The sequence below is a fragment of the Pempheris klunzingeri genome, chromosome 17 (genome assembly GCF_042242105.1).
Source record: "Pempheris klunzingeri isolate RE-2024b chromosome 17, fPemKlu1.hap1, whole genome shotgun sequence".
Taxonomy (NCBI): Eukaryota; Metazoa; Chordata; class Actinopteri; order Acropomatiformes; family Pempheridae; genus Pempheris; species Pempheris klunzingeri.
Window position 1 is genome coordinate 8,433,655 of NC_092028.1, and position 65,299 is coordinate 8,498,953.

At 40.4% G+C, this 65,299-nt stretch overlaps 3 protein-coding genes and 1 pseudogene across 6 annotated transcripts; all 4 read left to right on the plus strand.

The window, feature by feature from the left end:
* Window positions 1-3,501: 3,501 nt before the first annotated feature.
* Window positions 3,502-21,165, plus strand: LOC139216315 (uncharacterized). Its single transcript, XM_070847408.1, has 13 exons — window positions 3,502-3,638; window positions 5,448-5,515; window positions 5,647-5,712; window positions 7,226-7,276; window positions 7,384-7,467; window positions 8,049-8,160; window positions 8,653-8,691; window positions 9,305-9,475; window positions 11,766-11,798; window positions 12,425-12,537; window positions 12,975-13,025; window positions 18,495-18,570; window positions 19,504-21,165. Exons 2-12 carry the CDS (start codon window positions 5,477-5,479, stop codon window positions 18,564-18,566), a joined length of 831 nt encoding a protein of 276 aa, XP_070703509.1. The 5' UTR covers window positions 3,502-3,638; window positions 5,448-5,476; the 3' UTR covers window positions 18,567-18,570; window positions 19,504-21,165.
* Window positions 21,166-23,986: 2,821 nt separating this feature from the next.
* pih1d1 (PIH1 domain containing 1) lies at window positions 23,987-33,338 on the plus strand. 3 transcript variants are annotated; one of them, XM_070847935.1, is made up of 11 exons: window positions 23,987-24,009; window positions 25,719-25,801; window positions 26,744-26,801; window positions 26,955-27,143; window positions 29,941-30,002; window positions 30,884-30,965; window positions 31,056-31,152; window positions 31,785-31,811; window positions 31,991-32,069; window positions 32,688-32,831; window positions 32,991-33,338. In XM_070847935.1, the coding sequence occupies exons 2-11, from the start codon at window positions 25,721-25,723 to the stop codon at window positions 33,024-33,026; spliced, it is 855 nt and encodes a 284-aa protein (XP_070704036.1). In that variant the 5' UTR covers window positions 23,987-24,009; window positions 25,719-25,720; the 3' UTR covers window positions 33,027-33,338. The 3 variants fall into 3 exon arrangements, with proteins under 3 accessions (XP_070704036.1, XP_070704035.1, XP_070704037.1); XM_070847934.1 differs by lacking the exon at window positions 23,987-24,009 and adding an exon at window positions 24,092-24,123; XM_070847936.1 differs by lacking the exons at window positions 23,987-24,009; window positions 32,991-33,338 and adding an exon at window positions 24,092-24,123 and having other exon boundaries at window positions 31,056-31,178; window positions 32,688-32,827.
* Window positions 33,339-42,614: 9,276 nt separating this feature from the next.
* tnnt1 (troponin T type 1 (skeletal, slow)) lies at window positions 42,615-53,601 on the plus strand. Of its 2 annotated transcripts, XM_070847932.1 has the most exons (13): window positions 42,615-42,689; window positions 42,787-42,882; window positions 43,152-43,169; window positions 45,469-45,489; window positions 46,010-46,031; window positions 46,155-46,215; window positions 50,310-50,426; window positions 51,631-51,708; window positions 51,871-51,984; window positions 52,087-52,196; window positions 52,648-52,738; window positions 53,178-53,218; window positions 53,339-53,601. In XM_070847932.1, the coding sequence occupies exons 1-13, from the start codon at window positions 42,632-42,634 to the stop codon at window positions 53,382-53,384; spliced, it is 873 nt and encodes a 290-aa protein (XP_070704033.1). In that variant the 5' UTR covers window positions 42,615-42,631; the 3' UTR covers window positions 53,385-53,601. The 2 variants fall into 2 exon arrangements, with proteins under 2 accessions (XP_070704033.1, XP_070704034.1); XM_070847933.1 differs by lacking the exon at window positions 45,469-45,489.
* Window positions 53,602-57,786: 4,185 nt separating this feature from the next.
* Window positions 57,787-58,746, plus strand: LOC139217295 (protein jagunal homolog 1-B-like; annotated as a pseudogene).
* The last annotated feature ends 6,553 nt before the right edge of the window (window positions 58,747-65,299 follow it).

Sequence of the window (65,299 nt, forward strand, 5' to 3'; positions counted from 1 at the left end):
GGTGGGAAGGATGGAAGAAGAAAAAGAAGTTCAGATGGCATTTTCATTATATATAGATTTTTTTTTTTTTACATTTTAGTGTCAGTTTAGTGTTTTAGTTAATTACATGCTTCAGCTTATCGTACACAGTTGTGCTTTACTGCTGTTGACTGAAAGTGCTGAAGATGCTCAGAAGTGGACTGTTGCTATGTGGTGTACATTTTCACTGCCTTGGCATTATTCTTACTATCACTTAACAAGTTTTATTTTTCTGAAAACCTTTTTTAAACACTTGGGGAATGTGAAAGGGATAAGAGGCTCCTTCCTTATGTGACTTTGCTCTAATAAATGTGCTTATTTTGAGAGCAAAGACAAACAGCAGTAACTAGTTTATTAGCAAGGTCAAAGGCCGTGATCAAGATTTTTGAATGGTACAAAGCAACACAGTCCACTGCTGGGCCAGTGGTACGGGGGGGGGCTTTAATAAGGTGTTTTCCCCGCCTCACTTTCTCCCACTCACAATGACTAATCTCTGGTTTTAAAGCTACGGCATTTAAGGAACACAAATGTGCCTGAATTCAAGTATTCATTCAGTAAAACAGTTTCAATGCAATTTAAATCAATGCAATTCCTAAGGGAAACCTTATTACTTAACATTTATTGTTTAACTGTCTTTTATATATGTGTGTTTGTGTTTTGATAAGAATGTACTACAGTTGCCTGATTAGTTAGCCTTCTGTTCGCATTGTCACAATATGTTCTCGTGTGCAGCGATTCTAGTGGTAAAATAAAAAGTCAACTTTTACTCCTTCATTGTGACACATGACAAACATATTTTATTCCCGTTTACCAAAAGATTCGCAGTCTAAGACGATCAGAAACAAAAGGCTAAAAAGTGTCTGGTTTTGTTAGTGTCGTTTTCTAACTTCTAATTTGAAATGTAACAAGATCACACCGCAGTGGCTTCGGTTTCTGTCTCAGGTTCAACTATTAGCGGCTCATTTCCCAAATTGTTGAGTGCACAGATCGCTCTAGTCGTGTCCGGGTGTTTGTTTGGCAAAACCAGAAACCAGTTTATCGCAATGAGACAGTGGAGGTCATGACATGTGACTAAATGTTTTATTGTAATCACAAAAAAACAAATCAACCGTATTACTTTCACATGCTCTCTCCTGCCTTCCATACTTGAATGATGTATATTTTTGTAAATCTGTTTAAGGAATACTGTAAACGGTCCCTTGATCTCCTTTTAATAAGGGCTTAGTATAATGTTGGAACCTCTTACTTACTCAATTACTGCAGTTTGCCTGCGTGAAAAACCGAAAAAGCCAGTCAAACCAACTCTGTGCCTCAGTCTACTCCACTGTACCTCAGACATTCTCATCACAGAATAAGTGATGGAGTCCGTGTCGTCTGGCTTTCAACAGTTTGAACAATGAGCCCCTCACTAAACAGCAGTAGCGCTAGCATTTAGCAGCAGCATTTTCGCTTTGCTTTGGGACTAAATGTTAACGTCGGTCTTTCTTATGTTTGGTCTACTTTTTTTTTTTTTTTTTTTTTTTAGACTGTTCTTGCTCCCGGTCACCTGTGATGCTTGAACATTTCCGATGAATTTGTGGGTAATGTAGTTTTGAATGATATCCCTTGTTTACTGACTTAACACTCCGAAAGCTTCTTATTATTGTTGTTTGTCTGTGGTTTTCATTCAAAGGGTTATTTAAATGTCAATTGTGGAATTTGTGCTGAAGGCCTTTTACAGTTATATGGAATAAAATATTTACTGACCCTCCAGTGCATCTGCGTGTGATGTGTATTTATCAGAGAATGTAATTATTGGTAATATGTCGAACTGTAACTGTACAAAAGTGTATGTATACTTTTTGCCTTACTGTGTTCCTCACCATGGGCTTTTGCAGAATCCTCGTAGCTATCTTGTTTTTCCTTGGATGGCAGGAGTGGGCTTTCCATACTCCACAGAACTTCGCGCGCAACCCTCGTGGGTCATACACGCTCATCCCACGCGTGAGCAGCAAACATCAGCAGCACAATTAGACATATTTCTCATTTAGGTGAAAATATGACTGCAGTGCACTGCTGCCTCACAGCAAGAAGCTTCCAGGTTGGAACATGGGGCCTTTCTGTGTGGAGTTTGCACATTCTCCCTGTTCTCTCCCTGTTCTCTCCCCGTTCTCCGGCTTCCTCCCACAGCCCAAAGACATGCAGGTGAATTGGTGACTCTGAATGATCTCTAGGTGTGAGTGTCAGTGCTTGTCTGTCTCTGTGTCGGCCCTGACAGAACCCTGGCTCTTGCCTAAAGCTAGCTGGGATCGGCTCCAGCTCCCTGATAATGGATGGCTGCAGTGGGTGGCAGAAAGATGCATGATCTGCTTTGATGATCTCAAAGATGCAGACAACACCTACTCGTGTGAACCGGATCACTTTAGTGAGAGACTCAGAGTGGCCGTTTACCGCCACTATTCAGTACCTGACCGATGCATTTTGGGTGTCTGCTTAACCCATATATGTCAAACTCAAGGCCCGCGGGCCACATCCGGCCCGCGAGATAATTTCATGTGACTATTAAGAATGGCTAGTCGGTAAACAGCACTCCCACCTCTAATACTACAAATCCCACAATGCACTGAACAGCTGCCGCGCTAGTCAGGACCCGTGCAGCAGCCCCTGCTCCTGCAGGTATAATGACACCGATCAGCGCTGTTATAGTGACACTTATGGCGCGTTTCCACTAGTACCTACTCCGAGTAGAGCTGAGTAGGTACTAGTGGAAACGCGTCATTAAGCTAGCCCCCCCCAAAAAATAATCGGCTAAACGAAAAGTGGACTTTGAGAACAGGGACTTTCAAAGCAGGTGGGGGGCGGAGTTTTACCTGTTTGTCGATATCGGAGGTAAACCTGTGTGTAAAGAATATAAATATAAGAAGATACTATGAGACAAAACATGAGGACAGTACAAAAAAAAAAATGATTTAAAATTCTATTTATTTTATTGAGGAAAAGTTGTTTGTAGTTTGGCTGTTTACATACATATTTTTGGATAAAATATATATTATTATTATTATTATATTATATTATATACTATAATAAAAGAGTCACTTTTAGAGTCTTCACGAAATGTTTGGCCCGCGACTAAGACCATGTTTTAAATTTTGGCCCTTTCTTTGATTCATTCTTTCATCCATTCAAGGGTACAGCTGTGTTGGGATATTTCCAGAATATGCCAAAAGTCTGTGTCACTTATTGGTTCCTGTGGGTCGAACCGTGTAACAGTGGACGCTCGGGGGCTTTCAGTAATCTACAGGGCGGAGGTCCGGCCACAAGTCCACAACTTTCCAGTTACTTTTTAATCACCCTACACGAACCCAGCTCTCAATTAGGAAACTCCGGAGCTGACCTCACACGTCACCAGGAGGAGGAGGAGGAGGGGGAGGGGAAGGAGGAGGAGATAATGCCTGTTGAAAAGTGAAAGTAAAACCGTGACATGGAGCATTAGTGCAGCCCCGGACCACAGCACGCCAACACCTCCGCACGGTAGGCTCAGTCATTCTCTCTGCTGCTGATGCGACGTTCCCCTCCGGCTGCTCTCTGAGGCACACGCGTGAACCCTCCGACCTGTGGGACTGCTGTGACACTTTCAGGCGGTAAGTGCGCTCCTCAGCTTGGCCTCATGCTGCCCCTCCCTCCAAGCAATTAGGGCTGCGGTGACTGGGATTCTCTGGGCGTACCAGTCAGCAGCCTGCAGAGGGGGTGCTGGGGGGTGTCATATGTGCAGAGGGGTGGTGGTGGTGGTGGTGGTGTGGGGGGGGTGTTGGACTACTTAAGAGACATAGGTGACAGAAATCTTGGATGTTTATCTGCATTGTCACCAGGGGACACCTGAAAAGGAAATTCTGTGCATATGCTTGCATTTTCCAAGCTACAGCATGGGTCCTCTCTGGAGGTCCATCATGGCATCCTGGTCTAACAGTCAGACAGGGATTGACATTGAAAGCCCAATATTAGATATTGAATGGAGTTTGCTACAGACTTGAATCATTCACTCAAGTTTTTCATAATCATTCTGCCAAAATGGAGGATCTTCTGCTAAAAAGAACACCTGTTGCGTCTTTAGGAGCCAAATAAAAGAAAATACACACAAAAAAAAAGGGGCGGAATTCTATTTCAGCACATGACAAAGTCTGTCCTCCTCTGGAGTGACGTTAAACCTGTCGCTCTCTGCGGCTGCTCGTAGCTGTGCACTGAGGGATTGCTTCACTTTGCTTCACTACAGCTGCTCTTAATGAAAAGTTCCCAGTGTTTGCACACACCATATATCCACAGACCATTTCTCTCCATCTACGAGGAGCATTTTGTCCCAAATCTGTGGAATGGCACCTTGTGCTCAGTTGAAGCATTCAGGTGATGAACACGTTGATTCATCAATAGTTATAATCCAGCAATATTAAATCTATTATTTTGTAATGAAATAAAATGCTGCATAATGGGTACTTTTGGCACTATTTTGAGTGTAATACTTTCACTTTCACTTAAGTAGCATTTTTAATGGAGGACTTTTACTTGTAATAGAGTATTTCCACTCTTCTCTTAATGTTCTAAGAACTTCCTCTGCCGCATTGCATCAGCTACAGTGGTTGATAATGGCTTCAACATCGCTGATGTCACTCAGAGCTTGTTGTTGCCTCTTCCTCCCCACCAGCTTTCATCGCCTCTCCTCTCACTTTCCTTTTTAAAATAATCAGCTGTACGCTGCATCCTTTTGGGAACGCTGTAACACCTAGCTTAAATGGATTGTTTCATAAAGTTGTACACCACTACTAACTAGTAGTGCAGTGGCTTTGTGGTGAACAAGAGGGGCCTCATCTTGTTCATCAGGCAACACGTGTGTTTATTGTGTATTCAGTGTGTGATTGTGAGTGTGTAGACGTGAATACAGTCTCAGATTGAAACCAGTGGTTATTTGTGTCCTCTTGGTCTCAAATCAGACGATGGTGCTGCAGCTAATTTCAGGTGTGTCTGGTCTGTTGTCCACTTTCTTCACCCTCCACGTCCACATGGCTAATTACAAAGAGCAGTGGTGGAACAAAACTAATCTGGAGGCGTGCATTGGGTCCTCTTGTCCATTTTAGAACCAATGATGAAACCGGGCAAAACCGTTTTCTGTCAGGATGAGAGTGCCCCATCACACAGAGTGGTTTAATGAGTATGAAAATGATGTGGATCGTATAATGTGGCCTTTGCTGCCACCAGAGCAGTGGAGAATGTGTGCCGAGAAGCACTGAAGCAGTTCTGGAGGTGTTTTTTTTTCTCTTAAATTTGTCATCTGTTACTTACTTACTCGCTACCACCTGAGGTCAGGTCTCAATCATGTCAGTTTTGTGACATGATGTTGACACAGCCAAATGTAGCTCTGTAACATGCCTTTCCCCTGCTCCCTGTTTTGTTTTCCCCAGTGTGAGTCTGGACAGTCACAGGGGCAGCAATGACATCATGGAAACTTGGGACCCTCCTGTTTATGTTGGTAAGTGTTGCCCGTGCAGCGTTCCCTGTAAACCAGACTACACAGCTTAGTGTTCAGTGTTTGCACGAGTTGTTACGCTACGATATAAGGTATCGTTATGTATTTCTGACAAGCTTCCTTCCAATCTGTAGGTGTTCCTGAGCACGATAGACCTGTCGAAACAGGGCTGCCGAGATTACTTTGAAGTGGATAAATGGGTACATGTTCATCTTTTCTTTTATTTTTTCATAAAAAATATAAAAAACATAAAAACGGGTCACAAAAAGACTCGGGTCATTTCTCGGGCATTACAGTTCTTAGTGAGCATTCCTTAGAAAGGAGTAAATACTGTATTTCTTGGGGGACTGTCCTCAGCTGCAGAGCTGGTGCATTAGTGAATATTTTGCAGCAGAATAGAATAGAATAGAATAGAAAGCCTTTATTGTCATTGTACTGGGTACAGCGAGATTAAAAGGGCAGCTCTTTAAGGGTGCTTTATGTGAGGTTTGTCCAAAAAGAAAGCCATGGCATCATGACACCCAGTGCAATGGTTTTTAATGGTTTGATTAATTGGCTCACCTGCCTTGACTCACATATGAACTTAACCCTTTGAGGGTCTTCAGCACTTTCTAGTGTGTTATGTTTTGTATTTTTAGCATATTTTATCAGTTTTTCATGCATATTGCTTATAATTTTGCAAGATGGTGAATTTTTCAGAGTTCTCAATTTTTTTCATGTATTTTTTGTGTATTTTAGACCATAAAATGATGCGCATCATGACAAAAACATGGCAATTTAAGGGTTAATTTTTTAAAAAACTAATTAAAATTTGATATGTATGATTAGGGCTGATGCTGGTCTAAAAAACTATTTAAAAAAAATTTTAAAAAAAGAAAGATTTTTAACATTTTTATGGCTTGTTTTTATGCATACACATTTATGTGTGTAAGGATCTTTAACGTGATTATTTCTGAGGACCTTCAAGGGGTTAAGTGACATCCCATTCTTAATCCATAGACCCTCAACCCGATAGAACACCTTTGGGATGAATTAGAGTGGAGACTGAGAGCCAGGCCTTCTCGTCCAACATCAGTGTGCTTCTGGAGGAATGGTCAAAAATTCCCATAAACACACTCCTAAACCTTGTGGAAAGCCTTCCCAGAAGAGTTGAAGCTGTTATAGCTGCAAAGGGTGGACCAACGTCATATTAAACCCTATGGATTAAGAATGGGATGTCACTTTAGTTCATATGCGAGTCAAGGCAGGTGAGCCAATACTTTTGGCAATATAGTGTAGTTATATGGTGCAGAGCGTGTGAGACACATAAATACTTGTTGGTAGTAGGATGCTTTCATTCCTCTTCTTTCTGTGGGATTGGCTGACAATAAGAAAAATCTAGAATATCACAAGACACAAAGCAGGGTTATGCTGTCATAAAACTTGTACCTCAGTGTAATAGTTATAGCAGCTTCCTTGCCATATAGAAATATCCTTGTTTTGTTGTTTTCTAGTGTAGTTGTTGAATTATTATTATCACTTTCTGAAGCCGAAAAACAAAAATCATTCATTTAATAAGTAGTTCATATTTTGGGACCCTCTACGGACCCCTGGCAGACTGTGGAACCGCTCCACAGCATTTCACTATAATCAGGAACATAGTTAAAATAATAAACGGGCGATTTACACTTAATAGTATCTATTGTTTGTCTGCTTCTCTGTTCCTCTCGCTAGGCGTCAAACCTTACAGACGTCATCTATCTCGTAAAAACAAAGGATTACAAGGTAACTTCCTGATCCGTTGAGAGTCTATGTGAATAAATGTAAATGCATTTTTGTTCCAGGACTGTACTGAGTTGCATTTTGATTAAGTTGCTCTTTTCCCAATACAGGACACAATCGAATGCACTGTAGAGAAGGAGTACCTAGAGTATGAAACGATGAGTCACATCCTGTACCAATGCTACGATAGAAAAGTGAGTAAGCATTTTCACTTTCTCCACCTTGGCTTCATGTGATGGCTTGTGAAAGTCTAGCTCGTCACAGTGGACTTGAACCAATCACAGCAATCAGAGCAATCCGAACAGAGGAAGACGGCCTTATCAAACAGAGAGTTTAAAAGAGAAACTGGAAAGAAATCACAGTCGAATATCAGCAGTGTTTCCCTAAGGAGAAGCAGCATGGATAATGGATGGAATGGATAATTCATGTTCATGTTTATGCGACATTATATAACGGCACAATCATGATTGGGGTGATCGAAGCGCTGACTTGATTTTTCTCCTAAATGTGTCGTAGTGGTTCGATAGGTTGTGTTTGTAGATTCACCACGAAAGCAGGACTTGCTATGAGTGGCTATGTTATATGTTGCTAATAATTTAGCCTTCTGCTAACTTTAGCCAATTTCAGTCAATGTTTATGTCGCTAACACTGGCTAATGGTAGCGCATGGAATCACAGTATAACATCTCAAAGAGCTGCATAGGTCCACACGTCTGCCTCCTTTTCCGAGGGCCAAACTAATGAATTATTGTATCTCATCAACCTCTTGTTCACAGACGAAGGTTGAGCATGTCAGTGAAAAGTGTGATGGGGATCGTATGAGCACCTCAATCCATTTCTATCTCTTCATGTGCTTGGTGGCCAAAGATTTGAACTTCAGCTCTGCAGGTATCACACACACACACACACACACACACACACACACACACACATTCAGTGTTGACTATTCTGGCACTCTGGCTTAGCAAGTAGCTAACTTTAAAAAACAATGTGTCCATAAATTCATTTAAATTAACACACACAACAACACAAGATTAATGTCCAATTCTGACTATAATTATTGTTCATAATTGTGGTAAAATCATCACCAAAGCTGAATACTAAAGCTGTTTCTGTTCTTTCTTTATTGCATCACAGGCTGTGAGTATGGTGAGTACACATGCTGCACTGTAAGTGTTGGTATGCGTAATGTGTGATGTACATGTTGTGTGTGTGTCTGCCTGCCTGGGCATGTGACAGTCCTGCCACCAAAGAACACAGTCAATGTTTTCTGTTCTGTCAATCTTTTTAATTTTCACTGAATCACAATCATTATTTTACGATATTTTGGTTTTACAGTTCATGAGCCACGCTGATGTAATATTGATCTATCTTTTTTAGAGACTGCATGTCAGCTGTATTCAGAAAAAGCATCTACTGGTAAGTCACACCCTTCATTTAGAAGTGCTTAAGAGGTGCATGCTGATGCTCTGTATCTAAAATCCCTAATGCACCAGTCCCCGTGCTTGCTGTCGCTTAATTGTAGTTCTCCAACTCCCCACCCAGCCTATTCGCTCAGAGAACCATGGATGCATGTGTAACTTTTCTTCATCGTAATATCTGCATTTTTAGAAACACATACATACAGAGCTGTGCAAAGGTTTTAGGCAGGAGTGAAGAAATGCTGTAAAGTGAGAATGCTGTCAAAAATATAACATTTAATTGCAATTTAAATGCAAAGTGAGCCAACTGAAGAAAAATCTGAATCAAATCAATATTTGGGTGTTGACCTTTGGCCTTCTTTGGACTGTGGGAGGAAGCCAGAGTATCAGAAACTACAAAGCCATGTGGCATAGTCTGCTATGGTAACACTGAGACATGGCACACAAGAATGACAGACATTAAAATACAGTATATGTTTCATGTACCTTTTGATTACTGATATTACTAATTCCATCAATATCCCTGCTTCTTCTTACTGATACTAGAATGCATATTGCTTTTAGTACCTATGAAGCCCATATTATAATATTTTATCACTGACCGACTCCAGGTTTAGATCAGACAACGTTGCCGCCACCACAGCCGGCAACAACAACTGTAATGCAGCAACTGCCAACAACAACGGCAGCAACAACAACAACAACAACAGCATTGCCACTAAAAGCAACCACACTTCCACCACCAACAACAGTCACACAGAGTGCCGTTAATGGAAGCAATGGTAAGCAATGTGCATTGAACTTTATATAATTAGATGTTGGCTCCTTATACACTACTCACAAAAAGTTAGGGATATTCGGCTTTCAGGTGAAATTTCAGGATGAACCTAAAATGCATTCTAAACTTTCCAGGTGAACTTAATGTGACCTTCTCTAAACCTTTGAATGCACATGTCCAACTGTTCAGTGTTTCAGTACTTTTTGCACAAGTTGCTGCTCTCTAACAAGAAGCTTAACAGCAACATTCACAACAGGTTTGATCCATGAATCGACCAATACATTTCCTGCTTCAGTTAGAGTTGGTATTTAAACAGTCCTCCTCATCATGCTGTTCACATTCTGACATCATGAGACCAAGACGACACCTAACAATTGATCAACAGCACCTCGCCATTGCGAGGCCTCAAACAGGAAGTCCTCAGACGGAGGTGTTCACTGAGCTTAGAGGGTCACAGAGTGTCATCAGGAGGTTCTAACAGTGATACAGAGTGACTGGAAGAGTCACAGAAAGGAGAGGAGTGGACGTCCTTTGGCCACATCCCAATTTATTGAGACACTGGAAATTTTTTGTTGTGGTATACCCACCACTGTTGTTAGATTTTCTTTCAATAAATTGTTTAAGATGAATAAAATTACCATTGCATGCTTCTACTTAAATGCCCTACTTTCATGATATAATATCACTGTAGCATTCACTTTTTACATTTTCCATATATTTCACCTGAAAGTCGAATATCCCTAACTTTTTGTGAGTAGTGTACCTTAGCGATGGGATATACTTATGGAATCAGATTTGTTTCAAAAGTTTCAAGCAAAACTTATTAAAAGTCAATCAAAATAAATGGATTTGAGAGAGAAAAAAATGAACTCAAGCAGAAAAAGTAAAGTAAATAAAGTTTTTTAAAAAACTACATACAGTGATTAGTACTTACTTTAATCTTGAAGCAGTTGCTTGTATGCCCCCCTATGCTTCCTCTTCATGCATGCCTTGCATGGCGAATGAAAGATTCTTTCTCCCGCTTGGTGATTAGAAAAAGTTCAAAAAACTTTATAGATCCCCAGGAGTCAATTCAAGCAAACAGGGGAACAACCTCCGGGTCACAGCCGTGTCGCTCAAAAACTCAACAGCCAATAGGAACGCGCCCTTGAAAGAGCCCGCCCACGTGATAACTCAAACAAAGAATCTGGCAGCGCAAACGAAAAAGCCAGAAGCGTAACCAAAAGAGAGAGAGGGCGAGAGCAAAACTACATCCTTGAACATTTGTTTATTTGTTTTCAAGAGACATTTTTTATTTTGAAGGTTATAATTTTTTGCTTGAGTTCATTTTTTTCTCTCTCAAATCCATTTATTTTGATTGACTTTTAATAAGTTTTGCTTGAAACTTTTGAAACAAATCTGATTCCATATATACTCCTATTACTGATTTCATTTTCAGAAAACCTTCCCGTCAAGACATTCTTGATTAGTGCTGAAGGTAATTGGAGGTTACCATAGCAATAATTTTAACACCATTGTGACACAATTTTACAGTCCTGAATGCTTTCCATAGAGATGCCGAGGGAAGCTTAGGGCTGTACTTTGCTCTTCATTCGAAGTGAGAAAGCTAATCAGAAAAGCTACCAAGCCACTCATCATCCTGGAAGTCTTTTGTCTCATGAAACAGAAACATAGAATTGGAAAACAGTCCAGATAGCGCAGACATCTTTGTGCAGCTTGTCCAAAAAGATCTCCAGTGCGCTGTCTAGTTCGGTACTCAAAAACAAACTTAAGTTGCACAAAGGTGCGATTTGCGAACATCGTAAATGTTTTAACCCTAACATCATGTTTTGGTTTCACAACACTGAGGACTAACAGGTTGGTTTGGCAAATGCCCATCTGGTTAACTTTTACACCACCAATAGAGAGCACTTGGAGGAGAACACAAGATTTGTCACCAGTCTGTTGAAGCTGCATGGGCCCTGCCTTTGACAGTATGTGCTGCATGCAGCAAAGTAAATTGCACTTTTGGTGAGAATGCCCGGTTGCTCCTCATGATTCCTTCATAATAATATCATTTCAATATCGTGTATATATGCTATACTAATATAGAAGAGTCAAAACTGTTTTCTTGGTTCAGTGCAATAATAGTGAAATCTCCATCCATCCATTGTTTATACCAGTTCTCCTTAAGGGTCTCAGGGGGGCTGGAGGCGTCTCTTCCCCCTGTGTATTAGAACAATGAAAGAAATAACTAAATAGATGTTCATAATCGTTCTGATTTAAAGTTGTTTTTTTTTTTCATCTTTCCAAAGGCCAAAGTTCAGCAGCTATGGATGTAAAAACAGGTACGCTTTCCCCTTTCATCAAAATTTGTATATAAGCTGGTGTCTAACAAATATCAGGGGCAGAGAGTTGAGCTTTTAAAATGCCAGAGAGCTAAGAAGTCTTCACTACATTTTATGATCCAAAGAATTTTTTTATTTAGTTTTTTTTTTTTAATGAATAAATCAATTAAACATTCAATTTATCACTGGTTTAATAGAACACCCATGCCTATGTCATTTAACTTACTTTCACAGCCGTTAATTTTATTTGCTGGGTTAGAGTTCCAGTTCTCATAAAGTCAATGAAAAACAGCAAACATCCTATGACAGACATGATTTACCATAACCATTGCACCTTTCTCCTCTGTATTAGCACACAGCACAAAGAACACGGCTGAGCTGTTTTCCCTTTATTACAATTTGCAGATTTGTGTTGGCAGAAGTATTCCAGAGACACAAATCTGCTCAGCAAGCAGAAATAATGATTAGTTGAGTCAAACCACACCAAGATGGCACCACTAAATAAATCACATATTTACTCTGCTGATTTAGATTATCTGTTGTGATAGATCCATGTGCTGTAGTAGTAGCTCTGTTGTAATGTGTTTAACGTTGATGGAAAATGTCTCTGGTCTCTCCTTAACTAGACACCTTAACCGTGACAGTGTTAACGATGTCGCTGATGCTCAATGGTGTCCTGTCGGTGGCTTTTTACCTGTACGTGAGTCACCAAAGGAGGGAGGGCAGGAGACAGCCGATGGTGAGTGTGAGCAAAATCTTGTTTCTCATAGTGCTTCATTTAGGCAACAACCTGTGAGTCAACAGGTACACGGTTTGCATTGTCAGCATAAAAGTCAAGGATATTTAAGTCATATCTCTTGTCATTTGAAAGTGAAAGCTAGTTGGTAGATTAAAAACACCCCTAAAAATCTTGTCAATGCAGACCTCCAGTGGTTTAACTTTTCACCTTGCTGCAGGGAGGTGCAGGTGTAGGACCAGGACCTGGTGACATCACCATTAGGCGTGGTGACTGTTTGAGCAGACCATTGCCAGCAGTGATGTAGGGCGTGTCAGAGTTAGAGCCAGAGAGGGCAGGGACACACTGCTGTTCAATCTGCTCTTCAGTCGGTCTTCAATTTTTAAATCTCATTAGCACCAAGTAGCATCCAAAATCATTTTGGTTCATTTCTTTTTCAGAATGTGTCAAATGAAGCCCCACCAGGAGCTCAGCCATTGATGGAGATGGAGGTACTGCGGTAGATATTTTTTCACTCATTGTAAAAAATAAACTGTCTATGTGCTCTTCTCTTGTTCTTAGTCAGGACTTCCCACTAGGCCTTCATCTTGTCAACAGACTTACTTTTTCTGTGCTATTTTAGTCACAAATGTCTAATTGATGATTCATGGAGCTCCTCTTCATTTGATCCCCATTTTTATTTGGACTGGTCATGAACTACTGAGGATGATTCATTCTAATGCAGCAGGGTGCATTCAAAGAGGAAACTGCTACTTGACAAAAAGGTGACATTTCACAATGCAACGTGCAACAATACTTCCTCTTAACAGTCCCACTTCCTCCCAATATATAATAGATAGATAGATAGATAGATAGATAGATAGAAATACTTTATTGGTCCCTGAGGGGAAATTCTGGTGCTACAGCAGCAAAAGAGCAAAACCGAGTAAAAGTGACCACCACCATGAATACAACAATAAATAAGCAGATAAATTGATAAAAAGATTAAAACCAAAGTGCAAGTCAAATTAAATAAACTAAAAACTATAGTGCACGTTAAAGAACAGAAGTACATTTTTGTTAAATAGCAGAGGGTGCTGAAAGCTCTCTGCCAGCCAGAGTTGACTTGTTAAAAAGTGTTATGGCAGTTGGCAGAAAAGATTTTCTGTATCTGTTCTTGTGACAGTGGAGCTGAACCAGCCTGTTTGAGAAGCTGCTCCGCTGTCTATCCAGTAGTGGGTAAAGTGGGTGGTCAGGATTGTCCAGAATGGACAAAAGTTTGTTCATGGTCCTCCTTTCCACCACCACTTCAAAAGTGTCCGGTTTGCAGCCAATCACAGAGCCGGCCTTCTTAATCAGTTTGTTTAGTCTGTTGATGTCGCCGGCTCTGATGCTGCTCCCCCAACAGACCACTGCCCAGTAGGGGTGGGTGTATCGATCTAAATATCGATAGTATCGATACCAAGGTGAGTATTGGTATCGGATTGATACTAGCGCGATGAGATCGATACTGCAGTTTCTCTTAGCCCCTCCCCCTCCCTGGCTGCTGGCAGAGCCAGAGAGAAAGACTTATTTTACTACAGTGGAAAAGGACACTGCCAAATGTAATGTGTGCAATAAAGTGATCCGCCACTGTGGAAACACAACAAACTTACATAAACACATAAAAGCAGCTCACCCTCGAGAGAGCTCCGAGCTGCAAGTCTAGTTGAGGAAGGGGGGGGGGGGTCCCGACACAGAGACAGAGCTCCCTGGCAGAGGCTTTTCAGCCAAAAAATCAAGAATATCCAGGTAATCCGTTTTTCACAGTGTAATTGGTGATCAGTTTTAGCAGCAGACTGGTTAAATTGTTATCATGTATTCAGCCAGTTGAAAAAAATCTCAATTGTTTTACTGGAACCCAAAAATATAGCTAGCCATATAAAGATAGGCTCTATACCTCAAACCTGAAATATGAATATGGCTGAATATAATAACCCTTTTGTGTTAACTGTTGAAGGAAAAATAGTATTCCTATTTAGGCTATATGCAGATTACAGTTACAGACTTAATCATCTTAATCAAGAAGAATTATTTTATTATTTTTATACTGTTACATTTTTTTCTATTGTTGTAGTTAGTTAATAAAAAAGCATTTTTATTGCCTAAAATCTTTGTGCTGTGTTTTACCATAATCATAATCATAATCAACTCACTCAAGGCAAAATCACAAAATTATTCAATGATCATGACGTTCAAGTAAAAAGTATCGGTATCGGCGATACTAGCCCTGTATTTACGGATCGACACCAAAATTCCCAGTATCGCCCCCCCCTACTGCCCAGTACAGGGTGCTGGCTACAACAGACTGGTAGAATATCTCCAACATCTTGCTGCACATGTTGAAGGATCTGAGGTTCCTCAGGAAGTAGAGGAGGTAATGACATTCAAGCTCATACAAAAACTATATAACTTCCCAGTACTTATCTTAGGCCCTGAGGCTTCCTTTTTTGAAAGCGACACATTGAATATGAATACAATAGAATAGTAGCACAACATGGCAAATATTGAGCTCCTGTTAAGTGTGGCTCAAAGCCAGAGTTTGTGTTTAATCAAGATTGCATTGTCTTTCACTCACTTCCTTAATTAACTGGAGAGCTGATGCCTTTTTGGTGAGGTAGTCAGCACGTTGTGTGTTTGTGCAATACCATAGGACACATTCAACCTTTTGGGTTTGGATACGTTCTTTGATGCTGCTTTTTTCTCGGTGGAGTGTTTTTCTCAGTGACTCTCTTTGTGGACTTAACTCCATCAGTTAATAATTGTCTGCGGTGCAGGTTATTGGTGTAGCATGTTCAACGTCAACAGCAGTCAGTTCAGAAGAGTGAAGATCCAGAATGATAGTTTTATTAGTTCCATCAGACTTTGCCAATGTCTCACCAGCAAACGTGCGCCACACAGTTTTCTTGACTCTCTTTGACGGCCAAGAAAAAGCTGTGATTTTTCCATCTTCCCCATTAGAACTGTTAGGTGTCTTCCTCGAGTGCCTCCATCAGAAAGATTTCCAAATGAGGCAACGCAGCACGGACTCTGTCTATGTATTGGAACACAGATCTGACATGAGGTATTACTGTTATAGAGGAAGTAATACCTCACCCCCCTCCCCTTATGACGCCATCCACATGGCAGGCAAATACCCCAAGTACCAGTGCAGTCACCTTTCTCCTCTTGCTCTCAGCATTATTTTCTTTCCCCTGTTGTACCTGTATAATGAAGCGCCCGCTAGACCATAAACACGCTTGTTGAGTTTCCATGATGTCGTTTCACAGTCAGCCTCAGGAGGATGTAGATGGTAAATGGTCTGTATTTGTATAGCGTCTTTATAGTTATTTCAACTACTCAAAGCGCTTTACATGACATCCTCATTCACCCATTCACACATCAATCATACAGGAGAAATGTAATTTGGAGGAGACTATTCTTTCATACTCATTCACACTCTGAAGCCATGCTTCAGGAGCAAGTTGGGGTTCAGTGTCTTGCTCAAGGACACTTCGACATGTTGACCCATAGGAGCTGGGGATCGAACCCCCGACCTTCTGATTGAGGGACGACCCACTCTACCACTGAGCCACAGCCGCCCCTAGATGTCATGTGATATATCCACAAAATGAAGTTTGATGCAGGTGGGAGTCTTTTTGCAGCTCTGACACTCTGAACCCCTCAAGCCCTCCAGCCAGTGAGTGTCTCTTTGAGAGCAGTGCCTGTGACCCTAGTGGGCTCAGTGTGAAGCAGATTGAACCCTTTTTGGTATTGACCTGCAGCCCTGCCTGCCCACCCAAGACTCTGGACCACTGTGTCTCTGTGTTATAATTAGTGCGTCTGTGCCCTGCGTCTTATTTTCAATCTATCTCCACACCACCACTGCACCCTCTTGACCGATGAACTATTTTTGTTACCCACTGCTGCTTGTAACGTTGTAAATTTTCCCGTCATGGGACTAATAAAGGTATAGCTTATCTTATCACACTTTGTTGTCCATTTCATATTTCTCATCTGTGTGAAGTAGTTCAGGTTTCTCCATACAGAAGCAAATGTACTCTTTTTGGCCTCACCCCATCTCCAAATGTCCCTTCTAAATGTGTCATTGCCTATACCAGTCTACTGGCCAGGCGTCCCATCCTTCTAAGATGGAAACATGCTTCTCCTCCAACACATAACAGGATACAGGAAATCTCATTAAGCTTGAGAAAATTCAATATTTTTAATTTATTTGAGCATTATTACTTGATTAAGCTGTGTTTTTTGTTTTGTCTTTTGTTATCTTGGCCAATGGAGGGGGTGGGATGGGGGTAAGATTGGGGGAGAAACATAAGTTTTAGCTGTCGTTATCCACAGAGGTCCCACTGTGATGACCAGAGCTTATAAAGTCAAGTTTTACAGGTCAGTTGAATGCAACTGCTCTGTCATTTTCCATATCCAGTGCTGTCCCTGCTTCATAGAGGCTTTGCTCAAAAGCAGTGAAATGTTAGCTGGGACTACTCCAGTTATAATATGATGCGTAGCCTTAAATCCCTTATCTCGTGCAGCTGTCGTACTATTCCTGTCCACAGAGTAATGTTACACTACACACACACAATCTGATTTCCTGACTTGAGTCACTTTGATTTGCTGTGTGAACAGTCCTTTGCCCAGGAATTAGTTCTGCAGCTTTGCCTGTCCAGCAGGTTTGCTCCAGTGGGTGGTGTCTGTTTTTGATCATTTTGGGGCCATGCTTGCATTTGCTTACTTTGCTTAAATTCCATAACACTGGTCCAAATTGTGACTTCATTCTTCTTTCATATGCCCTCCCTTTGTCAAAGCTTGGCAGGTGTCTGTAGCTGTTAAACATGATCTGCTTCCTGTTACTCCACAGAAATACAACCATTTCAAAGGTTACTACTACTACTACTTTATTGGCTACAGACATGCTTCATGTGCAGCAACGACAACGCCTCCTGTTTTTTCACAATAAGAGCCCCCACTTCCTCCTAATACATAATAACATGCAAGCTCTCTTACAGGCAGTGACTTGGCCAACTGGATAGAATTTAACCAGTAGAAGCATATTAACAGAATCTACCTGGGGGGTGATGTTTGACCAACTGTGTCACTGCTCTAGTTCAAAAGCATCATAACAGACACGTAAAGCTCCCACAAACTGCAATAAATTATTAACAGACACGAAATGATTTTTCTTTCCCATGATCAGAGAAAAATGACTTGATGGGAGAGAAAAATCTAAATGAGCAGTGTATATATTCACAAAGCAGCATCAGAACAACTCTTCCATGTGGTTATAGGCATTATTGTGAAACGAGTTTAATGTTAAGCTTCTAGTTTCTCTCACCAAAGACTGGTGATTTCTGATATTCTTATTTAACTGTTGCTTAGAGGTATCCACTGGTGCACTATGCCATATGGCATACAGGGACACATTATGCTGAACAGTGTCCGAGTTTTCCAATAATATCAAAGTTTTTAATGGCCGTCTGTCCTCGTCTGTCCCGACCTCCAACCCCCTCCACCAATTACCCATGCATGGTCCATTCATGAAACTCTGTGGTCATGTAGTATCCAAAGATTATGAACGTTCGGAATGAGGTTGTTTAACGCTAACAGAACTTTAATGTTTTAACAGCAATGGTTGCAGTCTGGAGCCCTGTATATCTGTCTTATCTGTATATATCTGTATATTATGTTGTAGCCTTTTGTAAGTAATTCTCAACCACCGCAGAGAGCTAGAATTGTGTTTGTGCACTGAAGCAGAAATGTTAATCTATCAGCTGTCAGTTCTGTAGTCAACATGTAAAGTAAATAACCTCCTAGGGGTCGTATTTAAGAGATAAGAACATAGACACCCACAGCCCCTGTTCCTGTTTAAAGCGTCCCATTGTGCTGCCGTTAGCCTTAACAGCATTGATCAAAATTAAACTGATGTTCAGCACTGTTCTCACTTTCAGAAGACCGCATCACTCTTGAATCTGCAAATGGGCATCAAAGAGAGGCCTCACATTTACCACCAGGAGATATGAGAAGGTAAAGTAAGTACTCAAACCCAGCATTCTCCAGCAGGGAAGCCCAACAGCTTTTCATTTTGTTATGGCACATGAGCAGAGAGAGCAACATTTGATTTTATTTTGACATTTGAAATACCTCAGCTTGGCGAGCAGAGTACACTTGTCTTGTTTGAGCCTGTTTGCTGTTCCTAATGAGGGGTCGATGAGAGTGCCATTACACAGATACAAACTGCCGACAGCTGCAAAGTTGGAAATGATATCTCAGTGGGCTTGGCAACAAATGAGAACCTATCACATTACATTGTGATGTGTTTGGTTTAATGCTATAAACGTCATATATATTCTGTAATGCAGGTTGAATATTTGGTGCTATATTTAGTGGTCTTTACTCTTTGTCATTTAGCTTAGTTTGTCATTGTGTCTTATTGAGAACTTAAGGTTTTACTGTACTAACTGGGGGCAGCATGGTGGTGCTGTGGTTAGCACTGTTGCCTCACAGCAAGAAGGTCCCGTGTTCGAATTCCAGGTTCCAGGTTCGAATCCCCGTTTCTGTGTGAAGTTTGCATGGTCTCCCCATGCTAGCGTGGGTTCTCCTCTTGCTTCCTCCAACAATCCAAAGACATGCACGTTAGGTTAATTGGCGACTCTAAATTGCCCATAGGGGTGAGTGTCTCTATATTTGTTGGCCCTGTGATTGGCTGGCGACCAGTCCTGGGTGTACAGGATTGGCTCCAGCTCTCCCACGACCCTGACGGATAAGAGGCATAGACAATGGATGGATGAACTAACTGGAAAAAAAAATAAGTTTAATTAAACTGTAACATCTACTCCTGATAGGGATACATTAGTGTATGTGTTAAAATGAAGTTCAAATACACACTCACTGCGAGCACGGCTGTGCTTAACTACAACCTCACAGACTGTTCTCTCTCTCTCTGTCTCTGTCATACAGCCAAAGACAAAGGATGAGGTTCATAGGAGGGTCATCTCTGCACTGTTTGGTAACAGGACAGGAGGATCAGCTCTAAGGTGAAGCTTCACTTCTAACGTGAAGAAGAGTGAGAGTGAACAAGTGGCAGTTCGCTCAGCTGTGCTGCAGTGTCCTATCAAGATGGACTATTGCATAACCCCACCATTAAGTCAAAGGGAAATTAAGTGTAACATCAGCCCCACTGTACAGAGTCAAGCTGATTGGGCTATTCACCTGGACAAAATGTTGAGGAATTTTACCGCAGAGATGCTGGTCTGGAGACTACTTAAATATGAATAATAATAATCTAAATATTTGATGTCAAAACCAAATGGTCCAATTGGTTTTATAATCACAGAAACAACAGAGCACAAATCATCATCAGCCTCAGATTATTTAATAGGTAATGAGACCGACGTCACAAGTACAGCAGCGTTGGCCAGAGCTCTCAGAGGTTTGTACAGCTGTTTGCTGCCACATTTCTTTTTCGTTTGGCTGCATGATGTGATATAGAAGTAACACTGCCATTAAGCAACCAGGACAGGTAAGACCTGACTGGGACATCTATATTTCTCAATAGGGAGGGAGTCTGTAAATGTGCAAGTGTTGCATTACTCATCTGTACAGCTGAATATATCAGATAGGAATAAAAAAAAATTATGGAGGGACTCGCCTTCATCGCTTCCTATTCAATACAGTCCAAGTGTATGCATGAAGAATAAACTGCACATTTTATGACTGTAACAGACTATTTTATGACTGTAACAGACTGTTTTATGACTGTAACAGACTATTTTATGACTGTAACAGACTGAGCAGCAGATGCATTCTTCTGGTTCCAATTAGACCTCCATGCATCTTCATACACATAGCAAGCATGATGTTGTGCATTTATATACAAGTCATCCAGTTTACTGTGGTTTTTAACTAACAATAGGACATCCAAATTGCATCTTTGCGTGTGCAGAGGTGTGGTTTTATACACACAGCTAGAATGAATGCGCGTGCTGCTTAGTGTTGAATGATAATGTACACACTGAAGTATGAGAAGGTGAGGAGGCAGAGCTGCCCTGGATGCAGTAATATATCATCTCTGGTTGAGATTAATCTCTGTGGGTGGAACCTATAAGTGAGCAGTGAGGCGATTAAGAAAAGTTCAAATTGGCCAGTTGCCGATCCTCCACTCTGAGCTTCCATCCACTGAGGTTTAACTCATCATCCCTTGTAATTGTTTGATGAGACCAGGATTATCTGCATGCAAGTCAGCAATGTACTGATAAAGATTCAAAGTTAATTTAATGAGAGTATTTATCATTTTGGCATCAGGTAGAGGTTTCATAGGTAAAGTGGATTGTACTGTCCTGTTGTGAATCTTAACCAGAACATCTAAGCTATGCCTGATCTCTGTATTAATGTTACCTCTGTGGCGTTTCTGTAATGTATGTATTCTGTAAAAATTCCATGCACACGTCTCTTGTGCGAAACTACTAAGGGGAGTCAGGCATTTTAAAGTTCTACACATAGCAGCTTCCATACGGTGACCTTGAGTGCCAGAAAGGCGCCTCTAAATAAAATTTATTATTATTATTATTATTATAAAGTGTATAAAGCATTACATTACTTAAATAAAGTCATTCTTGTCTAGTTTTCTTTGTTTGATGGTCATACATTTCCCCTTAAAATTACTAACAGTCGTTTTTGTGTTCCTCAATACAACTAATAGCATGGTATTTATAATTTGGATTATAATCTGACTATGTAGATAGTATAACTAAATCCAATATCCAGGCACAACACTGCACTGGACACTCGTTGCCATTAGTGATGACGGTGCCTGACCATGAAGGGCTTTTGGGCTTTTAAATTCTGTTCTGTACTTTACAACGAGCCAGTGCAGAGAAACCAATACGGGAGAGATATGATTTCTTTTCGTAGTTCTTGTCAGCACATGTGCAGCAGCATTGTGGACCAGCTGGAGCCTCTTCAGAGACATGTTAGGGCAGCCTGATAACGAGGCAATATTCCAACCTGGAAGTAACAAATGCATGGACTGGTTTTTCTGCATGTTTTTGAGACCAAATATGCCTGATTTTTGCAATCGAAGTTTGTTTTATGTTAGAGTTAGAGGATATATCCTCATCAAAGGTAACTCCCTGTTTCCTTACAGTGGTGCTGGACGCCAGGGTAATGCCATCCAGTGCAGCTATATCATTAGATGATGTTTCTAAGGTGTTTGGGGGCAAGGACAATAACTTTGCTTTTGTTTGAGTTTGGTAGCAGAAAACTGGTGGTCATCCAGTCTTTGTGTTCTTAGGGCATGCATGGAGTTTTTTTAACTGATGTGCTTCAGGCTTCATTGAAAATTGGGTATCATCTGCATAACGAGGAAAATTGAGGTGTTTCCTGACTTTTTGGTCTCATTCTTCAATTCTTCTTTGAGTTAGCTGCTAACTGCTGCTAGCTGCTATCTAATTCCCCCACTGGTGGGTCACACAAATAAAACGTCATCAAAACTGTCCTGTCCTGCCCTACCCTTTTTACACAGGTGTTAAATCAGCTTTGTTACTACATCTGCTGCTGGCTTAAAGGTGGAACGACAAAGCCCCCCCCATTCCGTATTCATCCCTTCTATACAGAAGGCAATGCAAAATAACAGCGCGACATTCCCGCCTTGAACAGGCTGTGTAAAACGGGCTTGTGTTGTACACATAAAAAGAGACTGAAATAGATGTGTAAGTCATGAAAAAAGCAAGTTTGAGAGAGAAGTTCAGATTTTGAACACCTCTGCACACTGAGCCAGGCACTGCCTGGAGTGGGCCTGAATGTTGGATTGTTCGGAAAGTTACAAAAATGATCGAATGCGACCCCATCAGTTCTGACATCAAAAAGGTGTAATGACTGATACTGATGCTCCAACCAAAGAGAAATAAAGACTATTCTTTCACGACTAGTTCAGCAGTTGTGGACTCCTTGTGAATTTCATAATTTTCTTGTTCCCATACCAGAGAACTGGTGAATGCATCAAGTTCTCTTTTGAACACTTGTGCTATATTTGTGAATATGTTTATGTTCTGTTCTGGGAAAGGGCAAGTCTAAACCATGGACATCTCGTCACTAATGACGATAATGATGACATTGATGAAGATGATGATTATTTCACTCATCTCTCATTGAGGACTGAGAATGTCACACTGAGTAGTAATTTCGTCACTTTCCATTGTGGTAAAGACTGAACTTCCATATCTTGGAAAACCCCACTTAATGCCTGATTAATGTCGTCTTCTACAGCCAAATACATACATTTAACTTATTTATTACTCTGGAATGAATCATTCTGCCTGGAAGAAAGTCAAGAACACACACAAAAGCTCCAGTTTGTCAAATGCTGCAGTAGCAAGCCTGAAGTCCAAAACTCCTATTGTCTCACTGCCAACACACTCTGACACTGGTCCCAATTTCTGCCATCCAGTTTGGCCAGATGGGTGGCTAAGACCACAGACTGCCACAGTCACACACACACAATGCCACAGTCACACAGAAGAACTGCATGACCCGCAACAGAGTATTTAGCCTTAGTTCATCTGATGCCCACATGGAAGGAGAAACGAAAAGAGGATACTAAAACAATGCAATACATTTTTCCCTCTCACTAAAAACATTCTGCTATCAACAGAAAATAAGGCATTAATGTCAAGTCATGTCTTCATTTTTTTGTCCTTACTTTTTATTTTAGAAATCTGACAGTAAAGTAAACTGTTTGGTACATTACAGCATCATGTTACAGCAATGCTTCTGTGCTGGAATACAGAATTAGTAGGATACTTTTACTTTTGATAAATATACAGCTGATAATGCTTTAGAACTGTTACTACAATACATTTTGAATGCAGGATCACTGATTGTATTTGAGACTTTTTACATTGTTGTATCAGTGCTGTTAAACAGGGACCAAGCTCAAGCCTCTTATTTAGTAAGAGTAAGAGAGGGATAAAGCAAAAAAAAAAAAAAAGAAGCACCAACCATTTAAAGGTAAAGAAGAAGAAACAAGAGGAAGCATTAGAAATACAAAAGAGGAAGACATTGTATCTGCAATGAGGTTTGTCTCACTAGTCTGAATGGTAGGCTACATCAAACATAGTGCTTAACCGTACGTGTCTGTTTGTGAAAACCGCAAACTACAGGAAATGGTGGAGCATGTGTTTTTGCACTGTCCTAGATATCAGCAAGAGAGACTCCTTTATGGTAAGATTACACTCCAAATGAGTGACATGTCACTAGGCAGGCTATAACAGAAATATTCAAGATGGTGCAATGCTATTTTCAGGTTTTACAGGAAATACAGGGATTGATAGGAAAGTGTAGTAGTGTAGTAACAGTTCTCATCCGCATGTGGCGGTAATGTACCTAAAAGCTGGAAGAAAATAAGACGAGGAAGAAGAAGAAGAAGTAGGAGGAGGAGAAGAAAAAGAAGAAGAAAAAAAAGAAAAGGTAATCACATTTTTACACAAATACACTGTAGACACCGCAGTAAAGCCAAATTATTTGATACAGAAAAGGCAGAGCGGAGCTAGACGGTTGGTACGAACTGCTAAGAAGCTAAAGGTCAGCTAACGTCGGGAAGGAACACAGACAAACACTTCCTGAAACACGTAACCAAGACAACGACTGTTCCCTAACTTTAGCAGGCTGCTAGTCCTCGCTAGCATCGGTGCTGATTAGAAAGCGGGTTATTTGATATATTTCTGTACTCCAGCCACCCAGACTCGAGCTATGTAGCTAACTGCGGGCTTGTAAGTCAGTCCTAAAGCTGTCCCATGTCTCAGATAGAGAAACTCCTGTGGCTATTCATTTCTACCATGTGCCCCTGCCTAACATGACAGGTTGGAAGTTAGCAGTTAACATCCGGGCTTACAGTAAAGTTTTGGGTTTAATAGTCTAACACGAGTTGGCTGTATTAGCTGTTCTCTTTTCTTGTGAGTAATTATGAATATGAGCCGTTTGAATGATAGAATGAATGTCTTTATTGTCATTGTAACAGGTACAACGAAATTGAAAGGTTCCATTAAAAGTATAAAAGAAACACACTCGAATGCAGTGTAATAAATAGCTAAAAAAAAGTGCAATAAAAAGTGTCTAAATACACTAAAGTGCAACATGAAAGAGAGAAATATCATCCACTCCCAAACAGCAGGTCATTGCACAAGATTCCAGTCATACGGTACATACACTGCCACGGGGTAACAGTTCCCAAAGTGAATTGCCAGGATGGGTTGGAAAAGGAGCACTCCACCAATTTACACCATTTTAGTGTACTTGTCATGTGTACTACCCAGAACAGTGGGGTGGGGGGTGGAGGCTTATCTCAGCTTGGGTTTGAGAGTTTCACTTTTTAACCAAAAGCTTGGGTTGCAATCTGGAGATGAGGAGTTTTAAAGAAGTATGAGTTACATAATGAAAAATGTCTGACGTGGTGGTTCTGCTGCTTTGATGCTGACTGTCCTTTTTTTTTTTTTTAATCTGCCTTGTGTGAGGCCCTTAACTGTTTGGGAGTGAGTTACTAAATTGCTGGATTACCCTTTTAATGGACTCTTTAATGGAGGCTGATTTCTTTCCATGTGCCGTCAGCCAATATTAAGTTTAAGTGATTTTTTATCTCATCTCACAGCCTCTCTATTGGGATGTGATTCATGTTCCAGATTTGAAAGGTTTTCAGCAATTATGTCCCAATTAAGGGGCTGGAGTATGGGTGGGACTTTTTCGAAGTGCCATGAGTTGATTTTGGTTCTTTATTATGAAGGATGTGGCCCATAAAGGCTGGTGATGAGATGCCTAATCACAGCATTATTATTATGGGATGCTGAGGGCTGCAAAGGATATTGGGTTTTGTCCTCCCAAGTTTGAGCAAAAGAAGGCTGAATTTGTCAGCCCAATGTAGAGCTTCTGTGATGGGACAGGCCTCAGCAGCCCTAATGACTTTGGAGGCTTCATCTCTAATTTTGTTTAGCGTAACTTGTTTGATTGAGGGTATAACTGAAAGTTCTGAGAGCTGGACAAAAGAAGAATGTGACTGTCACATGCTGACAGACACAAAAAGGGAGTTATTTAATTCCATGCCCTTATTATAATAATATAACAGTCATTATTTGTTGTATGCTTGTGTTTGAAAGTTGGACTAATTGACTGTGTTTTGCCCATAGCCATGATGACAGACTCGTCACTCCTCAACTCTGAGCTGGAGTTACAGCAGCAAGAGGAGCTGTATCAACAGCTGCTCTTACAGGTAATGTTGCCTCAATGTTAATCGAGTTAACATGTAAATCTGTAACTTTTGGTCAACAGCTGTCACTGTGACCACAAGTGACGGGATGGTAAAATGGTAGAACGCAGTGTAACTAGAGCTGAACGAATTAAATTCTAATTCAGCAGCTATTTTGAAAATCAAATCATTATTTGATTTACTTTTAAAAAATATTCTGGTTACAGCTCCATGAACACGAGGCTTTGCTTTTGCTTTGTTTTCCTCTGTTTTATATCATTACAAGCCGAGTGACTTTGGGTTTTGGACTGTTGGTCAAGCAAAACAAAACATTTGGCGATGTCATCTTGAGCTCTGGGAAAGTGAGATCTGATCTGACCTGATCTGATTAAAGGCTGCAGGGGTTTGTGTTTCCTTTGTTAGCCATGAGTTTTGTTTGGATTGCTCTGTGCTTTCCAAATTCCATAAGACTTGATTCCTGATGAGGCCTTCGTACAGACACAGGGGGCCTGTAACATGCTGCAAAACAGCCCAACAAGTAGACACAAGCATTTTACATTTTCAAGCTTCTATTATATCATTTGATTATTTATTGATATAATACTTAGGTCAGTTTGAAATCTAGGGAACTTGCTGTATCACTTTTTTGTCATCTGTTGGGCTGAGGCAGAGACAGGATTCACTGGAAATGTCAAGAGAAAAAGAAGATCCGCCATAGAAAAAGCTCCATGTAGTAAAACCCTTTCAAACACAGATGACCTTTTCTCTAGTTCGTCCGACCACAACAGTATCACATTTGTGTTCGTTCGCGTTCATGTGTGTCCTCTTTTCTTTCCACTTTTTTCAGTACCTCATGCTTTATATAAGCTGCATTTCACACTACAATTTTCTTTTGATGAAGTTGAAGATGTCCCAATGTCATTAAGCCATTACTTAACTTATATAGACTGCTGTTTATCTATCCAGACAATGGGAAAGATGCAGGCTGAAAATCCAGACTCCAAAGTAATCCGACCGCAACCTGGTGAGTGTCTCCACAGTACATTCATAAGCAAACCACCACATTTGGAAGACGGCACCACAGTTTTTCCATGGATGTGAGTCAGTTTTTGCTTGTGTTTATATTTTGCTTTCCCCTTTTCTTTCTCTTCCTCTCCTCCGTCCTCCCTCCTCCTAGGTATGTGTGTGAAAACTCTCTCAGAGCCAGGCAAGCACAAGGTCTTCATCAACATCTGTCAGTCAAACTCTGTCCCGCTGCCACCAGAACTCTCCAGAGAGGAGCTTGTGGAGCTGCTCCAATCTGAAGATCCCAGTGGATACAGAGTTCCCATGAGCCTCGGCGAGCCACACACAGAAATGGACAACAGTACGTAACTAAAGCCAAAGATTTTTTTTTTTCTTCAGCAGGCATACATATTATCTTAAAGCAACATCATGCAACAGTCAATGAACTATTGTCCAAACATAGAGACCACAGCTGTGCACCACAATGGTTCCAAAATGTTTCACCACAAAACTGCAAGAGCAGTGACATAGTCAGGGCTTACACATTTCAGACACCGTGCCTGAGATGGAGCACTTTTAAATATCATATTAGGGCTGTCAGAAGAATTCAAGATAACATTTATAGAAAATTTGAAATAATAATATAAGTGCAGAGAGAGTCAGTCAGCGTAACTGTAACTACAACCATAGCTGTACAAAAGCGTACAAAAAGAGCAGGAGATAGTCAAAAGGCAACCAGACGAACTGATAAACAAAACATCCACGAGGCCTGAAACAAAATCACTTGCGGGAAGCAGTGGGACAGAGAGACCACAGGCTGTACAACTAAGTGACTGAAAGTGATGTAGCACACTTACTGAGTGGTTCTGGTGAAATGGTCTGTTCACTGCTCTGCTGTTCTGCTACACACGTGGACAAAATTGTTGGTACCCCTCTGTTAATGAAAGAAAAACCCACAATGGTCACTGAAATCACTTGAAACTTACAAAAGTAACAATAGATAAAAATTTACTGGAAATTAACCATTGAAAATCAGCCATTACTTTTGAATTGTGGTTCAACAGAATTATTTAAAAAAACAAACTAATGAAACAGGCCTGGACAAAAATGATGGTACCTCTATAAAAGATTGAAAATAATTTGACCAGAGGGACATGTTTAACTCAGGTGTGTCCTTTAATTGGCATCACAGGTGTCTTCAAACTCATAATCAGTCAGTCTGCCTATTTAAAGGGTGACAAATAGTCACTGTGCTGTTTGGTGACATGGTGTGTACCACACTGAACATGGACCACAGAAAGCGAAGGAGAGAGTTGTCTCAGGAGATTAGAAAGAAAATTATAGACAAGCATGTTAAAGGTAAAGGCTATAAGACCATCTCCAAGCAGCTTGATGTTCCTGTGACAACAGTGGCACATGTTATTCAGAAGTTTAAGATCCATGGGACTGTAGCCAACCTCCCTGGACGTGGCCGCAAGAGGAAAATTGATGAGAAATTGAAGAGACGGATAGTTTGAATGGTATCCAAAGAGCCCAGAACAACCTCCAAAGAAATTAAAGGTGAACTCCAAGGCCAAGGTACATCAGTGTCAGATCGCACCATTCGTCGTTGTTTGAGTCAAAGTGGACTTCATGGGAGACGACCAAGGAGGACACCACTGTTGAAAGCAAATCATAAAAAAGCGAGACTGGAATTCGCGAAAATGCATATTGACAAGCCACAAAGCTTCTGGGAGAATGTCCTTTGGACAGATGAGACAAAACTGGAGCTTTTTGGTAAGGCACATCAACTCTATGTTCATAGACGCAAAAATGAAGCATACCAAGAAAAGAACACTGTCCCTACTGTGAAACATGGAGGAGGCTCGGTTATGTTCTGGGGCTGCTTTGCTGCATCTGGCACAGGGTGTCTTGAATCTGTGCAAGGTACAATGAAATCTCAAGACTATCAAGGCATTCTGGAGAGAAATGTGCTGCCTAGTGTCAGAAAGCTTGGTCTCAGTCACAGGTCATGGGTCTTCCAACAGGATAACGACCCAAAACACACAGCCAAAAACACCCAAGAATGGCTAAGAGAAAAGCATTGGACTATTCTGAAGTGGCCTTCTATGAGCCCAGATCTAAATCCCATTGAACATCTGTGGAAGGAGCTGAAACATGCCATCTGGAGAAGACACCCTTAAAACCTGAGACAACTGGAGCAGTTTGCTCACGAGGAGTGGGCCAAAATACCTGTTGACAGGTGCAGAAGTCTCATTGACAGTTACAGAAATCGTTTGATTGCAGTGATTGCCTCAAAAGGTTGTGCAACAAAATATTAAGTTATGGGTACCATCATTTTTGTCCAGGCCTGTTTCATTAGTTTGTTTTTTTAAATAATTCTGTTGAATTAATTCAAAAGTAATGGCTGATTTTGATTGTTTAATTTTCAATAAATTTTTATTTATTGTTACTTTTGTAAGTTTCAAGTGATTTCAGTGACCATTGTGGGTTTTTCTTTCATTAACAGAGGGGTACCAACAATTTTGTGCACGTGTGTACATTAAATGAATAACCATAGCAACAGGGACTAGAAATTATTTCTGTTGTAAATTACTTAAGAGGCAATGGTTTATTTACACAATATTATGGGATGTGCCTTTTTAACACGATTTCAGTATTTCATTAAGATTATGGTTAAATATCAAAATATCAAGGTTATAAAGAGCAGGATTTTACGACACCCCTGATTCTTATAATACTTAATTCAGCACATTGGGCACATTTGACAACTTTTCATGCTCACAAATATTTCTTGCTTTAATCCCTGCCTTCTGTATCACCATAGAGTAAGGACATTTTGGACGGAGTTTTGTTTGTTTTTGTTTTTCTCACGTTAACTTCAGCAGGAGGTCACGTACACTTGCTGTGATGGATCTCTGAGATTATGTATCCAGCCGACAGACAAGTTCATGCCAAATACTTCATGGCAACATCCTGTAGCAGAGTTTTTACATGAAACTGAGTGGCTGCTCTGACACATAATTTATGAAAGTCTGCATGGAAGACTGTTCAGGTCCTATGTTTTATTAAGGTGCAATATAGAAGGCACGAACTAATTTGTTGGTTTACATATTTTATTTTCAGATTGAATTTCTATGTCTGCCTCTCCGTTTCAGACTCTCAGGCGTGCACAGCATATGATGTGGTCATCAACCAGGAGTTCTTCCAGAAGTGCCAGGTGTGTGTGTGTGTGTGTGTGTGTGTGGTGTCTTGTGTTTTCTGTGCAACAATCTAATTTTGTCATTCGTATTGAATGGTAGAGGAAAAAGTAGAGATGATGCCTCAACTGTCTCAAAAAGCAACCATTTTATTTTTTATCTGACAAACTGAAGAAACCAACTGAATATCAACTCATTCAGCTCTGCGGGTTCAGTGTATGAGCAGTGGATCTGTGTTTTAAAGGCTTTTTTATGTCACTGAGCAACTGAACATTATCTTCTGTATTAAGAAGCCATTAAGAAGCAATAAAAAAGTCAAGTATCACAGATGAATTGACTGTTCACTAAGCCCTCTGCCGTAACCAGGCACACAAAAGGGGAGTTCTTCCTGCCACTGCTGCCTAATATAATATCTGATGCTGCTCATGTGGGGATTGTTGAATTCCTGAATCGTTGGCTCTCTCTCTTATTAAAGAGTTTGGTCTAGACCTGCTCTTTATGGAAAGCATCTTACCCAATTAGTATTTTGAGCAGCTCAGAGGCTGTGATTACATGTCTGTCTTTACTGTTCACTGCTTTCTACTTCATAGTGAGCAACTATTTGGCTTGGACTCAATACAGTTGTGGGTTCTAGTCTGAGTCAAACATGGTTCAGTAAATAAACAGTCCTAACCTTACAGCCGTGATGACATCTTGTGTTGATCCAAATGGCTGCAAATTTATAGTGAGTTTATACTCTAACAACCTGCCAAACTCATTATCAGAGATAACATTACATTCACCAAACACATTGGTTAGTCCTCATCCGAAACCTCCCTTTGGAATTGCATTGGCTGCAATGCTGAGTGAAACAAACCAATGTCCTCAAATTATAATGTATATGCACGTTTGTGTGTTGTAGAGTGATCCCTTGTTCCAGCAGTTTGTTATTCTGGTGTCCTTAGAGGGTTTAGAGAACAAATACAATCTGGAGCTAAGTAGGGGTAAGTGTTTTTTTTTTTTATATATACATATATATACAGTATATGTGTGTGTGTAACCTGTGATTGTTGACATTGTTTGTGTTTCTACAGATTGGAAGGTGCTGAAGAACAGGAAGTTCTTGGGTTCTGTTAGCGAGCAGAACATCCGGACGAAGAGCAGGCCAGTGATTGAAGAGCTGCAGCCTCAGTGCGTCCCTTTGACTCTGTCTACAAGTATACTCACTTTTGACCTAAACTATGAACTGTATCATGTCTGAAAAGTTATAGACATGATACATAGAGTGGTGTTTCTTTCTTCTCTTCAACTTCTCTTTCTAACCCAGCAGACAGAGAACGTTGCGTAGATTAACAGTCCAGTTGCATTTAGTACATTTCTACGAGTTGGTAAAATTGACTTTAAAGGTTCAATATTATTAACTTTTTTTTTTATTTGTCGCAGAAAGAGGCTGAACACAGCTGCAGCAGCCACATCTGGTACAAGGACAATTGTTCCGTTTTTGTGAAGGTTAAACCATGTTAGGATCTCCAAATACAAGTATGAACTTGAAAATGAGCAGGATATGCAACCTTTAATGGGCTGCAACTGATAATATCAGTTGTTATGGAAACAAAAAGTTGCCAATATAACCTCCCTGTGCTCCACCAGTGCTCTTTGCACTAATATGGCTGCAGTATACTTCCCTCAGGGCTCCAGTGCAGACCATTAAAGCAAAGGGCTGAAACGTGTACACATCTCTGATTTTCTGTATTAAAAAAATTAAGCAAACACTGAGACTGAGTCTTTTCCGGTTAGTTTAAGATCTGTTCCTTTTCTTTCAGGGAGAGCGCCACCGCTTCAGCCAAAAGGTAAACCTCGTCTCACCTGCCTGTTAGAAGTTTGATGTAAAGTCAGAGCAGCTTGACACATTTTTCTTGCTTATGTTCCTGCTTGTCCTTTTGTTTTTTAATCTTTTCTGCATTTTCAGAATGTAACCTCTTCCTCACATATTCCCCTTTTTCTCTCCCTCATCCCTCACTATCCCCAGACCAGAGTTCATTTTGCTTGTGGAGCCCCCTGCTGGTGACCCGGAGTACCTCATTGCAGAAATGAAGCTACCTGGGGTGGTGAGACTACCACATCGAATACACAAACACACTCATGTTGACTGGACTAGAAGGCTTTAACTTTGAAGCAGCTGAAAGCATATGACACACACTAGACAGCAGAGTCAGATAGTTGCCATCAAGGCTAAATAATCATTGGTTTAAATGAAAATGTATGCATTTTTCTGCATGTTCTGTAGGAGCTTTATAGGAGAGTTGAAATTCACGAGTCAGCAGAGAGCCTTGAACCGCAATTATTGCTGTAACATTAGTTTGTGGTGTTTGTGGACTAACTGCAGCAGCTTTGTCCTGCTCTTCATTTGGTTTACGCTCCAGTAACTCATACATTTGCCTCAGTCCTCAGTTATTTCTCATGTTCAAATCTCGTTGTAAAGTAAAGCATACTGTTCAGGGGAAAAAACTATGCATGTCGGCCAGAAATGAGAAGCCTGCCTTTGTTTACTTCTGTGTGAAATTAAATCAGGGTAGAAAAATCCTGAAAAGATTCTTCTTTTCTCTGTAACCTGGAATGACGACAATTACACATGCATTCATACTATTGTAGGTTATGTGTCATCAATGACCATCCAGAGCTCAGTGTAGTAGATTCTCATCTAGGTGAACTTGTCCCCTGTGCAGCCGTCGTCTCGCTCTCTGGTGCTGGACATTGGCGAGGACCGACTGGTGTTGACAGCTCGGCCTTCACTCTACCACCTCGACATCTTCCATCCCTTCCTCGTGGACCAGGAGAACAGTGTGGCACAGTACAACAACAGCACTCAGGTACAAAACATACACATACAAATGGTACACGCTGCACACAACATTGTAGCATCAACACACCACCACATATAATACCTATAGCAAATGATGTAGTAATGTACAGTTCACACAGATTATGCATTTTAACGTACCATGCACTTCCTGTTTTCTGTTCCCCAGATCCTTACAGTCACCATGCCCGTGGTGTCTTCATGAAACTACAGAAGTAATGTCCAGTTATTTATTTTTTGTTCAGAAATGATGCTGTGATAATAAAGGTGTTGTTTATAAAGTCACAATTCTCTGCGATATTTGATTCATAACTTAAATCCCCATGAGAGAGGTGAAGACGTCTGTATATGACAGTTTGAAATCTGCAGACGCCACATAGTAAAGTATCAGTGTAACTCACAGGTAGGAATGACACATACAAGCAGTCAAATTCAGATATTTGCTCTAAGGGATAACACAACTTTTTTATTTGATGTGTTGACAAGTGAAAAATTAAGATTCATACATCTTGGTAACTTTGGCCACAATTAAAAATCCCCCTCTAAGCTTGTCATTTTTTTTTACAGTGTACCCTCCATTCCTGTAGTGACAGTTGGCGCTTCCCGTCTTCGATTGTCAGGCAGTTGGCCACAGAGCAGCTCTAGCGAAGCCCTGCTGAATCTCTGAAAGTGATATCATAGCTGTTGAGGGAAGCTTCACCAGCTTCAGCTCTCAGCAGCCACAGTCAGCAGAGGTACGGTAACTTAAAGGCTCCATGTTTTTCAATTACATTATATGTCACCAGCCCAGATTAAAACAGCCTGATTCAGTTCTGAATTATTTTGCACTTCAGTCAAAGGAGCCAGTTCTAACTATTATGTTGACTAGCTGTAAAAATGAATGAAAACACTATTCCGGTGAAAAACTAAAACATGGAGTGTCTTTGCTTCACAGAAATGTGAAGTGAAAAAAGTCCTACAGCAAAAAAGGTGCCTGAAGTTCAGTCTTCACCATGGGTTCTGTAGTTGAGCTTCACTTCACTCAAGAGGGCCATGAGATAGACAGTGGAGCTTGCGGGATGAGGATTTGTGCCAAACAAAGGTGCTCTGTAGAGTCGAGGGTCATATCCGATGCAACATAGACAGAAAGAAAGAAAACTCAACCTCTCTCTTCTGTCCTTAGTGAAATAAATACAGTGCTGAACCTTTTTACACTAATTAGAATTGTCTTCTAATAATTAGGAAAGTGTCATACTGTTGACGCAGATATAAAAAGAGAAACATTTTAATTCTGTTTTACAACCTCTTTAACACTTTCATGCAGCAATGTAGTGAGCACAGTGACCTCCACAACATGAGGTCAGTGAAAGTCAGGGCGCATAGTAACTACCATCGGTTTGCAATGTAGTTACTTTTTCTGTGGGCTCTTTCCACGTGGAGCTCGTTCTGTGAACTGGAAACCTCCCCTTTCATGGAAAAAGCGAATGAGTGAAGCAGTCACTCTTCTATTTCTGGACCTGCCCTGGTCATCCCGTTGTCTGTTGCTCCCCTCCCTCACTCCTCTTTTATCCCTCTTTTTCTACTGTTGCCAAGCATCCACATCTGTTCACCTCGCTCTCCTCTCTATAGAGTAAGGAAGTGGGTGGGTCCAGGAGTAAAAATGCCATTCATTTTGTTGACAGTGGTCTGTTTTTAGATTGAGAATGACTGGGAAAAGAAACTTTCATGGTTGTATCACAAGTAAAAGAAACGAGCACTTCTGTTTAAAATACCTCTGATTCATTGAAAATAGGAACAAGATAAGTTAACAATGATTTTTAAAAAGCTTTAAAACAAAAGTCACCCAGTTTCTGAGTTAAATAAGACCCTCAACATGTTTAATTATGAACATGATTATCAAATGGTCAGAATTGAGCAACAGACAGACCCAGTTAGAGATTAGCCAATGAATATTATGGATCCTGTAGTAGCTAAAGAGCCAGATGCTTTTCTGCATCTGGAGTTGATAGAGACCAAACCAGAGCTAAAAGGGAATAGTGAAAATTAGACTTGTATTTAGGTGGACAAAACACAACTCCTTATGAATGATAATGTTGCTCTAAGGCTTGCTGGCTTTGTATGTGTATTTGCTAACACTTTCATCCTTTTAAAAAAGCCCCACACTATACTTAGAGTACAGACATGAGAGTTGTATCAATCTTCTCATCTAACTCTTGGCCAAAAAGCAAATAAACGTATTTCCCAAAATGTGAGTCTTTCAAAGATGTGAGAACTCTGATGTGGGAGCTGAGCCTCATGGGTACTGCAATATTTAATACTACGTGATATTCCTGTGCTTTTTTTTTTTCACCTTCTTCCCCCTATTCTCGGTCTAATCAGCTAATCTCTATGAATAGATGTCTCATAAAAGCTCATAAAAAGCAAAATTGTCATGTGACGATAGCCAGCAGGTCCTGAGATTGCAATAAATGTGTTCTGCCTCCTCTGCTCTCAACACAGACTGCCTACTCAGACATGATTAGCCAATACTTGTGGTGAACCACAAGGGCCGTGGTGCCTACTGATTCTGCATCCATATACGTTTGTTTCCTTCTCTGTTCATCCATCACTTCCTCAGTTCTGTCTGACCCACCAGCACTCTAACTAACTTCCTCATAACTTGTGGGATTTTTGGCAGTTGTAATGAACGATAGTATTATAACCATTGTCTTTGTTCCTCTCTCGCCTCTCCCCCTGCCAGTTCTTCTCTGCCAGCTTTGTCTCCATCCATCCGTCACACCCTCCCTCTTCATTTTGTCATCCCCCCTCCCCACCCGCCCTGTGGCACCCCTGCATTTGTCCAGTGAGGTCATCCCTCTGTTCTCTCTAATCCTATGAGGTGCTCATCTTTCTGCCTCCGCTTAATCCGCCTGTGGCCCCCAGCCCTGAACACACACACACACACACACAAATCTGCACATTTGCGCCCACAGACTCACAGTTATTCTTGTATTGTATACTCGGACACTTTGTAATTTTAACAGCATGCATACACACATAGTCATTCAGATAGCACACACGCACACATGATGCTCCTCCACCTCTCTATAAAACGCCCTCTGTCTCTGTACTATAGCCATTCTGTCTGTCTGTGCCCCTCTGTCTGTCTCTTGTGTTTGGTGGTACCACACCTTCATACAGGTAGGTCTGTCTGTCCTTTAGTTGTCCACTCTAGGTTTTGTCCTCATAGGATGACAGTAGAATTAAATATAACCAACAGTTTTAAAGATGAATGTAGTGGACATTTGCACGTATTTTGCATGTATTCAGTTTTGTTAGTGCTTTGAAAAGTCTTCCTTGTTGGTGTCTTCACTGATGCTCCAGCATGAGCCAATCAGCAACGCTTTTCATGCAACGATAACTTATAAAAATGTTACTGTACTTTCAGGATTTCAAACATGTCTGATGAGTTAAAATAAATGGAAATCAATGGCTACATTGAACATAATCAATCCTAGCATCTAACCACTGTAATGTTCCTTTAATGTCCAATTTGTCACTTAAATCTGCCTACGCAGGCATCTGCTTATATAACACTGGAAGTGAATGGAAACTAGTTTCTGTTCAGCAGCAACATGTCTTTCCAGTGTATGCCTCTCTTACCCTTAATAATCCACAGACTTCACTGTCAGTGATCTTGTAGCGTGTTTGGTGATTTAACCAGAGTGAGCAGGACATTCTCTCTGAAAAGATAACCTAATGCCGATCACTTTTCAAATCCCATTTTTTGTGTATTGTGTATTTTATTGCCAAAATGTCTGCAATAGTCTGCAAATAAAGCTATTAAATAGTCTAGTTAGTAGTGTATAGTATCTAAATAAGTAGATATCACTAGAGGTAAGTGACAAAACAATATTTAAAATTTTATGTAAAATATTTTTTACTTGTTAGTGTGTATTTTAGTTTTTAGTTAAGTTAAGTTTTTATTTAACTATACAAGTCAACTTATTCAAATGTATTGCTTACTATGGATGAACATAATGGATGAACTCAGTGTAAAAACATCTGTGTTTGCTAGTATTGTTAGATGTTTGCCTTATGTGAACTGTTACCCCTTACTTGAATATACATGTGTGTCTGGGTTAGGCAGGAATTCAGACTGACGTGTACAATTTCAAACTCACAGAAATTCACAGTATATTTAATGTGTAGGTGTAGACTATTTCTATGAACTGTGGTCCAGCAGCTGGGTTAGGGTTTCGATCAGTAGCTCAGACACAGGATGAGGACTAACAGTGACCTAACAAGAGGTCCCCGCTCGTGCCAAACTATGTCCATATTCTTAGTTCAAAAGACCCCCATAAAGCATTCACCAAATGGTCGAAATCATTGACACCACAGTGCTGTTTGATAGCTTGCATTTCTTTCTTTAGAGCCAGTCGTCAAAGGTCTGACAGCTAATTAGACTTTCATGGCTGCAGTATGTACAGTGGGTACGGAAAGTATTCAAACCCCTTCACTTTTTCCACATTTTGTTATGTTACAGCCTTATTCCAAAATGGATTAAATTCTTTTTTTTCCTCATCAATCTACACGCAATACCCCATAATGACAAAGTGAAAAAAGTTTTTTAGAAATTTTTGCAAATGTATTAAAAATAAAAACTAACTGAAATATCACATGTACATAAGTATTCACACCCTTTGCTATGACACTCAAAACTGAGCTCAGGTGCATCCTGTTTCCACTGATCGTCCTTGAGATGTTTCTACAACTTGACTGGAGTCCACCTGTGGTAAATTCAATTGATTGGACTTGATTTGGAAAGGCACACACCTGTCTATATAAGGTCCCACAGCTGACGGTGAATGTCAGAGCAGAAACCAAGCCATGAAGTCAAAGGAATTGTCTGTAGACCTCCGAGACAGGATTGTATGGAGGCACAGATCTGGGGAAGGGTGCAGAAAACTTTCTGCAGCATTGAAGGTCCCGAAGAGCACAGTGGCCTCCATCATTCGTAAATGGAAGAAGTTTAGAACCACCAGGACTCTTCCTAGAGCTGGCCGCCTGTCCAAACTGAGCAATCGGGGGAGAAGGGCCTTGGTCAGGGAGGTGACCAAGAACCCGATGGTCACTCTGACAGAGCTCCAGCGTTTCTCTGAGGAAATGGGAGAACCTTCCAGAAGGACAACCATCTCTGCAGCACTCCACCAACCAGGCCTTTATGGTAGAGTGGCCAGACGGAAGCCTCTCCTCAGTAAAAGGCACATGACAGCCCGCTTGGAGTTTGCCAAAAGGCACCTAAACGACTCTCAGACCATGAGAAACAAGATTCTCTGGTCTGATGAAACCAAGATTGCCTATTTAGCCTGAATGCCAAGTGTCACGTCTGGAGGAAACCAGGCACCGCTCATCACCTGGCAAATACCATCCCTACGGTGAAGCATGGTGGTGGCAGCATCATGCTGTGGGGATGTTTTTCAGCGGCAGGAACTGGGAGACTAGTCAGGATAGAGGGAAAGATGAATGCAGCAAAGTACAGAGACATCCTGGATGAAAACCTGCTCTAGAGCGCTCAGGACCTCAGACTGGGGCGACGGTTCACCTTCCAACAGGATAATGACCCGAAGCACACAGCCAAGATAACGAAGGAGTGGCTTCGGGACAAGTCTGTGAATGTCCTTGAGTGGTCCAGCCAGAGCCCAGACTTGAACCCCATTGAACATCTCTGGAAAGACCTGAAAATAGCTGTGCAGCGACGCTCCCCATCTAACCTGACAGAGCTTGAGAGGATCTGCAGAGAAGAATGGGGAAAAACACCCCAAATGCAGGTGTGCCAAGCTTGTAGCATCATACCCAAGAAGACATGAGGCTGTAATCGCTGCCAAAGGTGCCTCAACAAAGTACTGAATAAAGGGTGTGAATACTTGTGTACATATTACATACATATACTACATACTACATATTTTAGTTTTTTATTTTTAATACATTTGCAAAAATTTTTTCACTTTGTCATTATGGGGTATTGTGTGTAGATTGATGAGGAAAAAAAAGAATTTAATCCATTTTGGAATAAGGCTGTAACATAACAAAATGTGGAAAAAGTGAAGGGGTCTGAATACTTTCCGTACCCACTGTATGTGTGTGTGTATATATATATAACCCAACACCCTTCACATTGTTCCTTTGGTCCACATAGACAACATCATTGCGGTCAGGCTAGCTTAAGCACTCACAGGAAAGGAGAGTGTACTAAACAGCTGTCTGACTACACAAATGTAATCAATGCAGTTGGTAGTATGTGTGTGTGAGAGTCTGTAGAACATTTTACAGTGGTTAGTTCAGGCCAGTGTCAAGTCTCTCCTCTTTTGTTGTCTTGTGAGTGTCACATCCTGCCACCCATTTAAAGGTCCCATATTATGCAAAATGCACCTTTTAATATCTTGTCAACATTATTATGTGTCCCCTAATGTTTCTAAAGACCCCCACACTCAGACTAAAGACCATCCTCTCTCTTTTTCTCTCACCCCATTTTTCAGTTTATATTTGGCTCCCCTTATGATGTCATAAGGGGATCTGTTGAACATGTGACCTCTTCCAGCTCTTCAGCAGGCTGCCCCCACCTACTGAAAACGCCCTTGTTTTTGCCTCACTAACGCCAGCTCCCGGTAACACAAAGATCTTAAAAGCGCAAGCAAAGCACATAAACTGTTCTGTTCTGCTAAAACGGAGAGTTCAGAAATAGACTGAAAACAGCTGCAGCAGGCATGTCTCCTATGAGAAAAATAATTTCTGTTTTTGAACATTAAATAATACAAATACAAGTATGAACTTCAAACTGAGCAGAATATGGGACCTTTGATGTACTGAATGATTTCTAAAGGGTTTTTCTTTATGTTCACAAATAGTTTTTCTGTAGAATAGTCAGCCCTACAGTCTGGCTTCTCATTTTGTGCAGTGTTTTATTATTGCAGCTGGATTCTCTTTCAAAAGGATTTTACCGGCCTGTTTCGTTCCCCGCTCCTCTCCTGTCTAGAATCTATTAATAGCGTATACAATAACCTCTCTTTAACACTAATGAGGTATTGTTGCACACCCACTCCACATACATACACGTTGCCCTTGACTAAAATTAACCCTGCTAAGGCCTGAGCCTGTTGCCCATTGGAATTTGACTCCTCTCCCAAATCCCCCAGTTCACTCATCCCCACCTCCCTCTCTCCATTTAGCTCTAAACGTGTGGTTCCCAACTGTCCTGACGGAGGTGCTGAAATGTGCACCTCTCATTCATTCACCTATCAATTCTCCCCATCATCCCTCTCTCCATCATGTAGTTTCATGTTCTTATTCATAGGTTTAAGGCCACCTGGTGAATGTAAATCCAATATTCACTCTCTTTTAGCTCAGTTTTTGGTCTCCACCAACTTCTGAGGGAAACAATCAGCCTTTTTAGCTGCTAGATGCTCCACTATGTTCGCCAGCTAGTCTGTTTGTCTGTCTGCTGCGCTACAAGAGCCATGAGAGTAAACTACAACAGTAAAATTGGGGTGGACAGCTAAACAATGAACTGAAACCATAAAGCTCCACAGGGTCGTGACGATGAGTGACCACTTATATCTTGTCATTTGATACATTGTAATCATAAAAATATCAGTTATAGAGGCTTTAATCGATCCAAAAAGTGGGTTATGTGCCACAGTATTTCTTGTCTGGGTGCAGTAACTTTCTAAAAGTACCTTTGAAGCCAAGCTGTTTCTCCTTCTCTTCTGGTCTATGCTAAGCTAAGCTAACTAGCTGCCAGCTGTAGCTTTATATTTGTCGAACAGACATGAGAGTGGAATCAATCTTCTCTTTAAACTCTCACAGAAAGAGCAAAATGTTGAAGTATTCCTTTAAGGTTCCAATTTGTGAACAAGTTGTAAAACTGTTAGGGCTGAAATAAATTGCCTCACACACCCTCTGTCAATGAGAGGATCAATGGCAGTGCATGGAAGATTGAAGACCTAGTCATTTGCTGTTGAAAGGACTGATGGTGTGTGGCTATGCCAGACTGCCGGGTCTGGCATGGCACTTGGCACGACAGCAGACGGGAGCGCGAGACAGTTACTGACTCTATAAATTCAGCAGCACGGTCACGGGGCTGCTATAAACTCTTCCCGATGACAGAAAGATAGACAGTGGATGAAAAGATGGGATGGTGTGATGGTGTGTAAAGGGATAATAGAAGGAAATGAGGATGTCTGATGAATCTTCTGTTTGTTTGAAATTAGATTTGAACAACTTTTATTATTTTTTATAATTTATATTTGGGAATATAATAGACTGAGGAAATGCCTGATTTGTCATGAGAAATGAACAGACTAATATTGCTCACCAGTACAGGTGTTTAAAAGTAAATCATCCCATCTAATTAGTCTGAAACAGCAGGGCAAAAGGGAAAAGGGTGAGTGAGGACAAAAGTGGAGAGAAAGGGAGTTCGGTGGGGGCAACAAAGTGAGAGAAACTCTATCTCTACTGGTCTTTCTGCGTTTTAACCCTCACATTCTCACCTGTTGACGCTCTATCAATCTCCCAGCGTCCCATGCCAGGGCGGTGTCAACACACACCTACTGTGTATCTGTCTGTCCGTCTGTGGTTTTATGCCAGGACAATAGCAGCTCAGAGGGATAATTTATAGCCCATCCATCTTGCATTGTCTACTTATGCACAGCCAGGCCTTCAGGCCCCAATTTACATCACTTTGGGTGGTGTTAGTCTTTTTGAAACACCTGATATGGTTTTTAAATGTAAATTCAGGTAGCCGTATTATTACCAAACGTTGTGCCGATCCATGAAGTAGATGGAAGGTGAGTTTCCATTCAAAAATCTAATGCTTATGTGAAGCTTCCACTGAAGAGTGTAATGATAATCAGCTGATTGTGCCCTGCAATAGTTTAATGGCTTCTGGCTGCAGAATTAGAGCCACTAACTGTTTATCTTAGTGGCCTCCATTTCTAAAATTCACATGCCAGTGGTGGATGGAACTGTACATTAATGTGTATTTTCTTTGCCAATTGTCAGTAGCCAGGATACTGACAGTATATACTGGAAAAGTGAAAACTTTTGCCTGCTGGTGGTACTACAAGAAAAGTTGGGGGTTAACCAAAGTCATTAGGATTAGGATAGAAGGACTATTCATTTTTTATGATTCGATTATTCTTTCTATGATGCAAGTGACATCTTCAAATTTAAAACAAAGAAAAACAGAGCATTTTCATATGTGAAAAGCATGAACCAGCACATTTTTTGTATTTTCCTTGACGATTTAAAAGAATAATCAAAAATCAAAATAGTTGCGAATTAATTTATGACAAAAAAAAGACATTCTTGCCTTGTTCAGGAGATCTTTCCACTTTTTCCTTACATTAATTTCTGAACGATGACTGCCCAAGTCTGAACAATTATTTATGGCCTCTGTTTTTTTCTCTCCAAGTCGACATTTTCTTGTGGTGGCTCTACAGTTTTATTTATTTGAAATGGCCTTTTCTTTTTCTTTGATTCTCCATAATAAATTAGAAAGGAATAGCTACAAATTTGTAAGAGTGCGGGAGACTGCTAAATGTATCCTAGCAACGGATGCTGTAAGGCAATAGCCATAGTTGCGTGGGATTTCACATGTATGCGCATCAAAAAGAGGCTTAAGTTTGACTGGTGCAACCAACCTGAAGTCTGATTTGACTGTCATTTGTTTCTCTTTATTGCAGCCATGTCAGATATAGAAGAGGAGTACGAGTGAGTAGAGCGGCATCCCTCACTGCTCATCGTCTGCCATCATTTGATTATTTGAGTGTAAATGCATCAGTCGTGATTTAAATGATAAATACGCTCCTCTTTTCCTGTTTGTCATCTCTCTCCAGGGAGCAGGCAGAGGGTAAGTTCAGTAGGATGGGTCCATATTTGTCACACACTTTGACCAACATCATGATACATGATACTATACTCATTTCTCTGGGTCACCTTTCTCACAGAGGTTGAAGTGGAGCAGGAGGCCGAACCTGAGGAGCAGGAGGCCGAACCTGAGCAGCAGGAGGAGGAAACCGAGCAGGCAGAGGAGGATGGAGGAGGTAAGGTTTGGAAGAATGCAAAGCAGACGTACAGGACAGCTGCCTGTCGTATAGTGAGTCTGGAGATAAAACAGTAAGACAAATGAAAAGGGTTTCTCGTTGTCTGAAGAAGCTCAAAAAGAGCACAGCAATTTGCCCTTCTTCCTCTTCTTCTTCACAACTGTTTGAGTTATGGGTGAAACTGTACTAACTCTGACCTGTCAACTTCCCCAACCACCCCTCTATCCTGCTTTCCTGTTGGCTGACACTGTGCTGGTTCGGGCTGTCAGAACAGCAAGAGTACCAAGGTAGGGTGACAGCACGCCTATCATGAGTCACACTTTTAGACACCATTTATGGTTAGTCCTAAAACTCAATGCAGTGAAAATTGTATCTAGATATGTCTGTAACTTTTATTTGTTAAACAAATGAAGAGAGGAAGTATATTAGCACCTGATTTTGTGTCACCTGGACCTCTACTGAGAATCTAGATATTTTACCTGCATTGTATTTTGATACCAAATCTAAATGGTGAATTAAGACAGTTCTCATGCAGCACTTCTCCACATTTAAGGTTACTTTCATATGGCACACCTTTGCATATCACCATTCACATGCTGTTTGTGCTTTTGTAAGTGTTGTGAACAAGTTTTTTTATTGCCTTCTATTGCAGTTGGTATTTTAAAGGTATAAACAACCAAAACAGAAATCAAATGTGATATTTCTAATATCTTGTCTGCTAACATGTTTTATTCCCAAATCAGTTATTTTAAAGCTGCACCGAATTTTTTTTAAATTAACAATGGATCAAATAACCATGTGTTTTGTGAAAAGGATTGATTTTAAGGTTATAATATGTCAGCTTTGTGTTTTCAACTTGCACCACTGCTGCCAAATAGCCAAAACCATCAGTTCAATTTCAATCTCGCTGTACCCAGTACAATGACAATAAAGGCTTTCTATTCTAATGCAACTATAAATGTGGACCATCAGTGGACCATTAGGATATGGTACTTTTTGGACAGATTTCTTTTTTTTTTTCATGAACAGGATTAAATCACTTCAACAGAGATACAGTATAAGACCTTGCCTCCAGCCTGGAGATAATGCACCAATTTGCGAGATGGTAGAATGTTTCCTGGCTCTGTTTCTATTTACTTTCAATGGAACAAATTTGATCCAGATCTTAAAGATATTGAAAAGTTGCAACTTTAGCTGACGTTTGGATAGACTTGTTCATGTTTAGCACATGAAAAGTGACCAGTCCAAGGTGACAGAAATATCATGTTGGTATGCAGCTTCTGTTTAAGAGCATGTTTTACCTTTAAAATCTGTGCAACCTATATTCATTTCTACAGCAGCAACCACATGTATTCTGACATTCAAATTATACACATGCACATACCAGATGTGAGTTTTAGTTCTACAAGAAGTTCTCTGAGGTTTTAAACCTTGGTGAGCAGGGCCAACATTAAGCCCATGGTCTTGATTGTGATTCTTTGGCCCCATCCATAAAGGTTTAACTCAACCAATGCGATCAGTTCTACCAGAAAAATGTTTACATCAGTAAAACCCAAACCTGCATGAACAAAATGCATATTCATATGCGCATTCTGTAATAATGAATGTTCACAGAACTACATTTCCCCACAGTCACAATGGGTGGTACATGTCAGTGCCAGTGGATGCTGTGGCTCTCATTGCATGATGGGAAATGATAGTTTTAAAGCAATAGTTTAACATTTTTTGAAAAATGCTTACTTACTTTTGCAGAGAGTTAGATGAGAGGATTGACACCATTTACGTGTCTAAATGGTAGAGATTAAGCTACAGCCAGCAGTTGGTTAGCTTAGCACAAAAGCTGGAAAGAGGGGGAAACAGCTAGCTACACCCCAGAGGTTGTGTTATTTAATGAGCTTTAGAATTGCTGGTTAGTGGATTTTGTTACTTTTGGAAAGAGCCAGGCAAGCTTTTACCCCCTATTTATAGTCTTTTTGCTAAGTTAAGCTAACTGGCTACTATGGGCAGCCTCATTAATTGTGCAGATGTAAGATTGGTATCAATCTTCTCAGCTAACTGTCCGGCTCTGTTGAGTGAATAAGCAGATTTTCCAAAATGTCTATTTCTTTAAACTCCCTGCCAATGCAGTATCAGATATTAACTTGGGACTTCTTTTCGATCATTCCACACGTCTTCCCTCCTTATTTCATCTCATCCTCCATGTTTTCCCCCTATCTTTGTTTTGTCACTTTGTTTTTCCTTTCTTTTCACTTTTGGCTGTCAATCATCTGGTCTGTTAATTTCCTCCTTCCTTCCTTTGGTTCTATACATTTTCACGTCTTACTTTATCTCATTCTCCTTTTGACTTTCTTTCCATCCATCTTTCCCATCTTCTTTCCTACATTTTTACGTTTACTGTCTTTCCTTCCTTCCCTCCTCTGCTTTCTCATCCCCTTCTTTCATCCTTGCTCTCTCCTCCTTACCTTATCTGACGCTTGCTTTCCTCATGTGTACTTTTCACACATCATTAATGACTCCTTCATTGCACCATTTTTGTTACCCTCCTTCCAAATCTTTCATTCTGTCTTTACGTGGCTGGTCCATCAGATCAAGACGCCCAGGAGGAAGGTGAGAAAAAGTAGAAGTGTGGTTCCCTAAAAGGATAAAACTCACAATTTTCTCCTCAAGTGCAGCACTACATTGGCTACCTCAAACATTTGACCTCAAATTAATGATCTAACATATTAAAATTTGATCTACTCTTGTAAATCCCACTGGACTCAATTGTTTGAGCAACAGTCTTGGAAAGGTCCCATTTGGGAAACAATACATTGAAAGCTATAATTTATGGAGTATTTTGGAGTCCTAAATAATTAAAAAGCTTTACCTACTAGACTCTAAGCACCCTTACTGTTTTTTTTTAAACAGTGTAGAAGCTCAGCTTAACCCTGAAATGGTTATGTCTTTATGTCTTTTGGTTTCATTTTACTTTTCTTTTCTAAATCCCATGCTTGCTGTGCCTTCAGTCACATCAATAACTTTATTAACAACTTTCAGATTTCAAATCAGTCCTTTCACACACAAGCAGTTTTATTCACTCTTATGATGATTTTTTTTTTCTGCTTTTGTTTCTGTCTTTCATAAACAGAGGAGGAACGCCCTAAACCCAAGTATGTTCTCCCTATTTAACATGTTTGGTTGCAATAGTTTTTCTCTATCCAAAATGTCATATGACCCTAATCTTATTTTCAGCTTTCAATGAACTGCCGTTTTGTCTTTTGTCTTTTCTTTAGGCCTATGGTACCTCAACTTGCCCCTCCAAAGATTCCTGAGGGGGAGAGGGTGGATTTTGATGTAAGTTATGAAAAAAGGAGTAAACCAGATCAGTGTCATTTTCTTTGTTTGACATTGCAAATGCATCATAAATCATCTGGGACCCACAGCCTTTCATGTTGTAGCTTGAAAAAGTCAGTCAACTGTTATCTCAAGATTGGCTTCTGTTCCACTACCTTGTCTGGTTCTGCTCATATCTGGGTGGTAGAACACAAAGTGTTATATTATAACATACAGTTGCAAGAAAAAGTATGTGAACCCTTTGGGATTACTTGGATTTCTGCATAAATTGGTCATAAAATATGTTCTGATCTTCATCTAAGTCACCTGACTAGACAAACACAGTCTGCTTAAACTAAAACCGCACAAAAAATTATAAGTTTTCATGTTTTTATTGAACACAACATGTAAACATTCACAGTGCAGGGTTGAAAAAGTATGTGAACCCCTAGGCTAATGGCTTCTCCAAGAGCTAATTGGAGCCAGGAGTCAGCCAACCTGGAGTCCAATCAATGTGATGAGATTGGATGTGTTGGTTAAAGCTGCCCTGCCCTATAAAAAACACACACCAGTTTTGAGTTTGCTGTTCTCAAGAGGCATTGCCTGATGTGAACCGTGCCTCGCACAAAAGAGCTCTCAGAAGATCTACGATCAAGAATTGTTGACTTGCATGAAGCTGGAAAGGGTTACAAAAGTATCTCTAAAAGCCTTGATGTCCATGTGTCCACAGTAAGACAGACTGTCTACAAATGGAGAAAGTTCAGCACTGTTGCTACTCTCCCTAGGTGTGGTCGTCCTGTAAAGATGACTGTGAGAGCACAGCGCAGAATGCTCAATGAGGTGAAGAATCCTAGAGTGTCAGCTAAAGACTTACAGAAATCTCTGGCACATGCTAACATTATTGTTGACTAATCTACAATAAGTAAAACATTAAACAAGAATGGATTTCATGGGAGGACACCACGGAGGAAGCCATTGCTGTCCAAAAAAAACATTGCTGCACGTTTGAAGTGAAACCAAAATTGAGTTGTTTGGAAGGAACAGATAATGCTATGTGTGGAGAAAAAAATGCACAGCACACCAACATCAAAACCTCATCCCAACTGTGAAATATGGTGGAGGGGGCATCATGGTTTGGGGCTGCTTTGCTGCCTCAGGGCCTGGACGGATTGCTGTCATCGAAGGAAAAATGAATTCCCAAGTTTATCAAGACATTTTGCAGGAAAACTTAAGACCATCTGTCCGCCAACTGAAGCTCAACAGAGGATGGTGATGCAACAGGACAACGACCCAAAGCATAGAAGTAAATCAACAACAGAATGGCTTCAACAGAAGAAAATACGCCTTCTGGAGTGGCCCAGTCAGAGTCCTGACCTCAACCCGATTGAGATGCTGTGGCATGACCTCAAGAGAGCGATTCATACCAGACATCCCAAGAATATTGCTGAACTGAAACAGTTTTGTACAGAGGAATGGTCCAAAATTCCTCCTGACCGTTGTGCAGGTCTGATCTGCAACTACAGGAAACGTTTGGTTGAGGTTATTGCTGCCAAAGGAGGGTCGACCAGTTATTAAATCCAAAGGTTCACATACTTTTTCCACCCTGCACTGTGAATGTTTACATGTTGTGTTCAATAAAAACATGAAAACGTATAATTCTTTGTGCGGTATTAATTTAAGCAGACTGTGTTTGTCTAGTGATGTGACTTAGATGAAGATCAGAACATATTTTATGACCAATTTATGCAGAAAGGGTTCTTGCAACTGTATGTTCCTGTTCTAAGGTCAAACACGGGGTTCTACAGGGATTGCTTCTTGGACCACTTTTGATTAACCAACTGCCTCTAGAACAAACCAGAAACGTGCATTCACCAGAGTGCAAAGCCAGGTGATCTCAGCTATGCCTAACCGCAACTGTGGAGGGCACTGCTACAGAAAACACTATGGCGGAACAGATTTCAACACATTACCTGTTAACGTAAGTGGCGGGCCGTTCATTTTACACCTGGGCCTTCAGTGGCATCCTACTTGAATCAAACCACCTCTTAATACCATCATCATGACGCCACGGCTATAGAAACCATCAATACAGAAAGCCAGTATAACAGGACGTTGCATCGCAGACGGTATCTCATGCTGGAGAATGAATGTCATCACTAAAGCAAAAAACCCAATTAAAAGAATTCAACACTGCAGCCACAGCTGCGCTGCTGTGCACCACTCTAACCACCGACTCTGCTCCAAACACAGAGTCGTTCAGTTCAGTTCAATACCAGGCATTCCCAGCAATACAATTTGCTCCTCTGAGACTGTAAGCCAAAGGTATCGCTCGAAGTTGCTGACCTGAAAGTGGCGGACAAACCCTTTTCCCGGCTGGGACAGGCTCGCTAGCTTCGGGATGGGCCAGCATTTCCTCAAAATGTCCAGCTTTTCTTGGAAAGTCTGTCTTGAAAATGGATTTCTAAGTAGATCTGCGACCAAATGAACATCTTCTCCTCCGTCAGCCATTGTGGGTTAAAAAAAACTGCTATTAATACTTATGATTATGATAAAGTTTTAGCTTGTGCAGGTCGCTACAGATAAGAATCGCTAGCTTTGGCTAAGCTCTCTGACCAGCCAATCAGAGGACATGAAAATACTAACGTCATCGTACGCCTGCTAGAAGGCCCTGGGGTCACCAACTCGAAATCTGATTGGTTAAAGCAACAGTTTCATTGCGATGTATTTTAAGCTATGGGCGCCTGCACTTTTGATTCTGAAGGCCTCAGGGCAGATTTCTTTGACCCTGGCAACACATGATGGCTGAAATATGATTGGATAAAAGCTCTAATATAGACATACACTGCTGGAAGCACCCCAGCCCAGAGACACAGAGACACGCTATGAAATGAAGAGCATAGACTATTAGGAATAATCTAAAAAGATTAATGGGAAAATATTAAAACGTAGATCAGTGATTCTGAGTTTAGGCCAGCAGAGAAGGCCTTGCTGGCCCTGACGGCCCACCACTGCCTGTTAACACCAGCTCCTTTACAGTCATGATGGTAGCTAAGATTAACAGAAAGATGGATTTATTCATATCGTATCATGTGTAACTTTAGTGGACCATAACACATCTGGTATGGAGTTGATCTGCATATACACCGGTTCAAAATGAGGCCAAACTTTTCTATGTTGCCAAAATGTGGCTTATAACAGACTGGGTAAGGCTTGTTTTTAGCCTAGCCGATTGCCTGAATGCCTTTTGCTGTGTGATTACAAACTGAAGCAGTTGTTGATGACTTGTGGCCCCTACCAAAGGAGTGACGAGTCAGCAATCAATGACAGTATAAAACTGTCAATTAAGTAGTTTTTTAAATATTGTGAATCACTGCAACCACTAGAGATTATTCAGAATACAGGCAAAAATGTGCACAATATAAGGCTCATCGGTGCAGTAGTATGCAAGATCAGCCTCGGACAGACAGATGAAAACACACTAACACAAACACATGGTCCAAAAGCAAAACCTAAACTATTATTGCTATGACGACAACACACAAATTATATATTCCTGTCACAGCCAATCACCAGTACCCGACGGAAAATAAACAGCTTCTTGTCAGAAGTTCATAGTTGCATTTGAATACGCAGAGGACTGAAATGCTGCTTGTTTGTCCAGCCAGGAGTAGTTTTCCTAGAGGTTTCCATTTCCATTTTGTTTGTCAAGAATAGGGAGTAGTTTTTGATACCTCTTTTGAGGCACATCTTTTTTCTTCATTTGGTCCAACAAGCAGCTGCCAGAGACCATAAAAGATCAAAGAAGTTTGATCATAGATGATTTTAGCTGTTTTTAAAACCCCTCCTTCACAGTGTTATGCTCACTTGATGCTGGTTACTTAACTGCTCCTAAGTTTAATGATAATTTCAAGGGTGCAAACCTTAGCATCCCTATAAAAAAGAAGCAGGTTTAACGACATGCATCATTATTGCTAGTATCATGTATATCCAAGAAGAAATTAATCAGAGCAGCTGCATATGGATTTCAGTCGATCTCATCCTAATATTTTCGACTGTGCTTGTTCCGTAACTCTTTAAGTTCGACATAATGAAGGTCTGAATACTTGTTCCACCAGGACATCCACAGAAAGCGCATGGAGAAAGACTTACTGGAGCTGCATACTCTGATTGACGTCCACTTTGAGCAGAGGAAGAAGGATGAGGAAGAACTTATTGGCCTCAAAGAGCGAATCGTAAGTTCACGAAAATCCTAACAACTTTTTAGCAAGATCAGCAAGTGTGGAAACATGAAACCAAACACCTGATACAATGGAAACACAAATTGCCCAGCAATAGGAGAACATGGGTTTACTGCAGTTTTAAGTTCTGAATGTATCTTTATACCAATATTAGGAAGTTACTAAGTACATTTCATCAACTACAATATACAGTATAAGTACTTGAGTATTTCTATTTTATGTTTCTTTGTGCTTCTACTTCACAATTATTTTACTTCTTAACTCCTTACTCCACTAACTTTAACCGACATCTGTGGTAATTACTTACTGTATATCACAGAGGAAGTCATTATGTACAAAACCTATGATGACAATCATAATGCATCGATGAGAATCAAATGACTTGTAATCCTTACAAACGTTGTATATAATTGGGGTCAATTCCCACTTATCCAGTGTCTATGAGTCTATGAGGTGTTTATTGCAGTCTCCCTTTCAGTCTTTTCTTTGCCCTTAAATTATAGAAAAGCCATCCTAAAAAAACAGGCCTGACTGTTCCGGTCAAATATGACACCAAAGATCCCTAGAGTATGGTTTGACAAAGGTGGCATGTGGGCTAATACACTGAAACATGGAATCTGTAATATTTTCAGGGTTTTACTTAAAAATAAAGCTAGGTGTTATCTGTGAAGCAGTTTTAGAATATACAACCAAAGCAACTGAATATTTGGCCGAATGGAAACATATAAACAGAGAAAAGAATAGGACCAAGGTCTGACCCCTGGGGCATCCCATACAGTAGCGGAGTGGATGACACATAGTAACCCATAGAGAGCACAAAGCTTCTATTTGACAAATATGACACAAAACACTCCAGAGCTTTCCCTGAGATACCAACACTTGCATGAAAGTGATTAATGAGAATGGTGTCATTGTTGGTATTGACGGTGCTTACAGTGCTTTACATAGTGCTTACGTTGTGTAAAACTAGCATGCTGGGTCATGTTCTTAAGGATCTGAATACTTCTTCCACTACTGACACACGGTGTGAATGTGAGGGAGGATGTAAGGATCTAAGGAATAAAACATATCACGAGCGAGAGAGAGAGAGAGAGATACTAAAGTCTCCTCTCTAATTTGATTTCACTATTTTTCAGACAAATGCTGCTTGATGTTTGATTGCATTAAAACTTGTTACGGCTTCTTTGCTTTCCATCAGGAGGGTCGTCGGTCAGAGAGAGCTGAGATCCAGAGGGTTAGAGCAGAGAAGGAGAAGGACAGGCAGAACAGGATTGCGGTAACACACACTCATACTCACACATGAATGTACAAATTAATTACGCAATCTCCATAGTATTACTTTACTCTATTTTGTAACAGGCTTTGTAAGTCATATCTCAAGGACTGGCCTAGTATGTTGCAAAAATGATAAAAAGTACTGTGTCTATGTTTTCATCAGGAGGAACGTCACAGAAAAGAGGAAGAGGAAGCCAAGAAGAAAGCTGATGATGATGCCAAGAAGAAAAAAGTGCTGTCTGGCATGGGTGCCAACTTTGGAGGCTTTCTGGCCAAGGTCAGACAACTACTGTTACTCTGTGTAGAGAGTATGGTAACAGTGATGAGGAGGAGATGATGATACAGAGGATGACTGTGGACTGTTTACGTTCTGTCCCAGGCTGAGTTGAGGAAGGGCAAGCGTCTGACAGGAAGAGAGATCAAAAGGAAGACCCTGCTTGAAAGACGGCAGCCGCTGAGCACTGACAATTTGAGGGAGGACGCGCTCAAGTAAGTCTTCTACAAATGGCCCTTTGCTAATTCCCCTCCCTGAAACCATTACCAGGCACAAGAGGTCTGTCAAGCTTTCAGAAGTCTTGCTGAGATCACACTTTGTTTTAGTGCTGAAAACTTCCAGAACAAGGGAAAAATAGCGAAATGGTGAGATCCTTAAAGTTTATAGGAATGTGTTTTTAGCTTAGCCAAAGTCAAAAAAATGCAAAAGCAGAGATGGCAGGCTTGGATTAAACAGTGTGGAAAACCTCAGTTACAGCCGAATCCTATGAAAATGAAGTAAAATATCTTTGTTTGTTTTAAGGTAAGACGCTAACTAGTACAAAACTACCAACATTTCTGCCAAACTACAAAATTATCATCATCGGCCATCATTATCATTGTAATTACATGGAGCCAGTTCAAAAGGCCAAACACAGTAAAAATATTTTGTCTTTGCGTTTCCCAGGCAACGAGCCCAGGAGATGTGGAACTGTATCTACGAGCTGGAGTCTGAGAAGTTCGACTACATGGAGCGCATGAAGCACCAGAAATATGAGGTGCCGCTGTAATTGCAAACAGAAATTCAAAGAGAAATTCAAAAATTGGCAAGACGAGACAAGCTGGAGTCCGTCTGATCAGCGAGAGAGAGTTCACCGACAGAAATCTTGATGATTGATCGATTAGTAATCAAGTATTTTATCAGGCAAAAATGTCAAACTTTTGCTGGATACTTTGAGGATCTTTGGTTTTTGTGAAAACAGAGAAAACAAGCAATTTGAAGATGTCACCTTGGGCTATGGGAACTTTTTCTGATATTCTATTGATTATATACATTTTGAAAAAAGCAAAAGGGAAATGAATCGATCATGAAAATAATCAGTTGCTTCTATGTATCGATCTGTATGTAATGATCTAGTATATACACTGTAGTTACACCCTGTTGGTACATGTTTCATGATTGTTTAATTCTTTTGTTCTTTTGTTTGCCTCCTGCAGATCATCGTGCTGCTGAACAGAATCCAACATGCTCAGAAATTGTGAGTTGTTTCATACTATAATACACATAATATAGAATTTAACTCAAGATTTGCCCTTCGTCTGATTCCACAATCCCTCTTACATCCTTCCTCCTCCCTCCTCCCCTCTCCCCCCTACAGTAAAAAGGGCCATGGCAAAGGGAAGGTTGGCGGTCGCTGGAAGTAAGGATGAAAAAATGGAGAAAAAAAAGGGAAAATCAAAACACACTGATAACAAAAAGGGGGAGGCGGGGCAGGAATGGAGGAAGCCTACGTTTCTTCTATTGGGTCATCTAGTGCCAGATGTGCTCTGTAGGCCTTTCCTGTGTGTGTGTTAAAGATATTGAATGGTTCTTGATAAAAAAAATGTATTGATAATAAAACAAAAAGCACTCTGTTTGGAATTGATTTTGTCACTTTTCCATTTTTATCTGAAGTTGTGGACTTAGAAAACACATCAACTAAATCAAGATCGCTCATTGGTCTGTTTTTAGTCGCTGTTCTCTGGTTTAGATTCGGGAGCTCAAACTGCAGTCAGCTGACAACTGCCTTGAATTTTATGCTGTAGTGACTACGATTCTACAAGACAAGCCAGTGCTCTTGAAGAAAAAGGGTCGACGCCTTCAATCATGTGCTAAAGAGAGAAGTTTCAGGCTGTCACACATTGACAAAAAGTTTGGTTAGATGTCTTGTCGTCTTGTTTGTGTTACATGCCTTTAGTTACATGTCTTAATCATTGTTAATCATTGCCAGCTATCCACATAGCCGGTCCAAACCTTGAACTTTCTTGCTGTGAGACAACCGTGCTGACCTCTGCACCACTGTGTTGCCCTGTTTGCAGGGTAATGGCACATAGAAGTTTCCCACAGTTAGAGATTCTCAGTTACTTATAAAGTTGCTTTAAAGATTTTTCACTCGATGACCTTACTGAGAGGAAACAACCAACATAGTCCCCTTTGGACTGGCTTTGCTTCAGAGAGGTGGGGTGATTTTAAAATTCTACACACTGCTTACTGATTTGAATCCTGTCTGGAGCATGTCTGTGGATGTTGTTTTACCCCTGCTGCAGTAATAATTAGGGCCCGAGCACCAAACGGTGCGAGGACCCTATTGAAATGCAAGGAAATGCATCTGAAATAAATTGCAAGTTTGAGGGCCTAAACATACACAAAGACTCATGAAACTTTGCACACGCATCAGTCGTGGTGAAAAATTACATATTTTATGTGTCTTGTAAATGGGCGAGGCAAAATGGCTCCATAGCGCCCCCTAATTTCAAGCCCCGGAACTGTGTTTTATGTACATGTACAAAATTTGGTGGGTTCATATATCTCTTCAAGATGTACAAAAAAGTCTCTTGGAGCGATGACCTAAACCCAACAGGAAGTTGGGCCATATTGGATTTTCCGTACATTTTTGGCAATTTTCAGGGGTCATAAATGAAAGAACTAGTTGAAGGGGGTTGAGGCGATGCACTTCAAACTTGGTCAGCTGGTAGAAAAGACATTAACGAGCTGGCAAACTTCAGTGTCTCGCCATGAAGCATGAAGTTGTTAATAATTAGACTCTACATGATCCAATCAGCACCAAACTTGACATGTTTGATAAAAGTCCCGCCCTGAAGACGTCTACATGTCAATATCCATTCTCAGTCATAGCGCCACCTGGTGGCGACAGGAACTGCTATGTTTTACGCTATGATGTCTCAAGACCAGCCAGTTAATCAGATCCACTTCAAATTTGGTCAGGAAAGCCTCAAGACGTTGATGTTGGTCCGTAGTGAAAACTGTGAGTTTTCATCAAAAGGCGTTTCCATGGTGACGCGATGGAAAATGTTCCTTCACATGAGCATTAAAAGTGCAGTAACTCCACTCTACAAGGTCCTATCTTCACCACATTTATACTGTTTGATGACTGTCCGGCTCTTAAGACATACACGTGCTAATTTTGAACTAGTCATAGCGCCACCTAGTGGCGGGAGGAAGTGCATGTTTTATTCTCAGACGTCTCTCTCTCAGCAGGTTAACCACAGCCACCTCAAATTTGGTCCAAACATTCCCAAGACGTGGATGATACAAAGTTATGAAGCTCTTGAGGTTTTGTCAAACGCTGTCACCGTGGCAACACCTCGCAGATCCCTTCCCTCCTGTGGGCTCTCCTGTCTCCTGTCATCTTTGACAAACTCTTGCACAACGGCAACCAGGACTACAATCCACAAACTGGCATTTTCACCTGTAGCGTACCAGGGATCTACTATTTTGCTTACCATGCCCACTGCAAAGGAGGTGATGTGTGGGTGGCCCTGATGAAGATTACTGAGCCAGTAATGTACACATGTGATGAGTACAAAAAGGGCTTGCTGGATCACGCTGTACTCCCGTTATGACAAGGAGACTCTGTGCATGTGCAGCTGCCATCTGACCAGGCTGCAGGACTTTATGCTGGTCCATATGTCCACTCCACATGTTCTGGATATTTATTGTAGCCAATCTAAGAAATGTGTACAAGGAAAGGTGATAGTAATGAATGGTAAATGTTACCATATTTATGGTAAAAGCAGTCTCAAAGGTACAATGTAGGTCAAGTGAACGGGTTAAAAATGAGTGGTGGAAGAATAATAGCTTTATATATAGTAGCAACATCATTGAATTATTCTTTCCATTACATACATCACATCTCTATTTACATACATCAGTGGAGTCTCAGAAAGTTGTGTGATAATGTGCAGACTATGAACATTGTATTAATACATGTGGTCATTGGCAGTGATATGTAAGAAGCAAAGATCCTTGTGAGATTTCTGGAGAGCAGAGGTCAAATAATACTACCAGATATCTCAGTTGTCATAATTCTTGTATGTTTACATTGTGCATTTATTCTTATGTCCATCAACATACAATATATCAGTGTTTATGACGTGGCTTGAATGATTCCTGGAACAATGGGGCTTTGTGTAGCAGAATTACATTCGATTTTTGTTCTTTACAGTTGTATACTGTATACTGGGTACATATTGGTTTCATTGTACGATGCATTTACTTCCAGCCGTCCGTACATAATGGGATATGTATTTAGGGCTCATCATACAGTCATTAAGTTATTGTTAGTCTTTTTATGTGATTTTGAAAATGCAGCTGTTTGATACAACACAATCTTAATACAAATTTGTACACATTCATCTGACTGTAAAATAGACAAATCCAATTTCATACCATATCTCAATGGAGAACAGAGAGTTCTCAACAGTTTGACCATTTGATTTGTCTTGTTTTGTTTGTACTAAATATGAATTATTCCAAAGGTTTTGTCAGTATTCTCTCTAATTTATTTGTTTGACTACTGATTACTTGGGATTGTGTTCATTTCTGTGCGTTGACACCAAATGACGGAATTCATTCCAAAATGCAGAACACAACATACACCTTATGTGGCAAAAAATAACACAAATATTCATAGATATGCTTCTACCCATTCATGCCACCATGTGTCTTTCTTTTTTTATTTTGTACTTTGTGGATGTGCAATCGTTTTATTTCCTTTTCCCTGTTTTTCTTTATTTTGGACAATGGTGCACAGCATTAAATGGGAAGCTGCTGTGCCTAAAGTATGTGAATTTTTGTCTTTGTCGCCATGATTGGTCAGATATTGGTTTAACCCTTGTATGGTGTTTGGGTCTGTGGGACCCGTTTTAATTTTTTTATCAAGAGAAAAATGATACGATTAATTATTTTTTCTAACTCAGACTCGTTGGCCTTGGCTCAATTTGATGAGTCTGAGTTTGAAAAAATGATTAATCGTTAAATTTTTCTTTTGATAAAGAACATGAAAGCGGATTAAATCAGGTCCCACAAACCCGAACACCATACAAGGGTTAATAAAGGTCTTGACTTGATTTTCATCACCATCACAATTTCAACTAAATTTATGTGCTGCTTACAACTGACACCAACCCTTTAGAACTTACTTTCACAATCATTTTGATGTTTTGTAGCAAATAGGTGACACAAATGGCATGATTGTACATTTTGTCTACAGTAAATATATCATCTCAAAGGTGTGCAGAGAATGTTTTAAGTTAAGTAATAATTTCACATCAAAAGATTTGTAACCCATGCTTTTTAAATGGTAGTTGCATTTGCAATTTTACATTTTCTTGAGGTGGATGTGAACTGCGTGTGTGTATGTGGGAGACAGGGAGACTGACCAATCAGAGTTTCAGGTGTTGTACTTCCTGTCGGAGGGTCTGACCAATCAGAGTTTGAGATGTCATACTTCCTGGAAGGTATTATTAAAACACTTGCTAAACACGCTAACTTAGCAACGCTAGAAATGGATGAGGTGGATGCACTGCATAGCAGTAACAGTAAGGCTACTGCTGCAGCTGTGAAGCTTGTAATGGTCGTGTTACATGTGTAGCGAGACTGTTCATTCACTTATTTGTGCCTTCTGTGGCTCTGTTAGTTATTCTTACAACAGAGGCTACAATAAGTACGTGCAAGGTCATCTACTTGCAGTATATTTGTCAGAATCTTGAACGTCTCTTTGAGTTCACTCTTGTGTTACAATTGTCTCATTTTCAGATATCAGCTATGGCTTCTCGAGCAGCAGGCACACATGGCAGTGACTTTCAGCACAGAGAGCGGGTTGTCTCACACTATCAGATGAGGTAGGTTACTTTAATAGTTTGACACGGTAACACACATAAGAACCATGGATCCCAACTCTGTCTTAACCCCTATAAAATACCTTGAGATCTAAAAGTGAAATATTTGTCTGTAACTCAGCTTTAATTCTGTAGCTGATTCAAGAGTCAGTTCACACATGAGGGGCCAACTTGGACCCTTTGCCTGTTTTTATTGGATGTATTCCGGTTTGCTGCATTTCATGAAAATATGAGGTAAAATGAGGTTTTACTTAAAAATCTGACATCATTTCAATAATCAGTTTTAGAATTGATATTAAGTAACAGCTGATTCTTTTAAATGAGTAAATTTATAATCAACACATTAATGTGTTCAATCATCCCTTTGTGACTGTACCCGTCTGTCTCATTTGGCACAGCGTCGCCTTAAAGTCTGAAATCCGTAAACTCAACACAGTCCATCTTCTGATCTGGGTGCTGATGGCCGCTCAGGTAATGGCAGACCTTTAAAAGCTGGTTCAGACCAGAAAAACGGTGGAACAGCTGATCTAGCTGTGATGTCTCTCCTTTCTCAGGTGACAGTGAGCCAGCTGAGCCTGGTGTCTCACAGGGTAGTAGCCTCCCCGTACCAGTGGGAGCTCCCCTACCTCCTGAGCATCATTCCCACTGTCTTCTGCTTCTCGGCGTTGCCCTGCAACAACATCAGCTAACTGGTCATTTCCACGATCAGCGCGGAGCTCTTCTGCGTGGCCCCGCTGATCTATGGCTGCATGGAGATGTTCCCTGTGGCTTCTCTGCCGTGTCCGTCGTGTACCTGGTGATCGTGCAGGTGCACGCCTGGCAGATCTACTTCAGCAAGAAGCTGCTGGACCAGTGGTTCACCAGCACGCAGGATAAGAAGAAATGAAGCACGCTGAGCTCTGAGATCTTCTGTGTCAGTTTGTTGGTCCATTTGGATAAAGGATGTTAGAGCTGAGGTGCGTCATTGAACTGATTGAGCCAGTCTAGACCAAGAGACAAGACATGTGGTCGGGCCTCTGCATTTTTTTCTATATTTATATATACGACAGTGATCATCTCATTGTTCGTGTTTTTGGAGAAATTCAGCCTGTGGACTGCTGGACTGGCGTGATTGCTGCCATCACACTGTACGTTAATCCTCCTGGCGTTCATCATCACATTTTTCATCAGTAAACTGTTTGTCTGCCTGTATAGTGTGATTCAGGCACTGACATTGTAAACAGACCAGAGGGAGCTGGAAGACAACTGTAATACATCTGCAAATTCAACAGGATTGTTGGTCAGTCATAATTTATATTTAAATAAGTTTGCTACATCTAGCAAACTATTGCTATTTTGCATTTTAGTGGTTCTAAAGCTCCTAATTCAGTTACCACTTTTCTCACCCGGCTGTGTGAGGTAAAAACACTCCCTGTAAGCAGAGGGAAATGGGAGTCACAGGAGTTAAAATGTCAAAGCTGACTAAGCAGAAATAATCTCTCTGAAAGATGGATGTTGGGTCCAGCTGTTTTGCAAGTGGCCTGTAGTTTGACATACACTTACATTGATCATTTTAAACATTCAGATCAGTTAAGACAAACATGAAGTTCTGTATTTCACTCTGAAAAGACACTTTATTATTAGATTTTTTACAATTTTTTTGTCACCCCCTCATGTACAGTTAACATGTTAAAAGTATCAGCACAGTATGTATTCCACAATAAAAGTTGTGGTTTGCTGTAATCTATATTAATTCCAAATACAAAGTCTAACGTGTTATGTTCCATAACATTTTCATACCCTTCAAACAAACAAGATTGATATTTAAACACAAATACAAAATGTGGAATATTGAAACCTCTTCAAATAATTTCATTATCATCTTAATCTTTTCACGTTAAGATTTACATTGGAAAGCACGATGAGTGTACAAAATACAATTTGAGGCTCAGTATTATACACTGTTGCCCATAAAGTTGGAATAAAATGTTTTTTACCTCTTCTCATGAAATGATTGTGACAATGTGATTTATTCTTGATAAATAAAGTGAATATCTTCTCAACTTTATTGATCAAACTCATATATCATATATACATATCACAGTGAAACTTAAACCACAATTAACCTTTGCAAACTGTGTATTCAGGCTTTAACAAAATTGGGGGTACTGAACAATTATTCCAACTTTATGGGCAACAGTGTATTATAATTATAAGAATTTATGTGTGTGTGGAATAACTTTCTCTTACTTATTTTCACTTTTATCCCCCCAACAGCAACAACAGTAATACAGTAATATCTAGTTACACACTGATGTATCAGTGCTAATAGTATAATAATATCATACATTACATATATGTCACGGGGTCATCTTCCTGCAGAATAAATACTTTTACTTGGATTGTTGAAGTACATTTAGCTGATTCTATTAGCCTACTTCTATATTATCATTATCTGTATTTCTGTATTATGACTATTATTTCTAAAGCAATGCTTCCTTAGATTATAAGAACCTGATTTTAACCAGCTTTCTTCACAACAGCAGGTCATTGGGCCCTCATGTGAAATGCAATGCCGGTTTCATCCACATGGTGGAGCCCTTTCACCAAACTGTCACACCTCCTGTGTCATGGCGCAAACTTTTCTAAATCTTCTCCCGCATCCCTGCAGCTGCGGCGATGGTGACACCAGTGTTTCACCCTCGGCTCTTCTTCCAAGGTTTTAATTCCGCTTTATTCTGTTTTATTCGCCGCCTGCAAGCCCGACACCCCCCATGCCCGTTTTCAGACTCCCCATTTCAAAGCCCAGCAGTCTGCTCCTGCCTTCCCCACGCCTCGCTGCGTCAAAACACCACAATACCGCCGGAAACGAGGAGCTTTGTCTTCAAAGTAAAGGTCTGCTGTGACGCGTTTTTCTTTTTCAGAATGGTACATGTGCTTCCTATTTATTTATTTAATACACTTGCACTGAGAGCATTGTCGCTGCTGTGGCAAACAACTGATATAAACCAGACTAAAAGAACAGAATTATATGAATTACATGGCATAACAAACATAAGTATTAAAAAAAAAAAATCACAGTTCAATTAACAAAAATCAATTACAGAGTATTAGGGGACATGTCAAATACAACACCAGAAGTAGAAACAAATGAAAGAGCACAATGATTGACCCAAATATCATTATATGTTTGAGGACATAAGTCACAGGACAGAAGACAAATCTAAAAAATGCTAGAACATGTCAGCTGTAAAAAGGTTCCTTTCAAGAGCCATTGTATTTACAGACTATATTGCACTTCTTAGTATATATATTTCTACTTTCTGTTCTTATCACAGTACACATCCCTGCTATAATTAATCTACTTACTTTGAAGGTGATAACCGGAAGTGTAGTTTTTATTCTCTTGCTGATCATGCATTTACTTATATTTGATAATGTGGATTAACAATGATAACAGATGTGGTTGAGTAGAAAGTAGACTACTGGTCTCTGAACTGTGGTGCAGAAGTATAAAATGGCAGAAAATGTACATTTCTGAGTTAATGTAATTTACTTTCCGCTACAAGTCTAATTTTATTTACACAACCCGTCACCCCAGATCAGTTTGCCTCAAGGGGCTTTACAGTCTGCAAAGCATAGAAAAGTCTCTTCAACTATGTTATGGCACTAACAAGTGAAAGAATCTAAGAGTAAGGTCATGACCCTTTACTTGACCTTCAAACCAGCTGTGGCAGGATGAGGGTTCCCTATGAATGACAGCTGTGTTGGATTGGTTGCTGTCCAGGGTGCTGAATGGACCCATCACTGTCCAGGGTGCTGAAGCCTGCAGAGCGACTCTCTCCAGTCACCCCTGGTCAGTTGTATCTGTCACCTTTATGTGACAAAAAGTTGTATCAGAAAACAGTAAAAGTTCTTCAATGATTTTTAAAGGAATAGGATTTAAAGTCACTGCGCTCAATGGATTGGCTCTTAAAGATTGACTATTTTGTAGCGGAGGTGGACAGTAAGTAGTTGGCAGTGAGAGATATAGTGGAGATTAACACAGAAGGGGGAGGGGGAGGGGGAGACAGAGAGGGAGTTGCGTGCAACGACTTCTCATCAGTCAGTGGTGGTGGATTTGTCGAGAGCACATTTGCATGCAAAGAATTTCAAATAAAAGCCAAAGAACCGAGAGGGAGTGATACTAAATAGGGTGAGTTATATTCTGTTTTCATAGTTTTTTGTCATTAGTGACAAGAGAAAAGAGAAACACAAGCAAACCATTGTGTTTAATAAGATAGAAACTGCAAATGCTTGGTGCTTTAGTTGAAAATGACTTGATTATGAGACTCCTGTAGCTCCATTAATGACTAATTTCAGCAGCAGTTTATTTCCCTTCCTTTGTCTTTTTACATGTATTCATGTACTAAATCTGTTAAGAAGCAGCTATAGTAACAGGCAGCACAGGGTTAATGTTAATTTATTGGATTTCTTACTTCAGGGTTTCTTTTTTTATCACATTCTCTGTCATTTGACGAATGCACTTCACTGGGAAAGTTCCTCCACAAGAGACACATTTGATTTTATACATAATGGGAGATGTTTTCCAAATCTGGGAAAGATTAGTTTAAGTGGATTATGGGAGGCTAATGCATGTCTATTTGCAGAGTGTGTGTTCACGTGCAATCACCTGCAATGCACCTCCACAACACCAATGTTTACCCTGACTGCCTATATGAAGTTTCTAACATTGTGTCTGGCGTTATAACATTTGCGTCCTGTAGCTTGATGTTGGGAGGACGAGCAGGACGAGCTTGTATCAACACTGGATGATCGTTTGAATGCGCCGCATGGGCTCTGCAATTCAGTTTCTTGGCTCTTGTGGCTTTTTGCACACAGCTGGAGATTTACAACAAACAGTAAAAGGCCGTTAACAAGTGATCTTTTGCCTGATGAGGATTATAAAAGCGTAAAAATATGAATATCAGGCACAGACATGTTTATGGAAACAGAGAACAAATGCCACAGTCAAGGTTTCTGTGGGAAGTGGAATAAACCAGTGCAAGTCAAGTCAACCCTGCCAGTGCAGAATTTTGTTTCTCAGATCATCTGCAAAGAAATGACAGCTTACGGGAAAAGTTTGACATGTTGTAAAACATGTTTATTGTCTTTCTTGCTGAGCGTTAAATGAGAGGATTGATGCATGTCTGTATATGTAGCTGGCCCACCACCGATACTTCCTGGAGTCTTTGCTTTTCCCAAGATGTCTAACTATTTCTTTAACCCACCAGATGGTCAAATTAGCGTTATTTCTGCAAAAACAGTTCAAAATCAATGCTAATGACAATAGAAATAACTAAAATAACTATATTTATACAGTACCTTTCATACACAAATACAACTTTACAAATTAAAAACAAAACAGCAGAAATTCTAAACCACAGTTACAATATTAAAATACACTAAAAAAGAGAAGGAATAAAATTCTTTCTTCATTTCAGTTGGCCATCAAAAATAAACCCTGTTCTTCTATTAGTTCGTGGAATATTGTCTGTCAGGCCCTCTGCAGGCTACGATGTAAATATTAGTGTAGTTTGTGTTCATTATGGTCCCTTTCGCTGCCACACTGCTAAAATACAATGGCTTGGCTTTTAATATTTCAAATGCCCGTGTGCATGCAAACACCTACAGTACTCAGGCACAGTTTCAGAAGCCTAATGGGGCCTCAGGTTTAGTTCATAGCTGTGAGCTTTTAGATAAAATCCCACCACCGGCTGTTCACCTCCAATCTGTCCGCATGCAGATCAGACCGGAGAGCCTTTAACATGCAAAACAATGCAAGATCGGGTTTAGATTTAACCCAGACTACAATGACAATCTGAAATATTGGAAGCAACGAGGCCTCGTATACATTTATGCTTGATTAATTGATTAATGGTTTGGTCCATGAAATATCAGAGCAAAATCACAAATTCCCAGAACCCAGTTTGATGTATTAAGATGTCTTTTTTGTTCTAATAGCAGTCCAAAACCAGACATTCAGATTACCCCCATAGAACACCAAGAAAACTGGAAAATATTGCTATTTGAGGACCTGGACTCAGTGAAATTTTGACGATTAACAGATTATCAAAAATAGTTACCTTTTGCCTCTGTTGATTGATTGGTTAAACTGGTTAAATTGGTTGGGTTGGTTGACTGACTACTCAGCTCTAAACCAAACAGTTAAACACATAGCAAAACTGCCAAATACTGGTTTGTCTGATATTGCACTGACTCTGTCTCTTCTTTCTAGCCTGCCTTATGGTCACAGAAAAGGTTGTTTCCCATTATTTGGCCTCTGGAGACAATGTGCTAAAAGCTAATGCTAGTATGGCAATATGCTCACAAAAAACAATTGGAACATTGTGATTTTTAGCAGTTATAATGTTGACCATCTTCACCATCTTTGGTTAGAGCGGTAGCATGCTAATATTTGCAAAGTGGCATTAAGCACTACGTACTCAAGGCAAAACCTAAGTTAATAATAAAAGTGATTACAGCTCATTCTGTGGAAACCAATCAAATAGTTGTCAAGGTGTGGCATGAAGGCAAGCACCATGGTGGTGCAAGAGGAAAAGTCAGGGAATCACTTTAGTCAGCAGGATTCTCTGGGGACCACAGCTCTCTACAAAAAAAGAGGGCACACCAACAGACCAGCACTGAGAGCCACAGAGCCATGTATGGATAAAAATATTAGTTTCTGCTATTGTTTGAGTCTTTTTTAGCTTTTTTTTTTTTGCTTCCCAAACTATTAACCAGGAGACTCTCTAGACAGCGACATGTATTCTTACACCAACCTGACAACCTGAGCAGGTTTCTGACTCACTGATCTAAGTTTTTGGCAGCTGCCCAGCCTAAATCTGCTGTGACCCAGATAACGACAGCAGTCATCGTCCTGATTTTGGGGTGTTCGGAACTTGAGCTAAAATTTCATTATGCAACACGCAGAATCCTGGCAGAAACAGCAGCATGACACAGGAGCAAACCCACTGTGGGTGCTTTTATCCAAAGTACTTACAGGACCACCAGTAGGCTTAAACTGATATTGGACATTTCAAATCAAAATATTCATTATATATATATACTGTATGTATAAGGTCCCATCCTTTAAAACTATGAATATCTTTGTTATTCTCATTAATTTCATTGTGTTCTATTTTTTAAAGTGTCCACTGCTTCAAAAACCTAATAGGTTGATGTGTTTGGCTTGAGAGTTTTAGTGTCTAAATGAAAAAGTTGTTTTTGCATTCAGACATTCTGGTGGGTACGTTTCAATTGACTTTTAAGTAATCATTGGCCATGAAAATTATCAGATTGAACAATGTTTAATTCTTATGTATGGACATATTAGGCACCGCACAGAATGGGTTTTTTCAGAGACACTGTAAATGCTTTTTAAACAAAAATGTAACGATTGCATGAAGTAATTAACCTCT

Coding starts and splice junctions, on each gene's coding strand:
- LOC139216315 (XM_070847408.1), top strand. CDS start 5,477: ATGACATCATGGAAACTTGGGACCCTCCTGTTTATGTTG. Junction 7,468..8,048: donor ACCAATGCTACGATAGAAAA/GTGAGTAAGCAT, acceptor TCTTGTTCACAG/ACGAAGGTTGAGCATGTCAG. Junction 8,692..9,304: donor TTCAGAAAAAGCATCTACTG/GTAAGTCACACC, acceptor GACCGACTCCAG/GTTTAGATCAGACAACGTTG.
- tnnt1 (XM_070847932.1), top strand. CDS start 42,632: ATGATAAATACGCTCCTCTTTTCCTGTTTGTCATCTCTCTCCAGGGAG. Junction 51,709..51,870: donor ACAGGCAGAACAGGATTGCG/GTAACACACACT, acceptor TGTTTTCATCAG/GAGGAACGTCACAGAAAAGA. Junction 51,985..52,086: donor TTGGAGGCTTTCTGGCCAAG/GTCAGACAACTA, acceptor GTTCTGTCCCAG/GCTGAGTTGAGGAAGGGCAA.
- pih1d1 (XM_070847935.1), top strand. CDS start 25,721: ATGATGACAGACTCGTCACTCCTCAACTCTGAGCTGGAGTTACAGCAG. Junction 26,802..26,954: donor AGTAATCCGACCGCAACCTG/GTGAGTGTCTCC, acceptor CCCTCCTCCTAG/GTATGTGTGTGAAAACTCTC. Junction 27,144..29,940: donor ACACACAGAAATGGACAACA/GTACGTAACTAA, acceptor TCTCCGTTTCAG/ACTCTCAGGCGTGCACAGCA.